Source organism: Stomoxys calcitrans, chromosome 5 (assembly GCF_963082655.1).
Source record: "Stomoxys calcitrans chromosome 5, idStoCalc2.1, whole genome shotgun sequence".
Classification (NCBI taxonomy): domain Eukaryota; kingdom Metazoa; phylum Arthropoda; class Insecta; order Diptera; family Muscidae; genus Stomoxys; species Stomoxys calcitrans.
The window spans coordinates 91519506-91580453 of record NC_081556.1 but is presented as its reverse complement, the minus strand read 5'-3'; the positions used below and the strand labels follow the sequence as shown (position 1 = coordinate 91580453).

The 60948-nt window shown below is 38.0% G+C and overlaps 5 protein-coding genes and 1 long non-coding RNA gene across 8 annotated transcripts; 4 read left to right on the top strand and 2 right to left on the bottom strand.

Annotated features, from left to right (window-relative positions):
- Positions 1–5455: 5455 nt before the first annotated feature.
- LOC106085312 (general odorant-binding protein 99a) lies at positions 5456–6468 on the top strand. Its single transcript, XM_013249515.2, has 2 exons — positions 5456–5598; positions 5687–6468. The coding sequence occupies exons 1-2, from the start codon at positions 5557–5559 to the stop codon at positions 6068–6070; spliced, it is 426 nt and encodes a 141-aa protein (XP_013104969.1). The 5' UTR covers positions 5456–5556; the 3' UTR covers positions 6071–6468.
- LOC131997743 (uncharacterized) lies at positions 6177–6840 on the bottom strand. The gene is made up of 2 exons (XR_009398383.1): positions 6693–6840; positions 6177–6627 (listed from the first exon to the last, which is right to left on the bottom strand). It is a non-coding gene; the product is annotated as an uncharacterized LOC131997743 (long non-coding RNA).
- Positions 6841–19993: 13153 nt separating this feature from the next.
- LOC106085321 (polyadenylate-binding protein 2) lies at positions 19994–30604 on the bottom strand. Of its 2 annotated transcripts, none has more exons than XM_013249541.2 (5): positions 30504–30604; positions 27521–27919; positions 27309–27448; positions 27153–27220; positions 19994–20870 (listed from the first exon to the last, which is right to left on the bottom strand). In XM_013249541.2, exons 1-4 carry the CDS (start codon positions 30594–30596, stop codon positions 27178–27180), a joined length of 675 nt encoding a protein of 224 aa, XP_013104995.1. In that variant the 5' UTR covers positions 30597–30604; the 3' UTR covers positions 19994–20870; positions 27153–27177. The 2 variants fall into 2 exon arrangements, with proteins under 2 accessions (XP_013104995.1, XP_013104996.1); XM_013249542.2 differs by having other exon boundaries at positions 27153–27217.
- A 243-nt stretch (positions 30605–30847) lies between these two features.
- On the top strand, positions 30848–36526 carry LOC106085320 (snRNA-activating protein complex subunit 3). 2 transcript variants are annotated; one of them, XM_013249540.2, is made up of 2 exons: positions 30848–30943; positions 35244–36526. In XM_013249540.2, exon 2 carries the CDS (start codon positions 35256–35258, stop codon positions 36501–36503), a length of 1248 nt encoding a protein of 415 aa, XP_013104994.1. In that variant the 5' UTR covers positions 30848–30943; positions 35244–35255; the 3' UTR covers positions 36504–36526. The 2 variants fall into 2 exon arrangements, with proteins under 2 accessions (XP_013104994.1, XP_013104993.1); XM_013249539.2 differs by lacking the exon at positions 30848–30943 and adding an exon at positions 33593–33680.
- On the top strand, positions 33391–35132 carry LOC106085322 (uncharacterized). The gene is made up of 2 exons (XM_013249543.2): positions 33391–33680; positions 34762–35132. Exons 1-2 carry the CDS (start codon positions 33521–33523, stop codon positions 35079–35081), a joined length of 480 nt encoding a protein of 159 aa, XP_013104997.1. The 5' UTR covers positions 33391–33520; the 3' UTR covers positions 35082–35132.
- A 3154-nt stretch (positions 36527–39680) lies between the features above and the next one.
- LOC106085309 (uncharacterized) lies at positions 39681–45613 on the top strand. Its single transcript, XM_013249510.2, has 2 exons — positions 39681–40490; positions 44670–45613. Exons 1-2 carry the CDS (start codon positions 39985–39987, stop codon positions 45133–45135), a joined length of 972 nt encoding a protein of 323 aa, XP_013104964.1. The 5' UTR covers positions 39681–39984; the 3' UTR covers positions 45136–45613.
- The last annotated feature ends 15335 nt before the right edge of the window (positions 45614–60948 follow it).

The following is a 60948-nucleotide window of genomic DNA, read 5'->3' as shown; positions in this document are numbered from 1 at the left end:
TATAGTCCGATGAGGCCCATTCAAGAACTTAACATGCGTATAGGAGAAATATAAATCTGTACAAAATTTCAACTCAATATCTCTAATTTTAAAGACAGTAGCGTGGTTACAACGGACGGACAGACAGCCCCACGGACATCGTTACATCGTCTTAGAGTTTTACAACGATCAGAAATATATATCCTTTGTAGAGTCGGAAATGGATATTTCGATTTGTTACAAACGAAATGACTAAATGAATATACCCCCTATCCAATGGTGGTGGGTATAAAAATGCGCATTTTGTGCCCTCAAAACGTTGAATTGGGATATCAGATGCTCTATAGTAAAATGGACCAATGTATACCATTCTTGGTACAGGTGTAAGAAAGGTTTAATGGCTGAGAAATAATAACAAAACGACGAAAACATTGGTGTGGGCACATACACTCCCCCATGCACACTTGAGGAACTCGCTGAACGTAGCCTTCAAAGCGGAGTCGCAGTAGAAGGCATAAAGATAATCGCCGAGAAACGATCAGAAATGCTTCTTAACATCTATAACCGATGTCTGTCAGAAGGTATATTCTAAGATGCACGAAAATAACAAAGGCTGGTTTTGATCAGCAAGGGGAAAGATCCAGAATCGCCATCGTCTTACAGGCCACTGTGTATACTGGACACAGCGAGCAAGTTTTTGAAGCGATTAATAAAGTCTAGACTCGCAGAGGCTTCTCAAGACGGCAACATTGCTTTCTACCAAGAAAGTCGACAATAGAGGCCCTTAAGGTCTGATTCGGCTGAGACCTCGCAACGCTAAACGTCAAGAACGCCATTAACAGCCTCAGGAGGTGGACGTATTGCTGGCCATAAAGATGGACATTAAAGTACAGGAGTATCCTTTGAAGATCATGAGAAGCTATTTGAGAGACCCGGTGCTCTTCTACACATATACCGAGGGTATGAGGAGGTATGAAGTTACGTTCGGCGCTGTACAATGTTCCATACTTGGGCCCGAATTTTGGAACACCAGCTACGACGGAATGCCAGTAAACACACTTCAGGTCGGATACGCAGACATCATAGACGCTATCATCACGGAAGGAAATAGGGACGAGGCGCAATGAAGGCTACAGAAGGCAATGGACAGAACTAGACATTGGTTAGGATCCCACGGGCAACGCAGAAGGACTGAGTTACTCCTGCTCACAAGGAAATACATCCCCACAGAGATAGATATACGGATAGAGGACGTCGTCTTACTCACTAGAAGGCACGTGAAATACCTAGGCGCACGACTCGACACCAAATTGACTTTTACGGCCCAGACGCATTACGCCGCAATGGAAGCGGCGAAGATTACGGCACAATTAGCATTTTTTGCAATGCTGTTTTGGCTCAGTCTTGTACTGAGTTATTATGGGTTACATCGCCCGTTTTCTGTTGTTCCTGTTTGTGGTATTGCTACTGGATGGTGCCTACACCATTCTTCAAGGTGACCAGTCCGGAACTGTTTGGAGTTCAACTAGAAGAAATTTGACTTAATGGTCGGACCAATGTCCTTAATCTGCTACCACGGGAGTCAGGCGTCTAGGGAACTTTGGTTACAGCCTGAATATGGTGAGGCCCCATTTGAGAGCAAAATAATGGCTGTAATTTGAACCTAAAATCGCAGGAAGGGCAGTATAAGATAAGTGTGTGTTACATGTTATCAACCGGTAGCCGTGACCCTGAGATCGGAAAGAGTTATAGATGGTGCTCCGCTCCTAACCAAGATAGGGAGAGGTGAGATGACGTCCAAACAATGTGGGAATTGGTGCACATGCTAGCTTCGGTTATGAATGGGGGCGTTGATAGATGCATTATATTCACCCTAGATTAAAAGCCCTGCAGGGTTCCCCTAACACGGCAGGTGCCTACATAAAACACTATTAGATATGATACCAATAGACCTAGTGGCCCCAGAGCGGATGAGAATATATAACGCAAAATTGAATCCCCAAAAGGAGTCTGTATTGGAAGATATTCTACAAGACACGCTGAGCATTTTGCAGTCAAGATGGAATAATGACATGCTTCAAGCTCATCCCCGATATACGACAATGGATTGGTAGAAAGAAAGGTGAACTAAACTTCTATTGGACTCAGGTAATATCTGGACACGGATACTTCCACAAATAACTACACAAAAATGGGAAGACACAGCTCACAATCGTGCATCTTCGAAGAAGAAGAACAGAAGGTGGATGGACTCAGGAACACTGAGACGTATGGCTTAAGTGCCACAAATGGATCCACCTCGAAGTGATGCGAGAGCGGTGCCGAGGTGTTTTAAAAATCCCGAGAGATAAGGTGGGTTTTTAGCCAGCAGAGAGGCGACGTCCATCATTAGATGCGCAAAGAATTTCCCACCCAATACCAAAAAAACAAAGGCAGAAAAAATGTATCTTCTGTGCCCTTAAGAAATCATCCCGGGAGATCGGATCATATGCGACGAGATATGTCGAAAAGTGGACTTATGCAATAATTGCAAAGGGGGAATAATTTAAACCAGCTATTCAAAATTTAATTTCTATCCCAAAGTTCCAAGTTTTATCAAATGTGTCCTCTAGATTTCGAATAGGCAGACCGGTATATACCAGAGCTTCATCAAAAACTGGACTTGTCAGTAACATATGTGGCAAAAGTTGTAAAATAAACTTCTATAACCCACCATGGAAAATTTAATCCAAATCGGAAGATAAATGCCCGTGCTATGCCCTCAAGTTCAAATGAAAAACAAGTAAAAGCGTGCTAAGTTCCCCCGGGCCGAAACCATGGATGGCATATCTCAATATCTATGATATAGACAAACAAAGGATAATGGATAAGAATGGCTTTGCTATTGGAGCTATATCAGCACCAATTCGAACCATACTTGGTTTGGATATTGAAGACCATAGTTGTAGCCATTGTCCAACATTTCAGCCAAATCGGATAAGAATTTCACCCTATAGGGGTTTAAAAAGTAAAATCGGGAGATCGGTTTAAATGGGAGGTTGTTGACCGATTGAGACTATACTGAGCACAGTTGTTGGAAGTCATAACAAAACACATCATACAAAAAAAGACATATCGGATAAGTATTCACTTCTAGAGGTTCAAGAAGTTAAGATCCTAGATCGGTTTATATGGCAACTATATCAAAACATTGACCGATATAGCCGATTTACAATCCCAACCGACCTGCATTTATAGGAAGTATACAAGCGCCTAGCTTTATTCCTTCGAAAGTTAGTGTGCTTTCAGCAGACGGACGGACATGGCTAAATCGAATTAATTTGTAGGGTCTCAGACCAATATTTCGATGAGTTACAAACGGAATGACGAAGTTATTGTATGGTAATGCAAATTTTTTGCAAATTTTTCCCATGAACATTCCACTAAGAAACAGGCGTAAACTTCTCACCTATCAATGAGTGCAGTCCGATTCAAATTTAAGCTCAATGATAAGGGGCCTCCTTTTTATAGCCGAGTCCGAACGGCGTGCCGCAGTGCGACACTTCTTTGGAGAGAAGTTTTACATGGCATAGTACATCACAAATGTTGTCAGCATTAGGAGGGGAAAGCCACCGCTGAAAATTTTTTCTGATGGTCTCGCCAGGATTCGAACCCAGGCGTTCAGCGTCATAGGCGGACATGCTAACCTCTGCGCTACAGTGGATATATCTGCTATGTAAACCGATCTGCCGATAAAAGGTCTAATGCCCATAAATGCAACATGAAACAGTGAGTAGTTTAAGGCTTCCCGACATCTGACCCAAATATGGTACAGATCGGACTATATTTAGATATAGCTGTCATATAGATCGATCTGCCGATAAAGGGTCTGAAGCCCATAAAAGCTTTATTTTTTAACCGATTTCGCTGAAATTTGATACAGTGAGCTATTTTTAGCCTCCTGACATCTGACCTAAATATAGTTCAGATCGGACAATGTTTAGATATAGCTGTCATATAGACCAGTCTCCCGATAAAGGGTCTAATGCCCATAAATGGTATATTTTATTTATCCGATTTCGCTGAAATTTGGAACAGTGAATAGTTTAAGGGTTCCCAACATCCGACCCAAATATGGTACAGATCGGACTATATTTATATATAGCTGCCATATATACCGATCTGCCGATAAAGGGTCTGAAGCCCATAAAAGCTTTATTTATTACCCGATTTCGCTGAAATTTTAAACAGTGAGCTATTTTTAGCCTCATGACATCTGGCGAAAATATAGTTCAGATCGGACTATATTTATATATAGCTGTCATATAGACCGATCCTGATTAAAGGTCTAATGCCCATAAATGGTATATTTTATCTATCCGATTTCGCAGAAATTTGGAACAGAGCGTAGTTTTAGGCCTCCCAATATCCGACCCAAATATGATACAGATCGGACTATATTTAGATATAGCTGTCATATTGACCGATCTGTCGAGAAAGGGTCTGAAGCCCCATGAAAGCTTTATTTTTTAACCGATTTCGCTGCAATTTGAATCAGTGAGTTATTTTAAGCCTCCTGACTTCCGACCTAAATATGGTTCAGATGGGACTATATTTAGATATAGGTGCCATATAGACCGATCTCCCGATAAAGGTTCTGAAGTCCATAAAAGCTTTATTTTTTATCCGATTTCACTTAAATTTGAAACAGTGAGTAATTTTAGGCCTCCTAACACAGGACCCAAATATGGTACTGATCGGACTATATTTAGATATAACTACCAAATAGACCGTTCTCCCGATAAAGGCACTAAAGCCCATAAAAGCTTTATTTTTATCCGATTTCGCTGAAATTTGAAACAGTGAGTTTTTCTGAGCCTCCCGATATCCGACCTTAATATAGTTCAGATCGGTTTATATTTGGATATAGCTGCCAAATAGACCAATATTTTGAATAGTGACTTGTATATATTAGACCATTCAATGCCCATGCCGAATTTGGGTGCTTAAGTTATCCAATTTTCACCGGATTGTGACGAAAAGGGGTTTACATATATACCCGAGGTGGTGGGTATCCAAAGTTCTGCCCGGCCGAACTTAATGCCTTTTTACTTGTTAATACTGGAAATATCAAACCAGTCAAAATTGCGTTTTCCTAAAGCGATTGACCTTTTGGAGATGGTCGTCCACTTCTCTACTTTTCCTTTTTTGTAACACTGTGATGTGGGTGGTGATATTGGGATTCATTATGTGCTCGAGTACAATCCAGCGAACAATGACACTTCATCTTCAATATATCCATTCATATATGTATGTGTGGCTGTACTCGTATGTATGTGTTGTCAGCATAGACATAGTATGAGATTCCCGCATTTTTATGTCTAAATGACACTTAAGCTCTTTGTACGGTGCTGTCTACGATTTGTTTGGGGGCTACTTCATTTTTGCTGCATCGAGAATCCCAAAAGCAAGTAGCCTATAAAAGTCATGGCCTGAGCTGGGATTTGTATCAGTTCTGAACGAATACGGCTTGAGAACACATTGAAAGCTTCTGAGTTTTGTTGTTTAAATCATTAAAAATAACGAAGATCCATCAACATGAAATTTGCAGCTGTCGTTCTGTTTGCACTCTTCGCAGTGGTAAGTAAAGACTACCAGTTATCCCCTTTTTAGTTTTTATTAGAAAATCAACTGATCCTTGCTGCCCGTGTATATCTTCCCTTTGCAGGCCTCTGCTGAATATAAGCTACGCAACCAAGAGGATTTAATGAAAGCCCGCAAGGAATGCATGGAAGCCAAAAAGGTCACACCCGAATTAATCGAGAAATACAAGAAATTCGATTTCCCCGATGATGAGACCACCCGCTGCTACATTGAGTGTGTCTTCGAGAAGTTTGAATTGTTCGATGCCAAGGAAGGTTTCAAGAACGATAACTTAGTAGCCCAACTGGGGCAGGGTAAGGACAACAAAGATGCCGTCAAGACTGATGTTGAAAAATGTGCCGATAAGAACGAACAAAAGTCGGACTCGTGTTCATGGGCCTTCCGTGGCTTCAAGTGCTTCATTAAATCAAACCTGCCATTGGTCATGGATAGTTTGAAGAAGAACTAAGGCGTCCACGGCATAAATGCCTGCAACGAGTATTCTTAATTTTTTTTCCTTTACGTATAAATGACTGCAACAATTGGAATACAAAAGACCGGACCACCAACAATAACAACAACAGCAGCAATATGTATTTAGTAGACAGTGTCCTTAATTGAAGTGTATCAAGATCATCTGCAATTTCAAAAGCTTGTGCAACAACAGCAATAACAACAATAATGGAAATAATGAATCATCAGTAACGTCCTACAATCGTCAATTATTTTTCTCATCTTACATGTATTTTTTTTTAATTTAAATTAGGTACCAAAAAAAGCGCATCAGTTTGTTTTTTAATAATGTTCGTTATGTTTAACAATAAATAACAAAATCAAAGCACACATTTTCTAAAAAACAAAAACACAGCTCATATTTTTTCTAATTTTTATGACAGGTTTAAAAATAAAAACTTTGATAAAGTTGTGAGTTAAGTTGAAGAAGAGGGTAGGGATTATAAACTGCCCATGACACTATGGTTGTAATAGCTCCAATGGCTCCAGGCAGCGGGAAATAGAACTTAATCTCTGGGTCCACAATAATGAATAGATTTGTAAGTTTAAAGGTATTCAAATTCAGAAGGAATACCTACTTATTTTATTGTCTACTGCAGATCCTCTGATTCTTCAGCTGACCCTAAAAACGACTCCCAACCGCCTTAATATTTTTCGTCTCTTCTGTGATTGCTGACACCTAGTTTCGCCATTTTTTTCCACTTCAAAGTACTTCTATCAATGTATTACTGCGTGTACGAGTAAAGTGTAATGTCTGTATGTCTAGAGGTTGATTTATTTCAAAACTCCTTACTTAATTCGAAGTAGCATCTACAAGCCATTCTTAGAGATGGGCGATGGGTACATACCCAAAAGGCATTTACCCGGTAAATTGGGTAAATACCTGGGTATTTACCCATTTGTACCCAAAAGCTTGGTATTTATAATTTTGCAGATATCTTGGGTATAAAAATATTTTCCAAACAATTTTTGATGATTTCGTATTCTTTGTATACAAACTTGATCATCTGATCTCATAAAATCGGATTTTAGTTATATATAGTCGTTATATAGACCGATCTCCAGACTTAAAATCTTGAGGCAATAAATTGGTCATTTTTCATCCGATTTCGATGAAATTTGGCACAGTGTGTTCTGGTAAACCCTTCCTATTTCTGTGAAGTGTGATTCAGATCGGATTATATTTGGATATAGTTACCCTAAGACCGACCGCCCGATCTCCCGAAATATGGTATTAAGGCCATAAATAACCATTTTTTACCCAAATTCGATGAAATTTTGCACAGTGTGTTCTTATAGATCCCTACCCATTCCTGTTAAATGTGGTCCAGGTCGGACCATCTTTGAAAATAGCTGTCATATAGACCGATCTCCCGATATAGTGTAATGAGCCTATAAAAAGAGCACTTTTCATCCGATTTCAATGAAATTTGGCGCATCGAGTTCTGGTACCCCGCTAAACCTTTTTGATGAACATCGTTCAGATCGCACCATATTTGGATATAGCTGCCATATAGACCAATCTCCCGGTATTGAGTATTGATCTCATAAAAGGAGCATTTTTCATCCGATTTTAATGAAATTTGAAACAGTGAGTTTGCTCCTTTTATGAGCTCAATATTCGATATCAGGAGATCGGTCTATATGGCAGCTATATCCATATATGATCCGATCTTTACCACATTGGACAGAAATGGGTAGGGTCTACCAAAACACACTGTGCCAAATTTCATCGAATTCGGGTAACAAATGGATCTTTTATGGCCTCAACACCATATATCGGGAAATCAGGCGGTCGGTCTAATATAATATCCAAATATAGTTCGATCTGAACTACATTTCACAGAAATGGGTTGGGCTCTACCAGAACACACTGTGCCAAATATCATCGAAATCGGATGAAATGACCAATTTATTGCCTGAAGACTTTAAGTCAGGAGATCGGTCTATATAGCGGCTATATATAACTAAAATCCGAGTTTATGAGATCAGAATATAAGGTTTATACACAAGGTATACGGATTCATCAAACATTTTTTGGAAAATATTTTGATGTCCAAGATATCGGCAAAATTATAAATACCCAAATAATACCCAAAAAAGGAATTTATTGGGTAAAATCGGCAAAATTATAAATACCCAAATAAATACCCAAAAAAAGGTATTTATTGGTACAGGGTATTATAATATTGTGCATTTGTTTGCAACGCTAGGAAGGAGAAGAATACATAAACAGACAGACGGGCTAGATCTGATAGGGTCTGTATGTCTATGTATTCTTGTGATCAAGGTACAGGTCGCATTTGTTGTCCGATTGTCATGAAATTTTCCACAATTCTCTGTGTTGATCCAAGGACAAACCCTATTGAATTTGAAAACAAGTAAAAAGGCGTAAAGTTCGGCCGGCCCAAACTTTGGATACCCACCACTTCGTGTATTTATGTAAACCACCTTTCGTCATAGTCCGGTGAAAAATGCATAATTTATGACCCCATAGCAGCTTTATCGAAATATGGTCTGATTTGGACTAAATTCTAAACGGATATTGAGTGGTCTAATAAGTAAAAGTACAAAATATTTGTCTTTTTGGGAGCCATATCCAAATATAGACCGATCTGAACCATATACGACATGGATGTTGGGAAGCCTAACATAAGCCACTGTGTCAAATTTGAGCGAAATCGGATTATAAATATGCCTTTTATGGGGCCAAGACCTTAAATAGAGAGTTCGGTCTATATGGCAGCTATATCCGAATCTGAACTGATCTGGGCCAAATTGAAGAAGGATGTCGAAGGCCCCAACACAACTCATAGTCCCAAATTCTGGCGAAATCGGACAATAAATGCGCCTTTTATTGGGCCAAAGGCTTAAATCGAGAGATCGGTCTATATGGCAGCTATACCGAAATCTGGACCGATCTATACCATATTGCAGAAAGATCTCGAGGGGCCTAATTTAGCTCACTGTCTAAAATTTCGGCCACATCGGACAATAAATCCGCCTTTTATGGGCCCAAGACGTTAAATCGAGAGATCGGTCTATATGGGAGCTATATCCAAATTTCGACCGATCTATACCATATCGCAGAAAGATGTCCAGGGGCCTAACCTTACTTACTGTCCCAAATTTCGGCGACAGCGGACAATAAAGGCACCTTTTATGAGCCCAAAACCTTAAATCGAGAGATTGGTCTATATGGCTTTTATGGACCTAAAATCCTATATGGGGGCTATATCAAGATATAGTCCAACTTCGAACTTAACCTGCTTGTGGAGAAAAAAAAGAATCTGTGGAAAGTTTCAGCTCAATAACACTATTTTTAAAGACAGTTGCGTGATTTCAACAGACAGACGGACGGACAAACGGACGGACATGGCTAGTTCGTTTTAGATTTTTACGCTGATCAAGAATATATATTCTTTATGGGGTTGGAAATGGATATTTGTGTGTTGCAAACGGAATGAGAAAATGAAAATACCCCATCCTTCGGTGGTGGGTATAAAAATCGGTCCAGATTTAGATATGGTTAGATTAGGTTTAAGTGGGAGTCTGCCATCAGACTCCTTTAGATTTTTTCGTCCATTGTTATACCACAGGAACAGAAGAAGGAAGATGCCTTCTAGTTCCTACCTTTGAACCATCCAGATCGCTTTAAAAAGCCCAACAACTTGCGAATGTTCACATTGGCTACATCAGAATTGTTCTCAAAGAAATGAGAACCTAAAGTGGAGCTCCTTCTGACTGCCAGTGCGAGATACACACAAAGCAGATGTTCTACAGTCTTCTCTTCTTCGATGTCCTCACAGTTTCTGCAAAAGTCGTTGCTGGCAATCTTCAGTCTGTCAGCCTGTTTTCCGATTAGACAGTGACCTGTCATGACGGACACAATGACTGAGACGTCTGTTCTAGCCAGTGACAGCAAAGCAGTATACCTCTTCAAGTCTAGATGAGGCCACATTGTTTTGGAATGCTCACAGCCTCCTCTTTGTGACCATCTATCATTCGTTGTCCTTCGGGCCTGGTCCTGAAAACTTAGCTTACATGTCGCTATAGGCATACCCACAAATTCCAGTGTCCCTGGAGTGTGTAAGGTAGTTCCTCGTCTCGCAAGCTCATCCGCTTTTGAATTCCCTGGGATATCTCTGGGGCCCGGCAATCAGAACAGGTGAATTTTGAACTGTACAGCCATCTCGTTGAGAGATCTGCGACAGTCGAGGGCGGTTTTTGTGTTCAGAAATACGTTCTCCAGGTATTTAATGGCTGCCTGGCTGTCTAAGAAGATATTTATGCCAATCGTCGTAATGACATTATATCTTAGCCATTCCACCACTTAATTGCAAGGATCTCTGCTTGATTGCAAGGATCTCTGCTTGATACACACTGCAGTGGTCGGGTAACCTTATCGCTATGACCAGTTCAAGTTCTTCTGAATACAACCCACCTGGTCGTTTATCATCCGTATAGAAGTCTATGTAACTTCTGTTACCAGGGATATCGTAGTTCTAATCGGTTCTATCAGGAATAGTGGTACATAAACTTTTATCAAAAAGCGGGAGGTAAGGTGTAATACACACTGCCTGGAACATCGGATTTTGTATTAAGAATAACAACGTGTCCGTAGCCGCCACATGAGAAAGCTCCCTTAACCTCACGGCAGTGGTCGCTGCAATTTGGGTAGCCACAATGTCCAAAGGCATACGATGTAGCATTAAATTCAGTGCATCAGATGGTGTCGTCCTCAGTGCGGCTGTGATGCACAAACAAGCCATCCTTTGGATCCGATTAAGTATTGAGCAGTAGGTGGATTTTTGAAGCACCGTCCACTAGACCACAACACCATATAGCATTATTGGTCTGACAACTGCAGTATATACCCAATGCATGACACGCGGTCTAAACCCCCCAACTTTTGCTATTGGCTCCCTTGCGGGTGTATAGGACAAGAGTGGCCTTTCTAGCCCTTTCCAAAATGTTGGATTTGAAGTTGCACTTAGAGCTTCCTAAAGTATATCTCTTAGAGAAGCACACAAAAAATTTTTTGCTTAAATACAGAGTGCTTATGATTCTCGATATTACAAGGCTAGTTATTTAAATAACCAATGGCCTAACAATTGCTCGGCCTTACATATCGTTATAGGCATGTCCACTGGTTCTTTTTCTGGTTGAGCGACAGCGGAGATCAGCCTTTGAACTCAGAAATACGTTCTTCAAAGATTTAACAACTGCCTGGCTGTCTGAGATGTGCTAATATGTCGATTATATACACCAAGTCCGTAGTCTTGACCAAAAAGAAAGGTAAGTATTTGCATTTTATGACTTATTGGAATAATTTTACGTCAAGACAAGCAATCCGAAGAATGCCACGGTCTCATAGCTGAAAGAATAACTCAGGTAGCAATATGATAATCATAGCAAAAAATCCACAACGTAGAAATATTAGGCTGGTTTCTGACTGGAAATTCTCTGAAATGTATAAAACTGTTAAGTTCCAGGCAGATGTTTCAATTGGATTTGATTACCTTAGGAATATCGCAAATCTTAAGTATTTTCCACACAAGGATGGACTAATAAAATACTCTTTACCTGCAATACAGTAGCAGACTTGGAAATTTTTTACAACTTACAGGTATAATATATCCATTTGCCTTGCTTGTCCTGTCAATGTATAAAAGAATAACGAAACTACCCCTAGACGTCATTCTACTCTCAACTGTATCCAAGGTAGACGACATTATCTTAATTGAAAAATATTCAACTTAAAAAATCAGACAATTAGTTAACAACATGATTCCTGAATCCAATTTTAATAATGTGAGCAACGAAACTGCCGTCGCCACAGGTTGTGAACCAATGGCAATGGATGACAATTGCATGGAAACGTTGAGCTCCGCACCGGTACATTTTATAGACGCTTACTGTGTTTCATCAATGACATCCAGCTATTTGCATCGTATACCCAGCGGTTCCAGGCAATGGGAAATATATCTGGAAGATTTGGTCGATTCAAGAGCAAAGCGCTCTATCCGCTCAAAATCGGAAAGAGAAAGTGTCACTGATTTTCTACAGCGTTTTCCAATTTTGGAGATTTGAAACATTTTTAAAATTATTTTTCAACGGCGAGTTCCTAAAATTCCTTTTACCAAATTGTGATTTTTAACAAAAGAATTAAATTCTTTTGTTTTAGTTTTGTTAATATGTATACATAGATTATATATAAAATTAAAAAAAATTAATTCTTATAAAACTTTATTGAAATGAATGTTCACAAATAACGCTATCGTCTTCATTAATTGCGTTAATAAGGTAATTTTGGACTCAATGGGTGCGTAAATAAGCAGAATTGTCGATTTTTGGTGTGAAGATCAGCCAGAAGCATTGCAAGAGCTACCAATGCATCCAGAAAAGGTCACAGTTTGGTGCGGTTTATGGGCTGGTGGCATCAATGGGCCGTACTTCTTTAAAGATACTGCGAATCGTAACGTAACTGTGAATGATGAGCGCTACCGTGAGATGGTATCCAACTTTTTTTTGCCCAAAATGCAAGGGCTTAACATATGGTTTCAACAAGACGTTGCCATAAGCCATGCGGCATGTGTAACAATGGACTTCTTGAGAGGTGGGTTCGGTGAACATTCTATTTCACGTTCGGAACCGGTCAATTGGCCGCCTAAATCGTGAGATTTATTCCCTTCAGACTATTTTTTGTGGGGCTATGCTACGCATTGGAAGACAACATTGAAGCTTTTATTCTTGAGATACCGGTCGAAATGTCGGAAAGAGTATGCCAAAATTGGACTAAGCGGATGGACTATTTAAGGGGCAGTTACGGTCAACACATGCATGAAATAATCTTCAAACATGCAATTATTTGGACGTGCTATCGATTCAAATAAAGATTTCATGCATTTTATGTGTTTTTTTTTTTTAACTTTCCTATGGCTCTTAAAAAATAACCCTTTATAATAGTAACAATTGCAATATATAACATGTAAAAGCGTGCTAAATTCGGCCGGGCCGAATCTTGAGTACCCACCACCATGGATTCCGCTAAAAATGTACCCTTATTAACTAAGATTGTATTTGAATTATTTTGGTCTCAAGAAGCCATATCGGCGTATCGGTACTTAGGGCGCCTATATCACCATATTGACCGATTCGGATAAAGGTTGGCATTGATGTTGTAAGTCATAAGGTAGGTTTTTGGGCCAAATTTCAGCCAAATCGGATGAAAATTGAAGCTTTAAAGGGCTCAAGAAGTCAAAGCCGGAGATTGGTTTATATGGGGGCTATATTTGTTTATAGACCGGTTCGGATCATACTTGGCATTGATGTTGAAAGACATAACTCGAGGCTTTATTTCAAACTTCAGCCAAATCAGGTGAAAATGTAGGCTTTCAAGGGCTCAAAAAGCCAAATCCAGGGATCGGTCTATATGGGGGCAATATATGTTTAAAGACCGATTCGGATCATACTTGGCATGGATAATGGAAGTCATAACTCATGTCTTGGTTTCAAATTTTCAGCCAAATCGGATGAAGATTGAGGCTTCTTAGAGTTTAAGAAGTCAAATGCGGGGATCGGTTTATATGGGGACAATATGTGTTTGTAGAACGATTCGGATCATACTTGGCAAAGACTCAAGTCTTTGTTGGAAATTTCAGCTAAATGGGATTAAAATTGAGGCTTCTAAGGGCTCAAGAAGTCAAATCCGGGGATCGGTGTATATGGGGGCCAGGGACGTAACAAGATGGAGTGGCACAATTTTCAAAAAAAAAAAATTAGGTATCTTTACCAATTGCAATTTTCGATTTTGAAAAAACGTGGGGTGGACCCATTTTAATAACCTACACCACTACGGTGGTACAGTGCATTTGTTTGTAACAGCCAGAAGGAAGAGAGATAGACCCATTGATAAGTATACTGATCGACTCAGAATCACTTTCTGAGTCGATTTAGCTATGTCCGCCTGTCTGCAAATTATTGAATTTTATTATCAAGAAAGTTCATCGCGCGCTTCTTCCATTTTTGGACGAAACTAATTTTTGGCTCAATGGGTATGTAAATAAGCAGAATTGTCGATTTTGGAGTGAAGATCAGCCAGAAGCATTGCATCCCGAAAAAGTCACAGTTTGGTGCGGTTTATAGGCTGGTGGCATCATAGGATCGTACCTCTTCACGTAACTGTGAATAGTGGGCGCTACCGTAAGATGATATCCAACTCTTTTTGCCCAAAACGCTATGGGGCTATGGTAAAGCTCGTGTCTATACAAACAAGCCCGTTTCAATTGACGCATTGGAAGACAACATTGAAACATTTATTCGTAAGATACCGGCCGAAATATCGAAAAGAGTATGTCAAAATTGGACTAAGCGGATGGACCATTTGAGGCGCAGTCACGGGCAACATTTGCATGAAATAATCTTCAAACATTAAATTATATGGCCGATTCAAAAAGATTTCATGGATTTTTCTGAATGTTATGTCTTTTATTTTGAAAAACTTTCCTGTAGCTCTTAAAAATTCGCCCTTTAGCTGCCATATATGTATATCGCCCGATTTTGGCCACTTTATTGACCAATCTTCCCAAAATTTTGCACAACGCTTTCCTCGATGCCTACCAGAATATCTTTGAAGTGTGGTCAAAATCGGTTCGCATTTAGATATAGGTTCAATATATATGTTCGTCCGATTTTGAGAAATATTGCAATAAAGTGCTCATTTGTTAAACAAATCTATCGAAATTTAGCAGGAAGGATTTTCTTATGACTCTTAATATTACTGGTGTGTTTCATAAAAGTTGGATCAGGTATATATATTGCTGTCATATATGTACATCACCCGATTTTCATTTCTACAGTCAATAAAATTTGTTATTCAAACAGCAAACATGGTTGCTAAAACAGCAGTTTTTGTCTGCTGAAAATGGGAAAGCCGACATTACTGCTGTTGCAGCAAACATAGGGCTGCTGTATTAGCAAACATTTCTTAAAACAGCAGTTTTTGTCTGCTGAAAATGAGAAAGCAGACATTAATGCTGTTTCAGCAAACATTGGGCTGCTGTATTAGCAAACATTTCTTCCTGCTATTTCAACTAACAAAATCTGGTGTTTTGTGAATTGAACAGATATTTTGTAAAGGTCAGCTGTTTTATGAAAAGCAGCTGTTACATGAAAATACAAACGCTAACACCAAAATGGATCAAAGATCAAAGCAGTGGTTAGTAAAAAATAAAAATATTTTTTATTGGTAATTATTAAATTTGTTTAATTTTTATTTACTTCATATGAAGATTCAAGGCAGCAGTCAAATGAAGTTGTAATTTCACTTTAAGTCGGTTGTTCTACAAGAAGGTAAGTGCAAAATTCGCGGAATTATTTGGTAAATCTTGAAAAATTAAAACATTGTATCCTTTGAGACAACAAGAAAATAGCAATTATCGGTTTCTTAAGTGTCTTGATGGGATCACACTCATCGAAGAGCTACGATGAAATCAACACCGTTCGATGAAATCAACACCGTTCGATGAAATCAACACCGTTCGATGAAATCAACACCGTTGAATTTATTAAGGAGGAAAGATGCTGCCTTGGGATTAAGTCTGTCTGGCTGGGCAATTAAAAGCGACGCACAATGGAAATGGACGCACAATGGACTGGAAAATACTAGTGCAATTTAGTCTGCCACTTGTGAACGGATACAGATATCTTCAATGATAACGCAGTGTCCGTAGCCGCCACATAACTATTGTAAATAGAAAGCTCCCTTAGCCTCACATTAGTGGTCGCAGCAATTTGTCTAGCCACAATATTCATAAGCATTAGGTGGTTAGTCGCCGACAAGGGACTTGAAAACGTTGTTTCTACTTTTGTGTACGGTGATGGCATGTAAAGCATTTGTAGTACTATACAGCTTTCGAAATGCATGCTGGTGCTCGGCGAATGGAAATTGTCCAACGGGAGGATCGGGAGCAGTAGTCCCTCATGCGTCTTGGCTACTGATGAGAGAAGGGAGATCGGTCTATATGACTTCCCCTTGCTCGTGTCCTTTCTAGGTTTCAGTATCATTCTGCTTATCGTCCAAACATCGAGTACTACAATAGTTTTAGACAGGCTGAGGACAGTTGTAAGGTACTCGACTCCTGGCAGATCCAGATTCTTCAGCATCAGTGTAGATTCCGTCTGGGACCAGCGCCTTGCGCGACTTGGCACCACGGATGACATTCGTGCACGGTAAATTGTGGTGGCTGTCGAGCGGGACGGGGATCACGGACACGACGAATGGCTCTCCTTCTAGCCTTGTCACTCTCGGGTCAATAAATTGACGCTTATCTAAGGAAAATACCGCACAAGTATGGCCAGAATTATTATTTTCAAACAATTGTTTTCCTAAGCAAACAAATAAAGAACCAAACAAAAAAAAAATCAGCTGTCGTTCTGCAAAAATTTTGCATGTAGTGTTCTATTACGACTTCCAACAACTGTGCTAAGTACGGACCAAGTCGATCTATAACCTGATTTAGTCCAATAAAAACCGATCTCCCGATTTGAAGATCTTGGACCCCTGAAAACCGCATTTTTTGTCCGATTTTCCAAACATTTTGCACGTGGGATTTGCTACGACTTCCAACAACTGTGCCATCGTTCGGTCCAAATCGTTTTGCAACCTGATATAGCCCCATAACACCAATTTCCGATTTAACATCTTGAGCCCCTGAGCGAGTTGTACACTGAGGCGACAGTCCTTGCCAATGAAGGACTTCACCGGGTGAATCTGGTACGAACAGTTGGCTGCTTGAGATTGAACACCTTTCGTTTTCGGATTCCCCAAAGATACTTGGCACTCTTGTCATTCTGCCGCGGGAACGTTATGGACATTGGTGAGTTAAAGACGTCAATAACTTACCTTGTTACATCGAGTATCATACGCCCTCAGTATTTAGAAGAGCTGGTGCCGCCCGACTTTTATTGAGACTTCACTCGATGATATCGCTGATTGTCCGCGACTGCAATTGCAGCCCTTCAACCTAAGCCTAACATAAGTCACTGTGTCAAATTTCAGTAAAATTATATTATGCGGATTATAAATGCGCCTTTTATGTGGCCAAGACTTTAAATCGAGATATCGGTCTATATGGCAGCTATATCCAAATCTGGACCGATTTGAGCCAAGTTTCAGAAAAATGTCGAAGAGCCTAACACAACTCACTGTGTCAAATTTCGGCAAAATCGGACAATAAATGCGCCTTTTTTTTTGGCCCAAAACCTTAAATCTAGAGATAGGTCTATATGGCAGCTATATCCAAATCGGGACCGATCTAAGCCAAATTGTAGAAGAATTGTCCAAATTTCAGCAAAATCGGATAATAAATGTGGCTTTTATGGGCTTAAGACCCTAAATCGGCGGATCGGTCTATATGGGGGCTATATCAAGATATAGTCCAATATAGCCCATCTTCGAACTTAAACTGCTAATGGACAAAAAAAACAATCTGTGCAAAATTTCAGCTCAATATCTCTATTTTTAAAGACTGTAGAGTGATTTCAACAGACAGATGGACGGACATGGCTAGATCGTCTTTACGCTGATCAAGAATATATATATTTTATAGGGTCGGAAATGTATATTTCGATGTGTTGCAAACGGAATGACAAAATGAATATACCACCATCCTTCGGTGGTGGCTATAACAAGAACACCGTGGTATTTCAGTCAACGTTATAAAAAGTGTTTTATTAATAAAACAATGGGTTAGTTGGTTGTAGTTACTTAGGGCTAAAGTGAGAGTGAAATGAGATACAGCGGTCAAAAAAAGTATTCATCATTCAATGTTTTTTTTTTAATAAGTCTACAAAAGACAATTGGAATAAAAACATATTAAACTAATGATGCAGTAGTGCTTGTGTGATATATATGTACACAATTTCATTGTTTTTAAAGAAAAAAATAGTATTTATTGGAACAAAAAGGGCCATTTTACAGCTGAACACAAAAAATTAAACAAAAAAAGTATTCATCATTGCAAAAAAACAAAAAAATAAATAACATAATTTAAAAAAATTAATACTTTGTTATTCGACCACCGCGTCTTATAACTTCTTTTAAACGGTTTGACATCGATTGGACTAATTTAGCGGTTATATTTTGGTCTATATTAGTCCATTCCTCCATTATCACCTGTTGCATTTGACTCTTGCTCGAAAAATTGCGCGTTCTCAATTTGCGTTCGAGATGTTCCCAAAGATGTTCAATTGGGTTCAAGTCGGGACTTTGAGGAGGAGTTTTAATGACTTTGGGGCAGTTATACAGCATCCACATCTTGGTATTTAAAGCAGAATGTTTGGGGTCATTATCTTGATAATATTGAAAGTTATTACCAAGCCCAAGTTTTACAGCACTATCTTTTAAATTCCTCTTTAAAATGTCAATGTAATACTTATGATCCATTACTCCATTAATAATTTCAAGATTTCCCGCTCCTGAAGCCGCCATACACCCCCAAACCATTAAACCACCTCCACCATGTTTTACAGTAGCAACTGTGTTTCGTTCTTCAAGCTCTGTATTTGGTTTTCTGTACACTATGACCTTTCCATCGCACCCAAAAAGATTAAACTTGCTCTCGTCTGCAAAAATGACTGTTTTCCAAAATGATTCGGGCTGTTTTACATACATTTTTGCGAAGTTTAGCCTTTTCACTCGGTTTATTTTATTTATAAAGGGCTTCTTACGTGCAGTTCTTCCTCTGTAACTATGCCTTTTGAGTGTATTTCGAATTGTTTGTGTAGTAACTTCCTTCCCTAAATATTCCATAGTGTTTTTACGAAGAATGGTCGCATTTGTCTTCGGAGTTTTCTGAACTTGCCGCACTAGCCAACGCACATCTCCAACTGAAAGTGCTTTTGGTCGACCAGATCTTGGTTTATTGTCAACAGTTTTCGCTTCTGTCCACTTTCTGATGATGGATTGTATAGTAGATCGTGGTCTATTTAATATTTCACTGATAGTTTTTTGAGTTAAACCATTCCTGTGGTGTTTTATTATCAAAACTTTTACCTCATCAGAAACCTCGTTTTGCTTACGACCCATTTTGACAAAAACTATATTTTCAATGAAATTAAATATTTGCTGTCAAGGGCAAAGCCTCCTTTACTAAATAAAACAGAAAAGGGGGATTCCCAAATAATATTTGAATTTGACTTTGATGATAGCACATCAATGATGAATACTTTTTTTGTTCTGTTTTTGGTGTTATTATATAAAATTGCATTTTTTGCGCTAATTAAATTTATTTTTTGAATTTATTTTAAAACATATTACGAAAAATAAACTATTGCATAAAACTGCATTATTTGTTTACTTTAAATTTTCTTCAATTACCCAAAATAAGTGAATTTATTATCAATTTTGCTAATGATGAATACTTTTTTTGACCGCTGTAAATAAAAAGAAGGACGACCTTACCGATCAAGCGATGGCGAATAAGTGGTCGATCGTAATTTTACACAAAGGCAATATAGCACTTAGTGTTTCAATTCAATGTAATTTCCTTAGTACGAAATGACATTTGTTAGACAATTCTTTTACAAATTATACGGGGTTGGAAATTACAATTCATTCAATTAAGCAAGAGTAGATACAGTACATTTCAATATAATAAACAATTCAATTCACTTTAAAACAATTCAATTTAGTACATTTTAATTAAATACATTTTAATTGAGACATAATTTAAGAACAGAATTGTCCAATACCTGTATATAAAGAATATCCAAAATGGAGTTATCATACCTCAATTCCCACTCACCTGAGACAATTTTTGAGAGTTGATTGCATTTTATTACCTTGCTAGAAAATCCAAATAATAAGACAAATGGGTGTTTTTATAATATTTTAATTATATTATATTTGTTTTTCATTTATTTTAGATTTTTTGTTTTAGCTTATTAATTTTATAGTAATATTTGTTTTTTCATTTTTTTCTCATAAAAATTGTTTGTTCAGTTTTTCTTTTTTATGTGTGCTCTTTTTATTATATATTATCTTCTCCATTATTTATGCCTTCTTCTTCTTCATTGTCATCTTCATGTTCTTTTAGTATTCTTTTTGGATGGTTTTCTTCTTAATTTTTTATGGGCTTCTTCTTCTCATATTTTTTTCTTCTGTGATGGATATATTTTTGTTTTTTTTTTCATCCTTTTTTCGACTCGAATATTTTTGATGTCCTCTTTTCGAAAAATTTTTTTCATCTTTTTATTATTGATTTCTTTTTTTCCTTTTCGATCTTCTTTTTTCATGTATGTAGATTTTTTGTGGTTGGTTTTTTAAAATAAAAAGGGTTTACAGTATATGTATATAGTAGGGTTTTTTTGTTGATGATCATTCAAAAAACATTATTAGCCACATTCATATAATCTGTTGTACTTTTGGGATTTGTAATTACTGTTTATGCTTCTCTAAGATCATGTTGTTCACATTCTTTTGTCTTATATGCATCTTTTTTATCAGTTCTTTTTCCTCTGTTCCATTTTTTTCTTCCTTCGTCTAGTTTAGGTCTTTTTTGCAAGGAAGTTTTTTCATAATTTTTTTCATCTTCTTCTTTTCCCATACATTGGCATATTTTTTAATGTTTTTTTTTTGTATTTTATAGCGTATTTTCTTTCGGATCTTTTCTGTATTTTATGTTTTTATCATTTTTTTGAAGAATGGCAACAATATAATGTTTTTTGAAATCATTATATATTGTAAAAAAAATCTGAAATCAAATTAATAGTGTTGAAAAGAAATGCAATTCAAAATGCAACAGAAAATTCAAATTTATGTGCAACGATTATTGATACTTATATAAATATATATATAGATTATACACATATTTCTCTTTGTCTTTATTATATTAAGAAGTCATAAATAATTAAAAATAAAAATAATTACAAGTACATATTGTAAATCAAATCATAAAGTATTTTTTTTTTCAGGTCTTTGTGGCTGTGACGCTTTCAAGCTATTGCGACAAGACACACGATTGAGTGAACCGTTGTTTCCGTGCCTGGATTCCCTACCGGCACTTAGGCCTCTCGTCATTTTGAAAGCTATTGCCTTAGATCTTAGATCTCCTATCGGGTCCCCTCCGTTTCTTGTCTTGTGCTTGCTTTCCCTTTTTTCTCTTGTTCTACTGCCATGCATCGTACTGTCTTCGTCTTCATTTTTCTCTTCTACTTTCCATGGCGAACACAATGGGCCTTAAGGTCTCAACCTCAGTTTCTAACCGCTTCAATCTAACCTTACCTACCTAAAGAAATACTAATTTATTTAAAATTTTATCACGTGCAAATTTGTGTAAGTAAACCATTGCAAAATCAATATTTGAACAATAGTTTGAAGAATAGACTAACGTTGCACATTGAGAGACATAGGAGGCAGTGTCATTAGCACAACAACAAAAATCTACCCTCAAAAAAGTTACCTTGATTGCAAAATCAAAACGCATCGCATCAAAAAGGGTAAAAGATAAAGAGTTGGCATTAGACCCCAAATCGGAATGACCAATGACAAAAGTTAAAGACACAACATGTTTCAATTGCTTACGATATTTAGTTTTTCCTTTTATTCCAACTTCCAACTGTTGCAACCCTCAATGTGAATCCAATTGGAATACATCGAAGAGGTTGTGTCTTTGACGCGAGTTATTTTACGGTATGGAGAAGACGAAGCAGAAACCCACTCTTGTTCGCATGACCGCACCTTATAAGTGCATCCAGATTGAGAGACAAGATATTTGCTCATTCTAAAGCAAGAGAACTCCCGAAAACAGAAAAGATAATGGAAAAGTAAACTGTATCGCTGAATCGGTTAGAATATCAGCAACGAAAATAAGTGAACCTTATAAAAATTAATCAGTTGACGTACCTATTACTGCTTTGTAACTAAAAAATTATATTACAATTATAATTAGCATTGAGCTATTTTCGATACCATGCGTAATATCTATTAGATGCATCCAAGTGTAATCCAAAGTGGAGCTGCTATTTGTTAAAAACAAACTACTGGTAGTAGAAAGTGTATAGAGTCTACACTGTAGACTGCTGTATGAGTGATTCCATATCAGGCTTTGGGTACACCCACATTTCTCGGACATTACTAAAATCGCATACTTCAAAATACTAACTGAATCACTGTAAACATTGCCATTAGAGAAAGGTATGACAGGCAGAGATACAATATCTTTCCAAAGAAATTTATAAATAACTTCTAAGATATCCACCGCGCCAGTCAATTCCTCCAGATTAGGTTAGGTTGAAAAAAGAGGGTACATTGAAAAAGAAAATCTAAGTCAGGAATTCCGTGCTACTTACAAATTTCATAAATGTTTTGCATACCATGCCCCTAAGTTGGTCCATGTCTGCTATTGTGTCCGTCACCTAAGTCAATTCTTCTAAAACTTTTTTTATTCTCCCTCAACAACATAGCTGATAAGAATATTCTAAAGGAAATCAGAATATTCTAAGGAAAAAGATAGATAAACTTGTTAGTTTCGTAAAGGTGTAAAAAGAGGCGTATGCGAAAGACTTGGCTATTGCGGTTAGAGAAAGTTTCCCAGCACTCTTAGAGATATAATTCGGAAAGTTCTACGACATCGAAGTGGGCTACCTAAAGTAGACTATGCGTAAATCCGTCTAAGACGGAAGTTGTTTTTTTCGGCAGGAAATACAAGTAACCTACAGTTGAGCCTGTCCCCTTGGAAAGTGCAAAGTACCTGGGCGTTTTGCTCAACAGGAAATTGAACTTCAAATCTAACATTTGGAGAGGGCAAGAAAGGCAACTCTTGCCCTATACATATGCAAGAGGTCTATTGACAAAAAATGGGGGTTTTAATCGCGTGTCATGCACTGGGTATATACTGCAGTTGTCAGACCTATAATGCTATAGGGTGCTGTGGTCTGCTGAGCAGTGCTTCAAAAGTCCACTTCCTGTTCAATACTCAGCCGGATCTGAAGCATGGCTTGTTTGTGCATAACAGCCGCACTGAGGAAGACACCATCTGATGCACTCAATTAATTTCTACACTTAATACCTCTGCAATCGAGGCTACACAAATTGCAGCGACTAATGCTGTGAGGCTAAGGGAGCTTTCTCTTTCTTCATGTGGCGGCTACGGACATGTTACGGATGTGTTATCCTTGATACAACATGTGGGAACATGTTGTTGTAGCAGTGTGTTGTACACTGAGGCAGCAGCCCTTGCCGATGAAGGCTTTCACCGGGTCATTCTGGTACGTACAACCGGCTGCCATGGGATTGAACATGGTCGTCAATGTCTATTTAAAGTTTGCCTTGTCATATCGAACATCATAGGCCCTCAGTATTTGTGCAAGAGCCGATAATGCCCGGCCTCTCACTGAGACTCTACGCTCGATACCGCTGATTTTCCGCGACTGACGTTGCAGCTACTCCGTATGGAGCATTCCTCTACCCTCAACAAGTGTACGCAAGCCCGGTAGCTTGCAGCTAAACTTCTCGTGACAGCAATGAACACCACACAGATTGGACCTCAATGTTCTTGAGGTCCAATCGAGCATCATAACAACTCAGTACTTGTGCAAGAGCCGGTGCAGCCCAGCCTTTCACTGAGACTCTCCGCTTGATACCGCTGATTGCCCGCGACTGCCGTTGCTTCTACTGCTAGATGGCGTTGTGGTCTGGTGAACGACGCTTCAAAATGGAACGATCCAATGGAAACCTTGTTTGTGCATCACAGCCGCACTGAATTTAATTTCTACCTCTGGATATCAAATGCCACTGGACATTGAGGCTAGACAAATTGTTGTGACCACTGCTGTGAGGATAAGATAACTTTCTATTTATTCATGTGGTGGCTACGGATACCGTGTTAAATGATAAAATGCTAGATGTTCCAGACAGTATGTTTTACACATTGTCTGAGCCGGTTTTTGATAAAAAGTAATGTACTAGAATTGATTGAACCCTCTAAAATCCCTGGTAATAGAAGTTATATAGACTTCTATATAACTTCTTCCAGACAAGACGCAAAGGAAATGTCTGGCAAGTTGCTGCACATCCTCCTTATCCTAAAGGGGCAGTGCAAAACGTAGAGCCTTCAATTTGCTCTGCCAAAGTTGTCCCGTTGTTGTTACCTAGGGGAGAATGCCATGGAAAATTGATGCCCGTTAAAGTCTCCAAGAACCAGGCGAATATGGCCAGACAGTAGGCCACTAATATCGGCAGCTTCTCCGTATGGAGATAAAAGCTGAAAGTTCCAGTCTGTGTGATGCTCTTAGTTATCCCGTGCCAGGTGTTGGTCAGTTTTGTCTCCTACATCGCTGCAACCAATATGTTCTTGCGCCCTATAAAATCCACTATTTCGTCGATCTTGTCTCGGAGAACATTGCAATGCAATTGCAAGAAAGATACTCTTCCTGGCACTGGACTAGCAATATTGGGGCTGGTTACATTGACACACAAAACAGATCGGAGGGGTCATAGTCCAATGACGACGACGCTGTTGTTGTTGTGGTAGCAGTGTGTGGTACACTGAGGCGGCAGCCCTTGCCGATGAAGGAATTCATCGGGTCAATCCGGTACGTAAAACCGGCTGCCATTGGACGTTTTGGTCAATATTTATACAATTGGGCTCGTCTTAGAAATTCATCCCCTAGTTGCTTAAATTTAAATTGGATCTGTCGTTTAGACTATACTTGACACAGGGTCACAATATAACTTCAATTGAAATCCAATACAAAGTCGATAAGCTCGTTTGATATTAAGTTGCAGTCATTTTTTTTTTATTCAGAGACAGAAAAACGAACATCGCAAGATCATCAGTTCAAATTAAGTGCCAATGGAAAGTATACAATTCTAATTAGGACCTGAAACATTATTTCAAGATGTTACTAGGTAAGGTTAGGTTAGGTTGAAAAGAGGGTTCAGAAATTAATCCGCCCCATGCCACATACACCTAAGCCAGTAATCGGCTATAAAAACTATAAAGTAACATCTAAGAGAAAATTTTAAGTTTGGCATTCCGTGCTACTTACAAAATCCTTAATTGTTTTCAATACCTCTCCCCTAAGTTGGTTCATGTCTGGTATTGTGACTCCACCTAAGTGCCGGTATCTGTTGGACATGAAAGCCGGGCAATGACAAAGAAAATGCTCCAACGTCTCATTATCTTCCCCGCATGCTCTACACATGCTATAACTTGCCGCACCGATTTTACTTAAGTGAGCTCGTAGTCCTATGTGTGCCATTATGATACCAATGGCTATACTGACCTCCTTCTTGCTTCCTTTCAGTATAAGCCTCGTCTTCTCACGATCTGGTCCCCCATAGGATTTTCACCGTCCTACCGACCGTTTCGCTGTTCCATAATGTTACATGCGCATTTGTCGCCCACTCCCTTAACACGGACTGCGTCGACCCAAAAGGCTTCGGGTTAACCAAGTTTATTGACGGCAGTCCTCTGGCCTTCACCGCCAAATAGCCTGCCCCTTCATTTCCCCTTATTCCGTTGTGGCCCGGCACCCAAACGATGCGGATTTTGCCATTCTTAGAAACGCCTTCTCTGAGGATCACAAAATCCGCATCGCAATTCGCAATCTCCTTCTTACACTGCAAGACTGTTCGTGACCTTACCGTCCTGGTTGTTATTGCCCTTATGACAATTTTACTGTCGGTAAAGATGTTCACACTCGACATCCGTGCATTCCGTGATCACCTGGATCTCCGCCTGCAGGACCGTATTATGGTCAGGCAGTCTAAAACAGATCTCAGTCCCTGGGTTCTTAATGTAAACCCCCAGGCGCACTCTGTCCTCCACCTTTGATTCATCCGTGTTACATGATCTTCCAGATGGCAATACTAGGGTTCCGTCAATCCAAGACTGTGCCGATGGCAGCAGTGCCTCGAACTCCACTTCAAGGTTCATCTCAGGTATCAGATCGGAAACCTTTTCCCTTCTTTCCAGGTTTCCTATCGTCGCCTCGGTTATGTCGCGATGGTATGAGCTGCTCCCATCCTCAATCCATTCTCCCATTGCCTTAAGTCCATAGCCGCAGTGGCTACCTCACACTTAATCTGTATATTAATGGGTCGGATATCTAGAATAGTATCCAGTGCCCTAGTGGGCGTGGTCCTCATCGCTTCGCCTATGCCAAGATAACATGCTCTCTGAACCTGTTGTATGGTCCTTATGTTGCACTTTTTCTCCATAGCAGTCCACCAAACTACTGATGGGTAAGTAAGTATTGGTCTAATCACGCTTCTGTAGATCCAGTGGACTATCCTTGGATTCAGGCCCCTTTTCGAGCCTACGACCAGTCAACATAGTGATCAACATCTGTGAGTCTTCTCAATACGCTCCAGAATGTGACACTTCCAATTAAGTTTCCTATCCAAAATCACTCCTAAGAATTTGACCTTGCCAGATATCGAAATCGTTTTATTGGGGGACATGGCGCGTCAACTTGGCCCACATTTCTGTCTTCTCTGGATTAACATTGACATCCCTGGGTCTAGCCGAGTCATATGCCATATGCAAGACCCTTTCGGCCCTTCTGCATAGCTGGTTCAGATGTTTACTTCTAAGAAATATTATAACATCGTCTGCATAGCAGACTCCCGACATAAATAGGTTACTATCTGGCCATATTCGTTTGACTTTAATGCGCATCACATTTAATGGCATGCTCCCCTAGGTAACGACCAGCGGGGCATAGCTTTGGCAGAGCACATTGAAGATGTAACTAACGGAATGCCAAAATTAGTACAAATTGTCATGAAATTTTATTATTCGGTGGACCGTTAAGCTTCAAACTGATTTACCAGAAACATAGCCACTACGGTTATCATCCGTATATAAATTTGAATGATTTATTTGAAAAATTATTTGGTTTCTAATAACACACTTGACACATTTCTTAACATTATTTATTATTTCCCCATTAGCATTTTTTTAAACCCAATTTGTAGACAAAATCATGCGGAACAAAACAAATTGTTTAAACGTAACAAAAGTACTTACCATTAAAAGTAGGTAAGAATATTAATCAGTAGGGGGCATAGTAATTGACACGTCCACGATAACCTCTTCTAGAACCAATGATAAAAATGCATAAGAAACTATGCCCAGAAGCAAAGAAATATGTACTGAATTAATCAGCGGGATACTCATACTTACATAGGGCGACGAGCACCACGGAAAGTGGTGGTGTGACAGCATGCTCTGGACACTCGAGAACCACCACGACCTCGGAAACTGCCGCGTGGGAAACGATTGGTAGTCGATAAACCGGGACGATTTGTTCTCTTGGACATAACCTAGAAGGAGAAACGTTTAAATGCAACATTGATTATATGTGGAAACAAATAAAACGAGCAACCAAACACTACCTTTATTTGACGACCACGAAACAGTGTCTCATTCATGGCCAATGCAGTCTCAACATATTCTTTGGAACCAAATTCAATATAAGCAAATCCTTTTGGATGACCATCAGCCTTATTACACAGAATTGTAACACGATTTATCGTTCCACAACCATGGAAATGTGCCTCCAATTCCTCAGCCGATGCACCATAGTCAACATTGCCCACATACACTGAGCGTGTATCGATCTCTTGCTTTTCCTCCAATGACAACGGCACCGTGGCCAAACCCGTTGTGGAACCAGCCATTTGTTTGTCTACCTCAGTTTGCATTTGTTTAATTTTTTCAGCTTCCTCTTCCATTTCTTTGACGCGAGCTTTAATAGCTTCCAATTCGGGATCAATTTGCATATTTGTTTCGTCCTTTTGGGTAAGGAAAATAATCCAAAAAAAATTTTAAAAATAAAAATGAAAACTAAACTGAAGAAAAGGCTTTATTTGCGAACGAAATTATGATGATAGTGATAATAATTCCAAAATTATGTCTTTATATGAATCACGCCCAAACTCGTGAATCTGTGAATCTTGTCTCGTTGCAACTGAACTTCAGTAAAAATCGATGGTAACAAAGCCAAGAAAATTGAACAATGAAGAATTGGGGTTTATGTAGCAGACGGTCACGACGGCAACAACAATAAAGCCAACACAATTTCGGCTGTGGCGTGTGGCGTCTCTCTTTTGCAAACGAAGTTGCCAGATGCCAAAGCTAACTTTATAACAGCTACTTTCCCCAAAACATAACTTATGGGGATTGTAAACATCAGTGGGGAACATTTTGCTTGTTTATAAACAGAGATTGTATTGAGCATAGAAGCCATTCACAATGAAAAATGCCTGATGCTTTAATATAAATAAAAAGCAGAGTACAATTATTTTTGATGTAGCCTCGATTTTTAGATTTTTTTTTAGTTTGATAAAACCGAACACAGGTGAGCTGTTTAAATTTATGAACACATTTTTGGGATCTTTTTGTACACTAGAATAAAGGGTTACCCATTTTAAGGGTTTTTTATGAACTATTTTTAAACATTTGACTATTACACACAAAAGAAACCATTAATGATAAATGCCACATCCACCATTCAGGGACGATACTAACATTGAAATCGCCTTGCAGCCTTAGAGAGCTGACCTCAAGGCTATATTTGCAATTGTATGAAGTTGTTGAGGCATAACAATATGTTCCAACTACTGAATTACAAGTATCCTTCTCCCCATCGCATCCAACAGCGGAACGCATAATTGTGCACCATTAGCGAGACGGCTTCAAACATTCAACAAATATTCACACAAGTCTGTAACTCAGTAAAGATCACTAGAGAAAAACATAAGGCACATTCCGTTTAATTGTAGACTACGAGGCAGCTATCGAAAGCCCCATAGAATATGGTGGTTGTTGTTGTTGTTGTTGTTGTAGCAGTGTGTTTTACACCGAGACGGCAGCCCTTGCCGATGGAGGATTCCATCGGGTCAATCCGGTACGTACAACCGGCTGCCATGGGATTGGGTGGTAAACCAAGCTAGCGGAGTCAACGTTTAAAGCTCCAACGCAGAAAACGCAGAAGAACGAGCCCAAAAAAATAGTGAATGTTCATCACTATAGCTTTAAAGCTGCCAACGGCTTTAAGAAACGTATACTACCCGTGTTTGCTAAGAAGCAATTAAATCCGTCTTTACATTATTCTAGAGAAAATATATGGCCGCATCATTAATCAAGAACTGCATAAGCTACATACACGTATTAAAACAAAACATCCACATTGAAAAGGTAGTTATGATGTGGGAATGTTAGAAGCCTCAGCTAAGATATTTGAACAAAAATAGGTGCGACCCTTCGATGGAAAGATAAGTGTTACATGTTAGAAACGTGGACAAAACGAAAAAGCCTTTAGCGAGCAAGTTCTGCCCGGAATCATATATTTTCCCTTATTCTGGTTGGCATGGTCAAATGTCGAAATTTTTGAAAATGGTATTATCGTTGCCGTAGACGAAAGTTCGTTTGCATTTTTGATATCACATAAGTCAAATTTGATGAAAACAATCGACATATAAATTAATTGTATTCTAAACTACATCGAAGGCGAACAAGTTTCAGAATACCACGAAATGTGAAATTCGCCTTCGACTACGAGTGCTGTCGATTTTCGACAACGGGAATAAGGATGATGGTTTTTGGCCACCTAAGCAGATCGGATTTGACAAAAGGACATATATCAACAACAATGCTGGTCAATAATGAAAGAGTGGAAGACCACCATTCTTTGTCAGATTCATCTATATAAACGGTTTATGGTATTCATTTGCGATGAGTTGTAAGCTCTTCTGATATTGAAAAACTTACGCATATAGCAAAACATTCAACGAAGCTCTTAACACTGATTGACTTGGTCTGAAAAATTTTCCAACGTTATACTGATTTTGATTTGTACTGATTTGACTGACTCATATATCGAAATATTCAATGAAGCTCTAAACACTGATATTGACTAGGTCTGACATTTTCCAACGTTATACTGATTTTGATTTTACGTTATTATCCCCTGGCAACGTAATTATAGTTGGGTAACAATCTATCCAAAAAGCTCGTAAATAAAAACAAAAAATGCCACAATAGTTTTATTAACGTTTCATTTAATTCCCGCCATTTTGCTTCAAATCATGGAAAATCTCATAAGAAACCCTAACCTCATTTCAATGAAACACGCACGTCACAATACAAATTCCGGGCGACAACATAATCTGGTAACACCATACTTATATTTACATCTTTTCCTACGCGGATACATTTCTGGGATACAAAAAAAGCTTTTTGTATGCTTTAAACTTGTTTTAGCTCCTTTCCTCCTATTCTTTGCTATGATGCTACATTTTTTCCTTGTGTTTATTTTTTAGGGAACTGGTTTTAGGAGAGGGAGTTTCTTTCATTCACTTTTGCCTATTCTCTTACCTCGTTTATCAGTTCAGATTCATTTTCGCCATTAGCTTCATCCAAATTGTCCAAGAGTTGATCTTCATTCAATGATAAATCTTCATCGGCCATTTTCCTAGTTTCGTTTTGTTAGATTTAAGTTAAAATACTACAAATATGTCCTTTAAATTAATTCTGTCAAGCGGCGGTCGGTCTGTTTTGTTTTAATACAAATGACGTTGTACTTTTTCTTCTGAGGTTATTCCTTTCTGCTTCTTCTGTCTTCCGTTGTATTTTCGACTTCTTTTCGAATTTTCTTTGGTATTATTCGCCCCAACAAAATGGTGGTGGTAGTTGTAGTGTGTGTGTGCTAAAGGTTGGGAATAGAAGCTGTATGTGGTAAAAAATTTCAGAAAACACGAGTAAATTTTCCGGAAATAACAAACGCATATTGTAAATTCTCGCACTAATTACAACAGGTAAGTTTATTCAATTGTAAGCATTAAACACTTATTTTATTTTGATATACTTACTGATTTTTATATAAAAATACTAAAATCCGCCTTTCCAACGTCAACGCACACAAACGTAAAAAGAAATTTTTTGCTGACAGCCGCAAAGGAGTTGCCATGTCAAAATATTACTTACATGCAACTCTGAACATTATGTTTCTCTTTTTTACCATCCAGAGTGAACTGAGAGCATATCCTCTTAGGATTGGTACTCTGTTCCAATTTTCACACGAACAATTGTTGAATTCCGAAAATTGGAACAGAAATTCAACAATTCCGAAATAAAACCGAATACCCTGCTTTAAAAAGCCATAATTTTATAAAGAATTGGTCAAACAATATTAAAAATAAATTTCCCTAAAATAGCTAACTGATCCAAGATCCAATTTAATCTTTTTTAATCTATGATTTTATATAACCTCATCTGTTTGTATTGTTATTTACAAAACAGTCAAAAGCAAATAGCAGCTCTAGCGAAATTTTTGTTAGAAGAGCGTTACAGACAATTTTTCGCAAATCGAAATGACTTCAACTTTTCGCCCGAACAATTGTCAAAAAGCGTTATAAAAAAATGTTGACAACGAAATGCAAACACATTCCGTAGAAGTGGTACTGAGTTCTTTGCAACAATAGCAGCGACATGTCACTGCGTCAACGTAAATAAATTGCTTCAATTAATTGCTCACGAACTGGGTCACAAGCAACTCTGTTTGAACGTATTTGCATGTGTTGTGTGACTTTGAATAACTTTGGTTTGTGTTATGTCATCCAATAGAATGCGGCATATTTTTCAACCAATTAAGGGTTGGTATTATATTCTGCTTTCGGAATAGTCGCTGAAATTTTTAATTTTTCCGCCAGCGGAATTTGACAGCAATCAAATGTTTTTGTTTCCGTACCAAAACGCGTTCTTTATGGAGTTTGACGGTATTCCGCTTGAAATTTAGAACAGAATACTTAGCTAAATAGACAATTGTCGTGCGAAAGAAGTTAGTACTAGGCTATTAGAAGTGTGGTGGCTTATCCTAAAAGTACACTTACATTGGCCACTAAATCCGGATTTATGGCCTATTCGAGATTTAAATGCTAAATTCCGTGTTTTTTTTAGGTTTTACCATCCATTTTTGCTGGATCTATTTTTAAATCTCAAATAAACCCGATTTCATAGCTGAATAATCGATGAAAGTACCAAAATATTCAACTTTTTTCATGAATTATGTATGGATGTATGTGGTATAGACATTCATGTAAACGCATGTACGCTTGCGTATGCCACTTAAATTCCCAAAAACGCAGTGATATTTTTTCCAGAACATCTGACTTGCACTGGATAGTACTCAAATATTGGGTTGCCCAAAAAGTAATTGCGGATTTTTCATATAGTCGGCGTTGACAAATTTTTTCACAGCTTTTGACTCTGTAATTGCATTCTTTCTTCTGTCAGTTATCAGCTGTTACTTTTAGCTTGCTTTAGAAAAAAAGTGTAAAAAAAAAGTAAATTTGATTAAAGTTCTTTCTAAGTTTTATTAACAATGCATTTACTTTCTTTTAAAAAATCCACAATTACTTTTTGGGCAACCCAACCCAATAAAACACAGCAACTGTTGTCTTTGTTGTGTGTTGTTATTTGCCTTTGTTTGTATTCTGGCGAAGAATATGGTTTGTCGGATTTCGCAATAATTTAATAACCATTTTCGCTGCGAATGAAGTCAGTACTAGGCTTAAGCAAGAAGATATGCTTAATGGGTAAATAAAACACCTCTATTGTTAGAATTGTTAATCGTGTCTGCCATGGCGAAACAATTAAAGGTTTTCTCATTTGTACAACAACCACAAATCATATGGTGCAATCCGCCATGTTGTCATCAAGCTGATCGACGTTTTGCCAACACACACAAAGAAATTTGCGTGACTGTGTCCATACGTGTGCGTACATGAGCAGAGAATATGCAGGAAAGAAGATAAAAACAAAGAGAATGCAGACAAAAATCTGTCAACTTAAAACCGTCAAACCGGGCCGACCGTTAGCAACTGTTCGCGTGAGACCACCTTTTTAAATCCGCCTTGCTTGTCTGCCTTCATTTAATGAAAATTAGATATTAAATATGACGCATATTGATGGCATAACCGCTTCTTTGGCATCGATTTTATTTTATAATATATTCTAGATAAATGTATTTCTGGAAGTAAACCCACTCTTCCAATGTATGTAATTCATAAAATTACTAAAAAAAAATATTTTTTTAATTAAAATTTTAGTCAATCACAGTTTTTCAAAAACTGTGATTGATATTTTCATTTTTGTGATTGAAGCAGTTTCAATTAAAAAATTAGTTGGATCATTCAATTTCGTGATTGAAACTGATTTTTATTTTTTTCTGTTCATGAATATGTTCATGGTGTTATTAATCATCTTAAAAATTATTATTATGATTCAAAATCAGAATGTGTTCATAAACAATTTTGAATAAATAAGCTTTTATAAATTCATTTTTATTGGTGTTTTTGTAACTAGAAAACAATAACTCTAAGCGACTGTTCATAATGAGTGATTCCGAGTATGAGGAGGAAGAATATTTAGTGTTTGCGGATTTCAAAAACCAAATTGTTCCGAAAGAACTATCAGATGAAAACTCGGCAATAAAAATCATTGGCATTGAAACCAAAAACCCTGTGGCTGAAATAAATGGCAGCATATTCAAAGGTTCGTACAGTTTTTTATTTATTTAAATAAATAACACTTAAGTTTAATTATTAAGTAGTAATTATGGAAAACAATTAAGGATTAATAGCTGCACACACTTTTTAACCTAACTTAAGTAGTAATTAGTTAGGTTAGTAATCTTACTAAAGTCCGGTAATGTGTTTGCTTTTCGGATTTTGTTCATACTGAAAGGTAAGCAAAACCACAGTGACTGACAAATAGATTTCTTGCTCATACAACATGGCGAAACAATTAAAGGTGGTCTCATTAGTACAACAACCCCAAATCATATGGTGCAATCCGTCATCTTGGCTTCAAGATACAGACATGCACACAAAGAAATTTGTGGGCGTGTCTGTATACCTGAAGACAACAACAAAGAGAATGCAAACAAAAATCTGTCATCTTAATACTATTAAAACTCAATCCCATGGTAGCCGGTTGTACGCACCGGATTGACCCGATGGAGTTCTTCATCGGCTAGGGCTGTTGCCTCAGTGCATGACATAATTACCATAACTATAACACACGTCAAGGAGTTTTGGTTGTGTGTGTGTTATATTTATGGTAATTATGTCATGTACTGAGGCAACAGCCCTTGCCCATGAAGAACTCCATCGGGTCAATCCGGTGCGTACAACCGGCTACCACGGGATTGAGTTTTAATAGGATTAAGATGACAGATTTTTGTTTGCATTTTCTTTGTTCTTAACTTCTTTCTCGCATGTTTTCTGCTCATGTACGCACACGTATACAGACACGCACACAAATTTCCTTTTGTGTGTTGGCAAAACGTCGATCAACTTGATGCCAGCATGGCGGATTGCACCATATGATTTGTGGTTATTGTACAAATGAGACCTTTAATTGTTTCATGATTTTCATCGCGAAAAGCGAACATAGTACCAGCCTTAAACTAGCATTATTTGCAAGGAAAAGTGTATTGAGGACCTTTCCACTTTTCGTTTTGGGCTAGTGAGGCAATTTTGTTGTAATTTTAAGGTCTTTCTTCTAACTCTTATCTTATCGTTTATTTTTAACAATTTATGATTATTACAATAAAAAGTTCTTTACACCACAGGTACATACGATTACGTAATGGGAACAGATGTGTTTTTCGAAAAAGATCACGATGCTCTCCAAGAAGACTCTCTTTATGAGGTTTCAAGTCGACAAAAGTACAAAATTTATGGAAAAACTAACAAAGTCATAAGTTTTGAAAGAATGTACGTGGAGAGCATGAGGGACACGGAGCAATGCGCTCAGGACATAGAAGCTGAATCGTCTGCAGAGAATGTGTCAGTAGACAATAATTTGAAGCTAAATATTACATATGATGAAGCGATTAAACAATTTCCAAGTGTCAATGACCCCCAGTGGAAAGAAAAAGACTTATTTTAATAAATAAATCAATATAAAGCATAAATACAAGCACAAGTATAAACATTAAAATCTTTGTTTTATTGTTTTATTTGATTGAAAACTATAGGCAAAAAATTTATTTATAAATATCGTAAAGCTACTAGCATTAAACTTAAATATAATTATTATTGTGTGTTTCAGCGAAATTTCAAAATGGAAGAAATAATTGGACAACCTATGCAACCACCAATAAATTTTAATAAATTTCTAGAGGAGTATCAGCGAATGTTTAAAACTCCATTTACCCAACCATGTAGCGAAATAGACCTACAAAAAGTCCTAAATTTAGGGGATGAGCCATTTCGTGATTTACAAGATAAATGCTCTCTGGAACTACTTGAACATGAAGACGACGCCAGAGTTGACGATTTTTTGCCAGGATTTACGGAACTATTGCGTGTCCCCAATATAAATGTACCAATGAATGCCATAACATTGAAATCGTATTGTCTCGCAACAAAAAACAAGGAACCAAAAAGGCATAATCCATTCAACAGAACTCCCGAAATCTATATCTTCTACAGGGTAGCTTCGAAACCAAGCGTTTCTCCTTCAATAACACTACAACCAGAGCAAGAACTAAAGGTATCTATACGAATGTACAGACCAGCACGTGTCACGCATGCTGGCCGAACTATTGAACGGCCTGTATTTGCACAAGAATTTGAATGTTTGGGATCAAATTTATTGTCGGAACTGAGAGACAAAATCATTTGTATTTGTAATAATAAACGCTATTTCGATGTTAGTGAAACACCCGATGCTCCCTTGCCAGACAAGGAGACTGACCCTGGATACTTTTTTATAAATGATACGTTTTATAATGACATGCGAAATCCCATGAACGCAGATTATTCAGAGACTATAAGGAAATGGGCGAAAACCGCAAAAGGCTTAAAAGATTTGACATTCAAAGTAGCTCGAATGGAAGAAACACGCGTAATCGATTTAACTGTAAGTATGGGCTTTCCCCAACTCTACCAACATCATGGCAACTGTGAACATGTCTTCGTGTTTTCTCAACTGGAAGTTATAACTAATCCTTGCAAACAACTTATTGAACTCCATAACTATCCATATTTGAAGTCGTTGAACCGTCATACCTCCAGGTCTTGTCAAACCTGCAGTGCAGTGAACTACGTATTTGTGATTGAAGGAAGTAAACGGCTGTTCAATGATCCAGCTTACCTGTGTCGCAAATGTTTTAAATCATTCCTTTATGTAGATGGTAAAAAAGTCGGCGATTTTCGGGCATACCGTTTAAATGATGATCCATTATCAAAATCTGAAAATTTAGACCCAAATAATGATGAAATGAACACCGAAGATGAAGATGATACAAATGGCGATGACATTGAAAGTATAATTGTGAAAGAAGAAGCTAACTGCAACGAAGAATAAAGTAAACTTAATGCATACAGATATTTGAAATCTGGTTTTCATATTTTCTATTTTCAGCATAAACCAAATAGCTAGTCCGAAATAATTATTATACCCCGTTTACACTGCTCATTAAATCCGGATTTTAGGATCTCGTCAGCTGATTTTATGAAGGGAAAACAGATGATCGAGCCATTAAATCAGTATTTAAAAAGCAGTGTAACCGTGGTTTTTGTTTCACCAAAAACAAAATAACAAAATTATGGGACTTACATAAATCCTATGGCAGCCGGTTGTGCGTACCGGACAACCTGCCATACAGGCCGATCGCCCGATATGGTGTATTGAACTCATAAAGGGAAAATTTTTCATCCGATTTTGATAGTAAAGCAACACCGTATGGTACAAAAACAATACCGGAAGGTTAGGATGAAGCATAAAATGATTAGTACCGTTTGGTTCTAGCCTTATTACTGAAATGGTATTGGTTGTAATACCAATCTGCTATTAGTTTTAGCACCAGACCGTTATTGGTTTTAGTACCTAACCTTTATTGATTATTCCATCCCCAAATGAACCAAAAAAACCTTGGAAAATAATTTTAATTTTACTTTATTTCGATTATTTATGTTAATAATTACAAAAGGTAATGTTACACCGTGGCCAATCTCAATTCATTATATTATGCAATTGATTCCATATCCATTGATTCCCAGAAGTGGTTTTCGTATAAATACACCAACACAGCATCTTTTACCAAACAGGAGACTGTCATGTTTTTGATGTGGAATTTGAACTATATCCTTTTTCACCGCTTTCTAGTATTTGAGCAGTTTTTTTGCGCACTCAAATTGTATCAAAACACTTTATTTATTTGTTTAACAAATTTTATAATGGCGTCAACATTTGAAGCACATAGCTCAACAACAATTCTGACAAGAATACAAATGTGACGACGTCAATTCTTAATAGCCTCCTTTGTCTGGTAATGAATTGATACCAAATGGTATTAAAAATCTTTGCCAATGACGCTAACAAAATATTACCACGCGGTATTGGCAAAGTACCGTAATTTTTCTATCAGTGTCGTTCTTAAGCATTGTATCGATTGTGAGATTTTAACCATGTATTCAGTATTAAGGTTCGTTTCGGAGTAAAATAAATTGAGTTGTTTCCAAACAATCAAGCGAAATGGCTCTTTTCCTTGACGCGTTCTTCGATGTGTAACAGGAGTCCTGCACATTTGGATGACCCCGATATAATAGGGACGTGCCGTTTTCCTCTCGCGGAATTTTCATAGTGACGTGTAGTTTTTCTATAACGATATTTTCATAGTGTCGTGATAGGGACTTGTGAAGTGAAATAACACTAACGTGACGGTTGTTGAAAGTAAATGTGATGAAATAGTAGCATGATAGTGATGTGAAACTGTCGAATAGTGACGTATTCAAAGTGAATGTGCTAGTATATATTTCGTTAAGATTGCTTTTAGAAAGTTCATTCAACAACAACGAATGGTGGGTTTTCGTTTATGTCGAGTTAGACAAAATTGTTCATAGTGCGTCAGGGATGCATTTGGAAAGGTTTCAAATTTAGAAAAATCCTTCACGGAATCGAAGATGGAAATAATGGGGAGTTCCTTCGTATGGGAACATTTCTATACGAGCTTAGGGTGTTTGCCCAAAGGGTGCAAATATCTATTCGAATATTTAAACCGAAAGATAGAGGAAGACATTAGACATGATATAATAGAAGAAAGCATGCAAATTAGGCTGGAGGCCGGGAAGACACTTTCAAAACATTCTTGGTTTGGATGAGGATGATAGGAACATGAAGACTGAGACAGAGGTCCCAAAAAAAGGTGCAGAGATGAAAGCGTGCGAATCAGAGCTGGTGAATGCTACAATCGAATTGGAAAAGATACGGGAAACGTGCTCTGGAGTCGCAATTGGTCGACCTGAGAGCGAAAAACGAAAAATTGGAATATGATTTGCAGCTAGCCGAGTATGCTGGATTACGTCTCAAAGTCACTATACAAGCGATGCGAGAAAAAGCTGAAGAGGAAAGCCATAGCTTGGTGAGTCAATTGAAACAATAGGAACCTGAGTTGATGAAGGTGCGCAAACAGCGTACTGCTGCTGTGGCAGCCAAAGAGGTTTTGGAAGTCGAATGCAAGGAATTAAAAATCACAATGGAAATGCACAAAAAGAAGAGAGAGGACGCTCTTAAGCATGTAAAAATATGCATGTTCAAGTCAGGCCAAAACCGCCAAGAAAGAACTTGAACCAGCCAGTAAACAAGCAGAATGTGATGTCAAAGCCTTAAATGACGAAGTTATACAGCTTACCGAAAACTTTGCCGGCTCAGAGGGAACTCGAAAAGCAGCCGAGACAGAATGGGACGAAATATCCGAGACGATGACCACCAACGCTAGTAAGGGCATTCTGATAATTGATGAGATATGCTGTTTGGAAGCCAGTATTACCGCATTCGTAGGAAAACCAAAGGAAGAAACTGTATCAAAACAGGAAGCCATTTATGCTGCCCTACCAAAAATTCACAAACCCCAGACAGCAGGATACTCAGATGGCACAAATAGGAAAGTCAATGATATGATGATATGCTACAAATGGAAAAAGATGAAGACCAACGTGTCAGTGCTGTCAACAACAACAACGTGTCAATGTGTCAAGAAATCATTTTGGGGAAAAGCGTTCTATTTATCCATAAAGGCAGGTTTGCGATATTTTTCACCGATTACGTTTTTTAGATAATGGATTTAATGATTTCTTCATTCTATAAGACATTCACCCATAATTTATGAAACAATTTTAATAAAAATGTAATGATATCATAGAGATTTTTGCAGTGTTTCAAAAAAGTATTCGCGAAAAACATGTGTTTTCATCTGTGAAAATCGAACATAATACCAGCCTTAAGTCAGCGCGTCCGATATACTGGTAATTAAAAAAACACAAATATTAATAAAAGTATTATGTTATCATTGAAATGTTTGTAGTGTTTAAAAAAATATGGATTTTCAATTGTTGGGTCGTTTTATATTTACCAGTCTAGCGGATTCTCTAGGCGACCAACGGTCATTGGTTTTTTAATCGACTATTCGATTTTTTATCCACTAAAAGCCAACTTCGACCTTTATACCAAAGAGACGAATAAACGATTAGTTGTCGACTCTTTATATACTAGTCGATAACATCCATTTACTCGCATTTCGCACTACAAAGTGCAAAAAAACAAAATAAGAACACATACCCACATACCACCAAAAACTTAAAAACTTAATCAAATAAATCATCATCAGAAATGTGTATATGTTTGCATTTGTCGCCAATAACTTGCTTAAAGCAAAAAGAAATGAGATACAGTGACTAATATCGCTAAGTGGATAAACTACACTACCTAGTCTTGTGTTTTCAACTAGGTCCAAGAATCCGCCGCAGGAGGCAGCAATTAAGACAAAAAAGAACTATTTGAACCGAGGATGAGTTCGGAAAAAGAGAAGAAAATCGGATGGTTCCATTCACTGACCAGGCGAAAGAAATCTCAGTCACAAAATTCGATAAATATAAGCGCGACCGTATCTGATACTGAACCTACAAGTTCCTCCATACAACAAATGCAAAGCAATAACAACAACACAATTGAAGCTGCTGAATCAGCTTGTAATCCTGGAAGTGGCCGCAAACGTAAAGAAGAGAAAAATGCATTTCAACGTTTTAGAAAGAAAATTGGCCTTAGATTCTCTCTTAGACGGCGCAAGTCATTCCAAGGTGACGGGGCGACTACAGATGCTTCATCTGAATTCACAACGGCTTCTCCAATACACGAACCACTGCAGTTCAATTTCAAACGTAGTGTCACAACGGATGATGCTGACATCGTTACACCATTCTCAAATGATTTGAAACGTTTTATCAAGAAGAAATGGCTAGAACGCGAAGATGGTCCCAATCGCGTTATGTACGAAGCAAGTTGTGAAATGCTCAAGTAAGTATATAAAAGTTACGAAGGAATAATATTAACTAACAATGGAGTTTTAATTGAGGTGGCGTTGGTATCCAAATTCCTTAACATAATGTTTGTTTGTCTGCCATTTCTCTTCTACCTCCTTGTGCGAATACTTAGGTCTAGTTCTCCTAGTGAAGCGAGGTCACCTAACTCCCTTACCTATTCACTTGATTTGACCTAGGGTCGAGTCGTCGTAATATTGATTTTGAAAAGTTAATTAAAGACTACCAGATCTTGTTGAGTGCGTTCAAATGTACAAAATAGTTTATAGTGCACGGATAATGCTGTTGTAGCCTCATTTGTATGTAGAGGAAGTGACTCTCGTCAAGCTTCATTGGTGGGCAAGCTCGTTCCGGTCCATAAAACCGATCGCCACGGGAAGTTTATGTTCATTGTTTATTTTAAGGCGTCAATAACTCGTCTTGTCATATCGAGTATCGTAAGCACTCAGTACTTATGCAACAGCCGCTGCCGCCAGGCTTTTTGTTAAGACTCTTGATGTTCTTGTTGATCCATCTTTTTGGCTTTTACTAAACTCTTCACTGGATATCGCTGATTGTACGCGACTGCAAATGCAGCTACTCCGTATACGAAGCATTGCACCATCCGCAAGCTGCGGACGCCCCCGCTAGTTCCCAGCTGACCTTCTCGTAATGGCGATGAACATTACACAAATTGGAGCACAGAGTTCCAACCCGTGTGTATTGGTAAGGTTTAAGTGGCAGCCTTCCATCAGACAGATGGTTATCGTCCATTTTGATACCACAGGAAGAGAAGAGGAAAAATGGCTTCTATTCCTACCGTTGAATCAACCAGTTTGCTTTAAAAATCTCAACATTTTGAGAATGTTCACATCCGCTAAAGTTCTCAACAAATTAGAACTTAAAGTGGAACTCCTTCTGCGGGACACACACACAGCAGAAGTTTTATTGTCTCTCCTTCTTCGATGACCTCACAGCTTCTGCAAAAGTCGTTACATGCAACATTCAGTCAGTCAGCCAGCATGTTTTTCGAATAGACAGTGACCTGTAATGACGGACACAATGACTGAGACGTTTGGTCTAGGCAGCAACAGCAAAGCGGTAGACCTCTTCAAGTCTAGATTTTGCCACATAATTTTGCAATGTTCACAACCCCCCATTTGTGACCACCTCTTATTCGTTGCCCTCCGGGCCTTATCCTAAAAACCTAGCTTACATGTTGCTAGAGATTCCCCTGGAATTAAGCTCTAGTCTCGCAAGTGTATCTGCTTAACAATTTCCTGGGATATCTCTGTGGCCCGGCACACAGAACAGGTGAATTTTGAACTGTTCAGCCATCTTTTTAAGAAATCTGCGACAGTCGAAAGAGGTTTTTGAATTCATAAATACGTTCTCGAAGGATTTAATGACTGCCTTGCTGTCTGTGTCGCACTAAATTCGTTATAAGTACAACATACCAACATAGGGCCCGTGTAGCCTTCACAACTAATATGACCGAAGATTAATTCTGAGTCGAGTGGTTCTGGCTAGGCAGTTAAACAGATGACTTGTGTCGTGTGATCCCTGGTCACAATCAGCTCCTACAGAACATCAATCCTTTCTCTGTAGGAATTGAGGCGACTGCATCTGCCGGAACGTAATTGAGCCAGAACTACTCCCCGGGAAGTCAATCTCTTAAGGTGCAACTAGAGACGGTCATTCTCCAAGAACGACATTCACCCGGTAGCTATTTGTCACATCTGCTACCGTGTCTGCCTGAGTGTTGTCTAGACCCGCACGACATGCCGCTTAATCTAGAGGTCTTGTAGCGCTGAACCTCACGCTCTACATCATGTAAATCTACCTTAAGGCTTCTGAGGAGACAGACCTTCGCAGATCTGAATATTATTCCACTGCGTGTCACAAAATTAATGAGACCACATTGGCGCTGCACAACTTACCACAGACCGGTCAATTGCTTTGTACGTGGACAACAAGGTTTCTTTGTCAGCACCCCAAGTGCTGCCGGCAAGTTATTTGTGGACCTTGTTTCTACTTTTGACTTTATCGCAAATTGCTGTGGCATTTGGGGAGAATGTGAAAGAGCTGTCAGATTTGGTGGCGGATATCTTGAGATTTCTTGCAGCGAAATATGAGGCAAGTTCGTTGAGACGTTCAACCTATCGCAGATGTCAACAATGAGTGGCCTGATGCCATGATCGTACAATCGTCCGCATATGATACGATATCTATGCCGCCTGGAGGGGGTGGAATGGAGTAGAGGTAGAGGTTAAACAGTGCCGAAGATATCACCCCGCCTTGGGGAACTCCCTGTTTTACTCTACGGTGCTTCGACTTCTTATCCCTAAATTCCACAAATGACTGGCGACCACACAGATAATTCGCGACCCAGCGTTTCAGGCCTGGCAGGAGGGACGAGTTGGGGAATGTCCTAAAATAGTTTGGCATGGCTGACCGAGTCGAATGCCTTCGATAGGTCCAGTGCCACGAGGACCGCCACGGCAAATGTGTGCGGTGATGGCATGCAAAATAGTTGTGCTATGCAGTCTTCGGAATCCATGTTGATGCTCGACGAATGGAAATTCTCCTTCGAGGCTCGGGAGGGTTGAAGGTTGAATAACCTGGCCCACCTCTTCTGATCAGTCACGGTTACTTAGCCAAAAGTGACTGAGATCCTGTCATCCCGTCTACCGGGGTTCGAGAGTGACTTAACAGTAGACCACAGCTTGCCTAAACCGGTGCCTAAGCTACATTGCTCCAAGTGTTCCAGCCACAAATTCCGCTTATGTCCATTGACTACCCTTTTTATTTCCAGATTCAGCTCACTGATTTTGGGGTTAGTGGGGTCCATACAACGAATCCCATCACGCTCGTCTGCAGATCTCTCAATAAGATGGCTGAACAGTTCAAAATTCACCTGTTCTGGGAGCCGGGCTACAGAGATAACCCAGTGAATTCTAAAGCTGACGAGCTTGCGAGACTAGGAACTACCTTACACATTCTAGGCATACTAGAATCTGTGGGTATGCCTCTAGCGACTTGTAAGCTAAGTTTTTAGGACTAGGCCCGAAGGACAATGAATGATAGATGGTCACAAAGAGGGGGCTGTGCAGTTGTGCTGTGTGCAGCATTCGGTAACTATGTGATGTGGCCCTATCTAGACTTGAAGAGGTCTACTGCTTTGCTGTCATTGGCTAGAACAGACGTCTCAGTCATTGTGTTCGTCATGACAGGTCACTGTCTAATCGGAAAACATGCCGGCAGACTGAAGGTTGCCAACAACGACTTTTGCAGAAGCTGTAGGGATATCGAAGAAGAAGAGACTATAGAACACCATCTGTGTGTGTGTCCCGCACTAGCAGTTAGAAGGAGTTCCACTTTAGGTTCAACGGTAGGAAGTAGAAGGCATCTTATTCTTCTGTTCCTGTGGTATCACAAAGGACGAAAACGTCTAAGAGAGTCTGATGGCAGACTGCCACTTAAACCTAACCTATCGGGAAGCCAGCCAGTAATGAGACTTATTAATTTCAAGGTTTGCTTCTACGGAATCTTCTGTGCTTAGCGCCGAGAAACGAAAAACATTTAGACTACTCTTTGCAAGAATACAGACTATGTGTCTCCCATAGCCCGTACCTTGAGTAGTTTAAATCCAGGAATTTTTAAACCATGAACCATTCTTCCACACACCCATGGTTGCTGGCCAAGAACCACGTCAAACCCTTCTTTCATCAGTAGGGCCTTTAGTGCCTTGACCTTACAATGGTGGAGATATATCTGCAGAAACCGGACCATAACTCAAGATTCAGAATTTCCAACACTGTTGCGTTAGCTTTGTCTTCTGAATCCGCCAGGAGTTCATTCTCACGAGATTCGTTCGATATTGTCATTGTAAGTTTCCTTACGCATCCAGGGGCAGTTGGGAAAGCAATCACTCTTCCTCGAGACCCTGGACATTAGCGGTGTGAAAGAGTCCTCCTTAGATGCTTCACAAGCTGTTGCTGTCGAAGTACCTGTTGAGTTCCCTCATTTTCCGCCAGTGTACACCCGTGTGTTGATAAAAGACTATGGTTCAGCTGTCATCATTTCTGCCATGCAAACCTTCTCTAATTTCTATAATCGAATGAATTTATTTATTTTTAAATATTATTTATTTTTGTATGTTTTTTCCTTTTTTCAGCCAAGTTTGGTATTGGGGAGAAATATCAAGACGCGATGCCCAAAAACAATTAACCGACAAGCCAACCGGATCATTTCTAGTACGGGACTCTGAGACAAGTGGTTGTCAATTCACGTTATCATTTCGCATTGTCAATGTGACACTGCACTATCGACTAGAGTATCGAAATGACTATTGGCATTTTGAAGAGCTGCAATATGAATCCATAGTCGAGATGATCGAAGACATATTATATCGATGTACAAATGATAATTTTGTATGTTTTGTTAAAGTACCAAATGAAGTTCAACCACCGTTTCCGGTCATATTGAAATATCCTCTGAGTCGTTATTTGAATGTGCCAAAATTACAAGATCTATGCCGCCGAGTTATACAACGCACGACAAAATTTGAAGACATTGCCAAACTGTCAATACCACCAGGTCTACAAGAATATTTAGCCGAAAAAAGAGAACTTGTATTCTAAAAGAATGGAGGTGAGGAAACAAACGAAAACCCCAAAATATGGCTTTTTTAAAATTATTTTTCGAAACTATGTTAATTCCTAGTAGGATGTGAGTGGCTCTTATTACTAAAGTATTAGAAAAATAATCTCTTTTATTATATACATGCATCACATACATATATAAAACCAAAGATTTTACTGTTTATGTTATTCATGAGTTGTTTCTTAAAATTTTATCAAGGTCTCCTGCGATTACTTTGTTTTTAAGAAAGTAAATAAGGATTATGAAATATGCCGAGTCAACCTATTGAAACTAACTACACTGAAATAAACTATATAAAAAAAAAAAAAAACAAACATATTTTGTCCTATCAAAGCGTTGCTTTTATCTCTCAAATATAAAAATACTATCTTTATCTTTGTCTTCCTTAAAGCGCAACAATTTTATGTTCAACACCTGTTCTATATACTTTTACAAACATATTTATATGTTTTCTATACACACAAATACTGCAAATGTTAACTTTATATTTTAAAATTAAATAAACTCAAATAAAAATATAATATTATCTGAATAATCATATCGTCGATTTGGGCATTCATCATACCTTAGGTCTGTTCGCAGGAGAGTAAGCACTGCCTTTACTTTCTTTTCCTATTTATTTATTTTTTTGAAACCGCTATGGCTACAATTAACGCTGTGTTTCCGTGTATCGACCTTGGCAAAGGGCCAACAAAATCTGCACAATCCCATGGCAGCTGGTTGTACGTACCGGATTGACCCAATGGAATCATTCATTGGCAAGGGCTGCCGCCTCAGTGTACAACACACTGCTACAACAACAACAACAAAATCTGCACATATGTATGCCAAGGATGAGGTGCAAAAGATGTATGCGTTTTACCTGCTGGGAATTGTTGTAAGTTTGAATCGTTGACATTTTTCATAGCGTCTCACATACGAAGCAATATCTCTAAAGTTACCGCGCCAGTAGTAAAGTTTTGTTACGCGTGCTATTGTTTTATTAGTGCCCCAGTGACCTGCTGTAATGTCGTCATGACATTCTTTTAGAACTCATTTTCTGTCAACTTTCGGGACTACCAGTTTCCAGGGCACGGTGTCTTCTTCGTTGAATGCGGACGAATCGTAAATATGTCGTCGTAAATTTCCTTTATCGCCAATTTGATAATCGAGTGAATCTTGTGGACTTTTTTGATTTGAATACCAGTGGTCATCTGCATGATCGACACAATTAAGCGTTTGCAAAATCTTCTTCCGTTTTAAGAGGTGACCCGGAAAGGAAATCAGCAATCACATTGTATTTATTGACCTTTCCCGTACCGGATTTCATAATCGTACTGCAGTAATTCCAGTGCCCACCGGGTTATTCTTTCTGACGGTGATTGAAGAGAATTAAGCCATTTGAGCGACTGGTGATCCGTCAGTATTATTAAGTGGTAACCTTCTACAGGGTGGCTGATGAAAGCCGCTACCAAAAAAAAATGTAATAACTTTTTTTCTATTTAATAATAATAATTTAATAATTAATTTAATTAATTAATTAATTAATTTAATTAATAATAATTTAATAATTAATTTAATAATTTAATTTAACATGAATAAAAGAAAAATGTATTCCATACACCGAAAAAAAAATGTAGCAATATTCATCATTGTAGCAATATTCATCAGCCACCCTGTATGTAATGCCTCATCTTTCGAATATCCCAAACTATTGGAGACACTCTTTTTCTGTTACCGTGTAATCGTGTAATTCTGCTTGCATACGAGATAACCACCTTCAATACCTGTGCAAGGACTACACATAAACCCACATCACTGGCATACGTTTGTAAAATAAACGGCCTGATGAAATGGGGACATGCCAACGGTGGCGCTTCAATTAATCTTTGCTTCACTTCTTCAAACGACTTGGCTTGATCTGGGCCCCAATCCCACTTCTGACCTTTCTGCAACAGCCTGTTTAATGGACTAGCCAAGGTTGAGACGTTTGTTACAAAACGTCGATATATACCGCCGGTTGGTAGCTGTGTCCCGATTAACGGTCAGGCTTACAACCCCGACATAAGTGGGTTGCTATCTGACCATAGTCGTCTGGTTCTGGGGGATTTTAATGCACATCATACGTCATGGCATTCTCCCCTTGGTAACGACCAGCGTAGCATAGCTTTGGCAGAGCAGATAGATAGCTCCACGTTTTGCACGGTGAATGAGGATGCCCCCACTAGGATTACGAGGAGGTGTAGCAGCTCGCCAGACATCTCAATTGCATCCCCCGATCTCCTGAGTGACGTCTCCTGGCAAGCCGTCATCTCTTTGGGGTCAGACCACCTCCCCATAATTCTCACCATCGACCGACCACCCGACTTCATAACCTCTGAGCACCGGACGTTCATCAATTATAAGAAGGCCGACTGGACTGGCTTCAGAGAGTATACCAATCGCCGCTTCAGTGAACTGCCACCCCCCTCTGATGTGCTTGTGGATGAGAGGGAATTCCGAGACATCATCAACGCAGCAGCCGCTCGCTTTATACCAGCCGGTCGAATACCACAAGTGCGACCTAATTTCCCGGCTCAAGCAGTGGTACTCGCAGACGAGCGTGTTGGGATTCGTGCTATGGACCCCGCTAACCCCAGAATCAGCGAGCTGAATCTGGAAATAAAGGGGGTAGTCAACGAACATAAACGGAATTTGTGGCTGAAACACTTGGAGCAATGTAACTTAGGCACCGGTGCAGGCAAACTGTGGGCCAGTGTTAAGTCACTCTCGAACCCCGGTAGACGGGACGACAGGACCTCAGTCACTTTTGGCGACATAACCGTGACTGATCCGAAGAGATGCGCCAGGTTGTTCAACCGTCAATTTATTGTGCATCCCGAGAGAGACAGGGCAAGGAGGAGAGCCATTCGCCATATTCGCCGTGGGCGAAGTTACGAATGTCATCCGTGGCGCCAAATCACCCAAGGCGTTGGGCCCCGACGGAATCTCTACATTGATGCTGAAGAATCTGGATTCACCTGGAGTTGAGTACCTTACCACTATACTTAACCTGTCATTGAACACTCTTCTAGTTCGCGATGTCTGGAAAATGGGCAGAGTGATCCCGCTACTGAAGCCTGGAAAAGACCCGAGTTTGGGGGAGTCGTACAGACCGATCTCCCTTCTCTCACCAGTGGCAAAGACGCTTGAGGCATTACTCCTCCCGAGCCTCGTAGGAGAATTTCCATTCGCCGAGCATCAACATGGATTTCGGAGACTGCACAGCACAACAAAAGCTTTGCATGCCATCACCACACACATTTGCCGTGGTTTCAATCAACCCAGGCCATGTGATAGGACGGTCCTCGTGGCACTGGACCTATCGAAGGCATTCGACACGGTCAGCCATGCCAAATTATTTGAGGACATCGCCAACACGTCCCTCCAGCCAGGCCTGAAACGATGTGTCGCGAATTATCTGTGTGGCCGCCAGTCATTTGTGGAATTTAGGGAAAAGAAGTCGAAACACCGTAGACTGAAACAGGGAGTTCCCCAAGGTGGGGTGAATCTCCGGCTCTGTTTAACCTCTACCTATCCTCCATCCCACCCCCTCCAGACGGCATAGAGATCGTATCATATGCGGACGATTGTACGATCATGGCATCAGGCCCCCCACCCATTGATGACATTTACGATAGGTTGAACGTCTACCTCATATTTCGCTGCAAGAAATCTGAAGATATCGCCACCAAATCTTCAGCCACACTGTTCACTACAAATACGCGTGAGGTGAATACTGAGCTGACTGTGATGGTCGATGGAGAAATGATTCCGACCATCAAGTGTTCCAAAATAATTGGCGTCACATTTGACAACTCCTACACTTTCTCCCCACATGCCACAGCAATCTGCAATAAAGTCAAAAGTAGAAACAAGGTCCTCAAGTCACTCGCTGGCAGCACTTGGGGTGCAGACAAAGAAACCTTGTTGACCACGTACAAAGCAATTGGCCGGTCTGTGGTAAGTTATGCAGCGCCAGTGTGGTCACGTCAACTTTGTGGCAGGCAGTGGAATAATATTCAGATCTGTCAGAATGCCGCCCTCCGAACTGCGACGGGCTGTCTCCTCAGTTCTCATATGGACCACCTCCATCAGGAGACAAAGATCCTACCAGTGCGAAGACATAACTACATGCTGTCTAAGCAATACCTTTTGGGCTGTTATCGCAGAAACCATCCAAATCATCATCTTGTGGATAGATACCCACCGCCCAGAAGCCTTAAGCTAGATCTACACGATCTAGAGCGTGAGGTTCAGCGCTACAAGAGAGAACCTCTAGATCAAGCGGCATATCAAACGGGTCTGAACAAAATTCATGCAGACACGGTAGCAGACGCGGTAATTGGCTACCGGGTGAATGTAGTCCTTGGAGAATGTAATGACATGCTAAACATCAACCCCCCTATAGCTTCGGCAAGAACCCTTTATGAACGAAACGGATTGCAAACTGTAATAGCCGAGTTCCCAAATGAAAATGCAGTAGTTGAGGTTCTGAAAAATACTAAAGCTTTAGCAGGGTCTGCAATCTCAATTGAAAGAGATCTGAACCCTAGAAGGCAGAGAAACAAGATAGCTATGCTGCTCATAAGAAAGTCAATTCTCGAAGAATCAAGAAAACATAAAATCGTAGTTAGAGATGATAAATTAAACATCAATAACAAGTGGTTCTATTGGAACAGCGAAAGAAAATTAATGTGTGGGCGAGAAGAGGGGGAGTCCGTATTAAAAGAATTATATGGGAATGAACTGACAACAGCATTCTACAATAATATTTTTGAAAAAATTGCGTCAAAAAACTAGATGATCTCCAAGGGAGACAAAGCTCAAAGAAAAAACAAAATAATATGGAAATTAAAATTATATCGTACAATGTAAACGGAGTATCAAATAAATATTTGTTCCCTAATTTTTTTAACTATCTAAAGGAGTTTGAAATCATTATCCTCATAGAAACACATATCACAGCACAAAAAAGATCTCAAACCGAAAAATACTTCCCCGAGTATGAAATATATTGGGTAGATGCCATAAAAATAAATAGATTTGGTCGTGCTATCGGCGGAGTATTCGTAGGAGTGAAAAAATCTTTAAATAAAGCAGGCATAAAGCATACATTTATTCTTAATCAGACACTCTGTGGATTACAGATTATAACAGAAAATTTTCAACTGTTGATAGTTCCACTCTATATAAGGGGCTCAGACTGGATACGAGAGTTTGCCCTAGCAAAATTGTTCATGGAAGAAATGAAATGCGAAAACCTTATAGTGCTAGGTGATATAAACGTTAGAATAGGCGAATCACAACAAGGCATTGTTGATCTATATAGAGATTCGTTCCACGCATGTACTGGGCCGAGAAAGTCTAAAGATAAAGAATTAAATACGAATGGACGAAGGTATATCGACTACTGCAATGAACATAACCTGGTAATTCTAAATGGCCAAACATTAGGAGATGAGGACGGTAATTTTACATATTTGAGCAACACCGGAACCTCAGTAAATGATATATGCTCAGTATCCATAAACATGCTTCAATATGTGGAAAGCTTCAAGGTGGTAGACAAAATCTGGTCAGATCATTTGCCAATAACTCTTAACCTAAAGCTAAACAACACAGTAGTCCCACAAAATAGGCTCAATTTACTACCGAAGCTGCATTGGAAAGATAGTCATAAATTGCAATACCAGGAAAACCTCACCGCTAATCTGAGCTTACAATTAATGTCCAACAATATAACATGTCTCAAGCACATGACAAATACAATTGTTGCATCGGCAGTTCAGCAAAACAAAGCGCAGCAGTACGTACCACAGAAAAAGTGGTTTAATGATAGATGCTACTGGGCAAGAAGGAAAACATTTGAAATCTTATCGAAATTTCGGAAATCATCGTCGGAAACAGATAGACAGGCATATTTGAGCGCAAAAAAAAGATATAAGGACATTTGCGAAGTATCTAAAAGAATGTACTACGCCAATATCTCTGAGAAACTAAATAATACATCGAATGCAAAAGAATGGTGGAGTTTAGTAAGAGAGTTAAATGGCCAGGACTTTCGTATCAGTCATACTTTATCCGCAGAGATACTTAGAACCCATTTTATGGAACTGCTCAGGCAGGAACAATCGTCTTTGAGAGTTCATTACGCACCTGCACTGACCGTAAACGACATTCTAGATAAAGACATAACATTAGAGGAAATTAAGTATACCCTTGCCAAAACAAAACCGAACAAGGCGCCAGGTGAAGACCGAATTCCCTATGAATTCTATTCAAATGCTACTGATGAATTCCTGACCCAGCTTGCAGCAATTTTCAACAAGATCTACACCGAGGGCAAAATTGAGGAAGAATTTCAGAAAACAGTTATATTCCCTATTCATAAAAAAGGCAGACTCGATGATGCATCGAATTATAGAGGTATATCCTTTATGAATTCCGTGGCTAAAATATTCATGGGTGTACTAAATGATAGACTGGGACAATGGGTTGAAGAAAACAATATATTGGTTGAATTCCAGGCAGGTTTTCGAAAAAACTATTCTACGGTGGACAATATATATAATTTAGCTTCGATGGTCAATATCAAGCTGGCGGAAAAGAAGAAGGTTTACGCGTTTTTTGTAGATTTTCGAGCGGCATTTGACAAAATTTCACGAAACTTACTTTTCTACAAATTAAATCAGATTGGCATCTCTTTCAAATTTATAAAGATGATAGAAGCTGTCTATCAAAACACTCAGTCAGCAGTGTGGACTGGAGAAGAGCTGTCTGGTTATTTTGATACAGAATCTGGTGTAAAACAAGGGTGCTTACTATCGCCATTATTATTTTCTCTTTATATAAACGACTTAAGCGATGCACTGGAAGGAGGTGTAGATATAGAAGGCATAAACATAAAAACCCTGCTGTATGCTGACGACATAGTAATTTTAGCGGAGGATTCAACTACCCTGCAACAAATGATAGCAAACTTGGAAGAATTTTGTAAAAAATGGAGCTTAATAGTCAACACTGAGAAGTCTAAAATCATGGTATTCCGAAACGGGGGAAGACTATCACAGCAGGATAAATGGTTCTTCCATGCAGAACCATTAGAAGTGGTATCAGAATATAAGTACTTAGGGGTGGTACTAACGCCCAAAATGAAGTTCTTGAAGCATATTCAGTCCCGGACAACACAAGCTAAAAGTGCTATAAAAGCAACATGGAAAAACTTCTTAAAGAAAGACGAAATATCCCTGCAAGATAAATGGAACTTGTACATGGCGGTTTGCAGATCGGTACAGTCGTATGCAGCGCAGGTCTGGGGCTATGAATATTTTGAAGAAGTTGACCAATTGCAGCGTTTTTTCTTAAAAACTGTTCTTAATTTGCCAGACTCTACACCAAATTATGCTCTCTATATGGAAACAGACTTACAAGAAAGTCATTTATACACACTGGGACTGCATTTGAAGTATATATCTAGTACGTTGTACAGATATAAAAGGGATAGACTGCCGCATAAACTTACACTTATAATGGTCCAGAAACAAATATTTTGGGTGAAAGCTTTAAACGACATTCTAAATGAGCTGGATATGCAACCATTGGTTGGAAATATAACGCAAGGTGAATGGAACAGTATGACTAATTCCATCATAGATTCACTATCGCAAGCTAACAAGCAAAGATTGCTGCAGAAAGCTTTACAAAGCAGGTCACGGTTTTATAAAAACCTGGATTTCACAAGAGGGTGTTTGTACCTAAATGGCGAATATAAAGTTAAGGACATTACGTGGATATTTAAAGCACGGGTCGATTTGATATACCTCAATGCTAATCAAAGAGGCTTAAATTTGGTTGACAACGATTTGTGCACGCTATGCAATTTGAGGGAGAGAGAGACAATATACCATTTTCTTGCCGTATGTCCCATACTAAGAAGCCAACGCATGCTTTTCTTTCACAGGCCGACGCTGACAGAACCTGAATTAATTAGCATCTTAGATGGAAGAGAGGTAGCAGACTGGGATAATCTTATAAAATATACCAAAAATGCCTTACAATACCGAAAGCTAATATTAACCGAGTACGCCTAATACTATTAAGCATAGACTAAAATGTCCCTTAAACACAGCTTTGAAAATGTTTCTTTAAATCCGGCTGACGACTTGAAGTCATAGCCGTAAATCTTTATTTTGATGGATTAACTCTGAAATACGCTAATATATTGCTTTTATTTTATTTTAAGTTTATTTAGACATTATTGTATTGAAAAAGAAAATAATGAAAATAAAGATTACTACTACTACTACTACTACTACTACTAGTCCTTGGAGAACGACCGCCACCCATTGCACCCGAAGAAATCGACATCCCCCGGCAAACCAGAGTAGTTCTGGCTTAATTACGCCTCAATTCCCACAGAGCTAGGATTGATGCCGACGTGCAAGATGTATGTCCCGATTGTAACCAGGGACCGCACGATACACGTCACCTGTTTAACTGCCCGGCCAGACCCACTCGACTCAGACCCAGATCTCTATGGACGCTCCCCATCTTAGTCGCGGAGTTCCGGGGTCTTGACACTCAACAGAATCAAGCAGACGAAAGATAGAACACAATAAACTGCTACAACAACAACAACAACAACCAAGACGCTGTGTTTAAAAATGATCTTAGCTCTTTAAGTGTTGAAGATTTTGGGATTGCCACCACTGCATTTACCTTTTCAGGGTTGGTATGGATCCCCTTTTTCTCTTTCCTAATGCAAATTTTTCTATGTCAATTTTCAATCTTGCATCTACCAGCCTGTCAAATACAATTTTCAACATTTTCAGATGATCTTCGAGAGATTCTCCAATATCATCCAGACAAAAGTCAGGACCAATAACTGTTCGGTATTATTCGAATCAACCAGTTAACGTGAGGTCCAGAATAGAAAGCCTCTTTCCCAAAAAGGAAGGTTGACTTGAAGGTATGAGTAGTATATATAAGGGGGTTTTGGAACTTTGAGTATCGAGAGTATGAGTCATCGATGACGTCATAACCCCACCCCACCCCAAACCCCACCCCACCCCAAACCGCAAACCCCACCCCACCCCATTGATGACGTCATAACCCCACCCCACCCCAAACCCCACCCCACCCCAAACCGCAAACCCCACCCCACCCCATTGATGACGTCATAACCGCACCCCACCCCACCCCATTGATGACGTCATAACCCCACCCGACCGCAACCGCAGCCGATCGTAGCGCAGGTGGCGACCGCAGGGGGGTATGACCACATACGGGCCGCCGGTTGAAATGTGTGGACGGACATTAGGGTGCAGATCGCAGGGCGCAGATCGCAGGGAGCAGATCGCAGGGCGCAGATCGCAGGGCGCAGATCGCAGGGCGCAGTGGCAGATTTCGATGATGACTCATCGCCCAACTTCAACTAGTGTTGGAGGGTGGGTGATGTAGATTGCTGACCGCAGGCTATAGTTTGGTTTGAGTGTGAGAGTTTATGATTAATGTTGAATGTTGTGTGACCACCACACTGGAGTGTGATGAAATAATTGTGGTCAGTGTCTATGTATGTTTTTAGATCAAAAATTCATCAATTGTACACACAACATATACATAAATTAGTTTTAAATTATTTAGATGATAAGAGATTTATAAGAGAAAATGGTGTTGACACCTATGCTTGGGGACACTATAAAATAAAAAAATAATTAAAAGAAAAAAATGGTTTTGTTTGTTTTGTTTTTTTCACAAGATATTATATTTATTAAAGAGAAATTGTATACATAAATGACCACAATTGTAAGTATTAAATTTTTGTTTTTGTTTATAATTGTATTCGATAGGTGGTTTTAAATAATTAATAATTTCCAACGGTGGTTGTAAATTACCAAAACTATCAAAATATTCCTTATAGTTGTAATTTTTGTAATAGGCAACCCAATGTGTTCCTGGCCCATTAGTTGTATCTAAATTAACTATTCCACATTCTTGTCGTAGTGGTTTGTTTGGTAATGAGTCACGCATAAAAACCCCTCTAAAGTGTTTCAATGGCTTGCAGTACTTAACCAAATCGATATCCGTCAATGGTCGATTGGGTAATCTACTTAGAAGTTTTTTGGAGCTGGTTTATAGTAAAGTCCATATCCTTTTTTATAAGGTTTAAGATATAATCCTTTTCCCATAGCAATTGATTCCATATATCTGTTATGACGAGTAGCTTCAGCTAATTGTTCTTTCCCATTTTTGATATCCTTAACTGCTTTTACAATAGCCGATCCTCCAGTTGCTAAACCTCCAAGGGCTGATAACGCAGTTAAAATTGGAACTATTGGTAGAAATCCACCAATTTTTGGTACTCGAATGACTCTTGGTACACCAATATTACTCTTCTTTTTATTTTTAAAACTTGAATGTACAACGTTTTTTGCAATTTTTACAGCATCATATATATTGTTAGGTTTCTTATCTTTTAATACTTTTAAAGTATTCTTAACTGTCGATGCAAATAATTTTTGCTTACATTGCTTTTTCTTCATTTTTCTTTTTGTTGTCATACCGAGTCCGAATTTAACTTTTGCTTTAAGTAAGTTTGTTACTAACCAAGCGTTTGCTCGTTCTTTCCAATTGCTATCTGTTGATTTAACTCTTTGCCAAGCTTTTTCTATTAAAACTTTATCAGCTTGATGACGAGAATGAATATCTTTATTTTGTGAGTATGCAATATCGTGTTCTCTACAAGCTGAATCCAATAAATTTATTCCTTTGTCTCCTTGTGCTAAACGTTGTGCTAACTTAGTTCCTGGTCCACAAAATTGATATCCAGGTAAATGCACTTCAAACGGAAGATTATTAATTAAGTTGTTTACCAATCCAAATCCAGTAACAGACTGTTTACATTTATTATAAATCTTGTAATTAATAACCATAATTTTTTTTTGATTATGTAGTGATAGGGTACACGATTTAAATGAAAATAAGAGTTTTTGTATATATATACTTAAATTTATATTGAAAAAGTTTAGTTAGCAATATGCGTTTAATAGAACAAACTAAACAGATTGCTGTGAAAAACATTGATAATGTCTGTTCACAGAAAAAAAGGATTGTACATAGTACTTTATTACCAAATTCTATACGTGCCCTTATAGTAGGCCCATCAAATTGTGGTAAAACAAATGTTATGATTAGTCTCATAGAAAGCCCTAATGGCCTCAAATTCAGGAATATATATATATATTCTAAATCTTTATATCAACCAAAATATCAATATTTAAAAAAATTGATTACTCCAATCAAAGGAATAAACCTATTCACATTCTCTGAAAATGAAAAAGTTATAAGTCCAGCCAAAGCAAATATGCATTCTATAATGGTATTTGATGATGTAATTTGCGATAAACAAAATACTATAAGGGATTATTTTTGTATGGGAAGACATAAACACATTGATTGTTTTTATTTATGTCAAACATATACAAGGATTCCTAAACACTTAATACGTGATAATGCAAACATGATTATCATATTTAAGCAAGATGAAATGAATATTAAACATATATATAATGATCATGTCTTGGGTGACATGACATTTAAAGATTTTTTAAAGCTTTGTAGTGAATGTTGGAAAGATAAATATGGATTTCTTATTGTGAGCAAGGATGATCCCATTGATAAAGGTCGATATCGCAAAGGATTCAATTGTTTTATTCAGTTATAATATAAATCAGATTGATAACAGATATAATGTAGATTATAAACAGAATAGAGAGCAGATTGGTGACAGAAAGAAAGCAGATCGGTAGCAGATATAAAGCAGATCGGTAGCTGATATAAAGCAGATCGGTAGCAGATGTAAAGCAGATCGGAAGCAGATGGATACATAACCAAAAAAAATAAAAAATAAATTATCCAATCATGAAGAGACACAATTTGTTGAAGGAAATTGTAAAAACACGAGCAGTATTGAAAGAAAAGTTAAAAAACATTAAACTTAATCAAATAGATAGGGATAATCTATTAGAAGATACATTTCAACCAATAACCAAACCTTTGAAGGATATTATAGGAAAACTAGATGAGAACAAAAAAGAAAGTAATCAGTATTCTAATAAATATAATGATAAAAATATTTATGATTATAATAAACAATATGAAGACGATGGAAAACTTGATAAAAACAATAAGGATGATGATGATGATAGCTTTATATCAGACATTTATAATGATGATGATGACTATATGTCTAGCAATGGACTTCAAATGAGAGATATTACCTCAAGTAATGATAATGAAAGATATAATAATCAACATTCATCAACAATATTTCCGAATATAGTAAATTCTACACATAAAGAAGATAATTCAGAAATAGAACAGATGGATATAGAGAAATTTTCACAAAAACGAAAATTTTCATCAGATGAAAATAACACTAATAAAAGGATAAGAAAAAATTATAATATTCCAGTTGATTTAAAGAGAAAAGATTATACACTAGAAAAATGTGGAGTGAATCGGAATGAGCTTAGAGAAAAATTAAAACGATCTAATGATAACAATCTCAGTTTATTTGACGATAACGATAATAAGCGGATGAAAAAATCACATCTATTTTCAAAACGAAAATGTGAATTTCAGTTAAATACTAATAAAAAACGTATAAAATTAACTAACAACAAAATCATAAATATAAATAAACGAAAAAGACCCTCACAATTAAATACTGATAGAAAACGTTTAAAATTGATTAATAACAACCAATTAAACTTGAATAAACGGAAAGGTGTTTCACAATTAAATCTTGATAGAAAACGTATAAAATTGAATAATGATATCTCATCAAAATTGAATAAACGAAAAGCTGTTACGCAATTAAATATTGATAGAAAGCGAATAAAATTGAGTAGTGATAATCTATCAGACATAAATGTAGCATCTTCATTACCCAACGTTCTACAAACACTTATCGATAATAGACAATTAGATAAAGTTTATGGATTTCATATAGATACAAATGGAAATATGTATTTTGGAAAAAATCAATTAAAATTTAATGGATGTAACTCTATTCAAATTGGGGAATCTATTTGGAAAATGTCTCCCGGACTATTTCAACTCATGTTTCACATTAAACCTCAACATTATACAAAGAAGGATTTAAATCAATATAAGGATATTTTGATGAAAACAAATGCTCATAAAAGAAATTATTCACCAGGAGAACAAATTAAGGGAACTCAAGCTTATAAATATCAATTTATAATAAAACGGTTATTTGATGTGAATTCAAATAGGATATCCAAAGGTAATGGATTGAGTTTGAAATCATTAGACAATCACAAACCAAATTATATATATTGGGATGACCCTAACGAATTGGTTGACAGATTAAGATTGCTCCTTTCATCTGAAGGTGTTGGTCACAACAATCACAAAAACGAAATTATTTCAATTGTTGAAGAATTGCGAGAAGCACATATTATTAAATAAAAAAATCAAAAATGTATACAATCAATAAATTTGGAGAGAGCGGAAGTAAAAACCAAGTCAACAATGCAATGCTAAAATTGAGTTTAGGTAGATCACTTGGAATTACTATTCACAACAATGCTTTAAACTTTCATGGGAAGAAAATAACTAATTTAAGTGCTCCCTCTGATCCTGATGATGCTGTAACAAAAATATTTTTGAAAAAAAAAATAGATAAAATCGAAAATAAAATCAAAAATCAGCAAGATGAAATACTTAGAAGATTCGAAGAATTACAGAACAAACTAAAAGAAGACATACATATAGAAAAAATGAAAGAATATATTTTCAAATGGGTTGAAGTGGAAAAAATTGTTCTAGAAAATAAAAAACATATTGAAGCTATAAACAGTGATTTAACTAAACTAAAAAGTGTGATTGATCAATTTAACAACAACTTGAGTACCAATTTGAATATTTTGAAAAATCATAATATTGAAGATACGAAAAAAATTATTGAAGATACTTTAAAAATAATAAATATCCGATTTGATTCCATCGAAGATTTTCTTTTTCAAAGTATTGGATATACTAGAAAAAATAAATATTTTAATTAAATATTTAAAATCAAAAATAAGATATAGTAGAGGGTATATAACATCAAAACAAAACAATTTTTACTTCAATCGACAACATCAATATGGAGCTTAACCAGGATAAGAGAGAAATTGTTAATGAACTACACAAGCAAGCACGAAAAAATTTTGGAAGGAGACGAGTGGTTATGAAGGGTATCGATGATTTGTGGCAAGCGGATCTTGTTGAAATGGGTAGTTATGTGAACTTTAACAGCGGATATCGATATCTTTTAACCGTTATAGATACATTCTCGAAAAAAGCTTGGGTTGAAGCAATAAAAAATAAAACAGCTCAAAGTGTAGTAAAGGCTATGCAGAAAGTTTTCAATCAAAGTAGTCGAAAACCCAAAAATTTACAAACTGATGATGGAAAGGAGTTTTTTAATAACAATTTTTCTCAACTTATGCAAACAAATCATATAAATCATTATTCAACATACAGCACTCTAAAAGCATCAATCATAGAACGATTTAATAGAACACTGAAAGGAAAAATGTGGAAAGAGTTTAGTTTTCGTGGAAATTATAAATGGATTGATATATATAAAAACCTAGTTAATATATATAATAACACATTTCATCGAACTATAAAAATGTCGCCGAATGATGTGAATTCCTTAAATGAGAAATCACTTTTAGATTCAGTCTACAACAACCTCAAGGTATTTAAAAGACCAAAGTTTAAAATCAATGATAATGTGCGAATAAGTAAATATAAACAACATTTTGAAAAAGGATATACACCAAATTGGACTACCGAAATATTTACAGTTAAATCTATTAAAAATACAAATCCTAATACATATATACTTAAGGACTATCAAGGAAGGGATATAGAAGGTGGTTTCTATGAATATGAGCTATCAAAAACCAAATTTCCACACACATATTTAGTGGAAAAAGTGATTAGAAGGAGAGGAAATAGACTTTATGTAAAATGGTTAGGATTTTCTTCAGAGCATAACTCTTGGATAAATGCTAATAATATTTCACAATAAAAGAATAATCAATTACATAAATCATTTATTCTAACGTCAACCGTAGAGATGTCGATAACATTAACCTTAAATGATGAAAAATCAGTACTTGTCGCCAACTACTTTCCACCAATAATTTTGAAACAAAGCTATGTTTGCGGTTTAATAAGTTTTGATACATATCACTCAATACCAAATGTTGATGAAGAGAACAATAAATTTCATATAGGTGGACATGAAATAACTATTCCTCTTGGATCATATGAATTTTCGAATATATCTGAGTTAATAACGGATGAATATCGCAAGCTTAATAAAAAAAATGGAAATCTTATTATGAAAGCAAATTACAATACACTTCAAACATATCTGAAGAGTACGCTTGATCCAATTTATTTTGATAAAGAAAACACTATTGGTTCATTATTAGGTTTTAGTAAAAGAGTACTTGAATCGAATGTTGATCACTATTCTGATAAAGTGATAGAAATTACAAAAGTAAACACTATAGTTATTGAGTGTAATATTGTAACAGGATCCTATATAAACAACAAGTCAGCGCACACTCTTCATCAGTTTTCACTCGTCGTTAGCCCAGGATATAAAATCACGGAAAATCCTACTAACGTTATATATCTACCTGTTAATACAAACACAATAAATACCATTGTTTTGAAAGTTG

Excerpts from the sequence above, each read along its gene's own strand:
- LOC106085309 (XM_013249510.2), top strand. The coding sequence starts at position 39,985 with ATGAGTTCGGAAAAAGAGAAGAAAATCGGATGGTTCCATTCACTGACC. Across the intron at positions 40,491-44,669 it reads GCAAGTTGTGAAATGCTCAA|CCAAGTTTGGTATTGGGGAG; the intron begins GTAAGTATATAA and ends TCCTTTTTTCAG.
- LOC106085321 (XM_013249541.2), bottom strand. The coding sequence starts at position 30,596 with ATGGCCGATGAAGATTTATCATTGAATGAAGATCAACTCTTGGACAAT. Across the intron at positions 27,920-30,503 it reads AATCTGAACTGATAAACGAG|GACGAAACAAATATGCAAAT; the intron begins GTAAGAGAATAG and ends CTTACCCAAAAG. Across the intron at positions 27,449-27,520 it reads TTCGTGGTCGTCAAATAAAG|GTTATGTCCAAGAGAACAAA; the intron begins GTAGTGTTTGGT and ends TTCTCCTTCTAG.
- LOC106085312 (XM_013249515.2), top strand. The coding sequence starts at position 5,557 with ATGAAATTTGCAGCTGTCGTTCTGTTTGCACTCTTCGCAGTG. Across the intron at positions 5,599-5,686 it reads TGTTTGCACTCTTCGCAGTG|GCCTCTGCTGAATATAAGCT; the intron begins GTAAGTAAAGAC and ends TTCCCTTTGCAG.
- LOC106085322 (XM_013249543.2), top strand. The coding sequence starts at position 33,521 with ATGAGTGATTCCGAGTATGAGGAGGAAGAATATTTAGTGTTTGCGGAT. Across the intron at positions 33,681-34,761 it reads AAATGGCAGCATATTCAAAG|GTACATACGATTACGTAATG; the intron begins GTTCGTACAGTT and ends TTTACACCACAG.